A 71,130-nucleotide genomic window follows, 5' to 3' on the forward strand; every position below is an offset into this window, starting at 1 on the left:
ATATTATAAACTGGTTACCAACATAATTAACAAGCATTTTGTCTCATACCCATGGTATATTGTCTGATATACACACCGCTGATATGCTGTTCCCGCCAATCAGCGTCCTGGTCCCAAACTACCTGGTTTATAAATAGGCTATAAATATAATTTGAACTGTATGGCGGTGTCTATAGCTAGATGTTGGCTAGAAGTACAACAAAGTTTGTGAAACTCGAATGGTTAAATCCATAATTGGTGATGGAGTAGGTCTACATTTAATCTAATTCAGCAATAATAACATGGCTAATCAGATTAGCAAACCCCGTTACAAATTTGTAACCTTATAGCAAGAAGTAAGAATATCTCTGGAGTCACTTCTAGACGGTTCTTTTCCATTCGTCATAACATGTTTCCCGTGAAACTCTCAGTGCCCATTCATTGGCTAACCTACCGGTTTGTTCTACGACTCTTAGATGACGATTGGTCCAAATAATGTACATCAAACAAAGTGTGCATTCTTATTGGTAGAATGTCTTAAGCCCCGCCCCCAGAAGTAATACATTATACTTTACCTCCTCCCGGAGCAGTGCCACATATATCTGTGCTAGGGGAAACTTCACCCAAAGCCACTTACTTAACACAGTTCCGTCCAACGTCACATTAGAGCAGACATGGACCACATGATCAACTGGAAGGTAAGTCAGATATATTAATAAAAGTCTATTCATTAGTAACAATTTTGTTGTATTGTGTTCTAGAAATCGTCCCTTATTCCGCTACGAGGTCGCTGATGTCTGGCAAGCTGCCCATCCTCTCCAATGTTGTTGTGACTTGATAGTGACACTTGCTATTTGCATGGACAGTGCAGTGTTACGTTTTAAGATATTTTTTATTCTCTGTTGTTGGTTAGCTACATTGTTATGAGTGCTTTGTACAGTGACGCATTTGCAACGTTTTTAGGATAGTCTTGCTATAAATACTGTAGCCTACGCAGCACCGTTTACTTGGTCTAGTTCACGAGGGTCGTCTTGAGCAGGCGCTGCGCAGAGAAGCAGATCTAAAAGTCAGCTCATTTTACAAGTAACCGAACGGACAGGTTCTAATTATAAAAAGATCAGCTAATTTGGTGTGTGTGTGTGTGTGTGTGTGTGTGTGAATTTGGTGTGTGTGTGTGTGTGTGTGTGTGTGTGTGTGTGTGTGTGTGTGTGTGTGTGTGTGTGACACACACTGACAGAAGACAGGCCTAGTATACGGATGGTTGCAGCTGTCCTGCCAACTATGGTGACTGTTTGGGTGTCAGCTGACTTCTAGTCTTTGGACTTTTTGGTGTGGGGGTTGAGGGGGTGTCGGTGTAGTATTTTGGTCCCTTGTGGAATTCTAGAGCAGTAGTTCTCAACCAGGGAATCCACAGGGGGTACCTGAGAAGGCTCATGAGACCATAGGCTTACTGGTAAAATGCACGAGAGGGTACTTTAGGGGTACTCCGGGCAGAGCAAAATTCAGTTGGTGATACAGTAACCGAAAAAGGTTGGGAACCATTGTTCTAGAGTGTTCCTTCCTTGAGGGATGGTAAAGAGGGGCTGGTGGAGAGTGACTTGGTCCACTGTGCAATTGAGCATGACAGAGGATTATATTAAGTCGGACAACTTTGTTGGTCAAACAAGCACTCATTTTCTTTCCATCTAGTTTGCCACAGAACGGCTGATTTTATAGATTTGTTCTATAGTGAATTAACCTGAACATTACCAGCCTTCATGAGCTTTCATGACCTAAACACACAGCCTCATTCTCTCTCATCACCCTGCTCCTTTCTATCTCTCCCTCCAGGCGTTGGACAATGTCCCTCTGCTCTTCTACATCTTGGCATTGAAGACCCTGGTCTTGTGCCTGGGCTTCGCTGGAGTGAAGATCTATCAGGCTAAGAAGGAAGAGGCCAAGCTGAAGATACAGAGGGCAGAGCAGAGGAGGATAGCGGAGCAGGTGCAGGAGCTCCTGGATAACGAGCTCCTGGACAACAAGAAGGATGACTGACCCGGAGGAACAAGGGAGAGTGTGAGGAGATGAAAGGTGAAAGTGAATACAATACAAAATGAGTCCATTTGGAAATCAGTCAGCAATATAGACTGGGAGATAACAATGGGTGTTTTCAAAGCTGCTTCAAAGGGTATGATGTCTTCAAGTACAGTAGTTATTGGTCAGTTTGAGCTAAACATTTCCCTTTTCTTCCCAGGAAATACAGTATGTCACCTGACCAGACTGGGGACCTACATGCTCCAAGGATGGGGCGGAGCTCTGATTGGCTGGTCTGGGGAGGAAGTGTTGAGAATGTCTAGTTCCTGTTGGACAGTACTCACCCAGAACAGGCCTGGGGTCCTGGACATTGCTGCGGGTGTCATTATTTTTTTACACAAACTTTTAACTTCAGAGCCACCAGTTGTTTTCTAAATAAATACTTTTTTTTGTACCTCTATTGAAGCGGCCTTTCTTTGTCACATTTGATGTATAGAGCTGAATGTTGGAGACAGTGGTGTGATTGAGAGGTGGTCAGTCTATTGACTACACATTAGGGGGCATTTAATTTTTCCTGATCAAGGAGATGAGGAAGCCACTATAGCACTAAAGTCTTATCATGTTGACTGTTTTCCCTGGTTTGTCTGTATGATAAGTGTCCTTTCGGTACTTATTTGAATGATTTTATAGATGAAAAAAAAAAAAACTTGATTATCTCCGTTAAGTGAAAAGCACTTAATCAAATGTATTAGACTATTGAGAAGTCGTACATGGCTCGGTTCCCTGCACATTGTAAATTTGGCATTGGAACTTACCCTGTTTATATAGCTTCCTCTTATTTCTGATGTTTTTCTTAAACAATTATTAGTTATTTTGATATTGAGCACTGCACTGTTGGGTAGGACTTACAAGTTAAGCATTTCACTGTACTTTTGTGCCTGTGACAACTAACTTTTAAAGGTGATAGTTTGAAAGGGTGCACATCCAACTGTCACCATAGGGAGGCAGCGAAGTGCCACCAATTGGCCAGAATGTGAAGTGGCTCCAGACAGTACTTGCCTATGAACATTTGATGAAAATAAACCACCACATAATTAAAACAAACCACACATTCACATGACTTTAGCGGTGAAGTCTTTATTACATGATAACTCACTAGATTATTATTCAAAGTATTATAATGAATGTCAATAGTTCGAGTACAAAAGTAGCTAAATGACTAATGCAACTAAACCGCTGGGGTGGATAACTTCCAGATGTGCTGTGATGGCGCATGCATTAAACATTTCACAGTGCATCTACACAAGCCTCCCACTACAACCTATGAACCCCCCTCCCCCTGACAGCAGCGCACACAACCAACCCTCCTACAGTAACTGCAGTTCAGAGCCCAAATGGCCCCAAAATAGCCGTGTAAGTCAAGTGAGACCAGCCATACTGGCCAGGAAGATGTGCAGCAAAAATGTACAGTAAGCTATGAAGACCCATGCAGGAGGCCATCCTTGCCCCATGTGATCAGCGTGATATGGCAGCCATTTATGTCAATCAAAGGAGGATGAACTAGGAGCTTGTATTAACATACAGTAACATATCTCAATGCTATGGAAGCAGAGGAGTCATTATTGGAGACATATTATTGAACAAGTCCCTTTCATAGAATTCACTCCTTGACAGGTTCATTTGCTAAGAAAGTAACTTTGAAGTGTTCTGCTTACAAATGTTAGGCCTGGAGTAAAGACCATTAGGAATTATTCATGAATAATAATTAGGTCTATTGTGACGTCATCAAATAGAATGTCATTTGTACTCCTTGATGAGTGAAACATTGTAAATCGCTGAGCTAGTGATGGCAGCATTCCACAGGAGGTTGGCGGCACCTTAATTGGAGAGGACGGGCTTGTGGTAATGACTGGAGCGCAATAGGTGGAATGGTATCAAATACATCAAACACATAGTTTGACGCCATTCCATTCGGCCCGTTTCAGCCATTATTACAAGCCGGCCTCCACTGCAGCATGCGCACACATCTTATAGACAAGAAAATGATGGATCCAGTACACAGTATGAAATGAGTCTATAGACAGGGTTTGTTACGGGGTCCTGAATTACAAGTCACAATGAATCCAAAGAAAGTTGATCCCCCGGTGTCTCTCTAGAGAGGACTACAACATCTCTCTCTCACTACCATGCCTGACCATGAACATATACAATGGTTACAAAGCAAATTAAGTAAAACTGTTTTTTTACAGCAAAAATATTCAAAACATCCCTTGCTCTTTATTCTCTGTCTACTTCTCTTTCTCTCAAGTGTCTAATATTGTTCCAAATGAAGGACGAAAGAGAAATTAAATGTGAAATGATAAGAGATGAATGTCTCTCGCTCTCTTTTCCTTTCTCTCTCTCTCTCCATGAAAAGGCAGGGCTTTGAGAGGCGACTCCCCCTAGTGTTAGAGAGGATGTATTACATGTCCCAACAGCATCCTCCCAGGGCCAGGTTGTCATTGACTTCTGAGAGGCAGATGTGGGAGACATGCTTTGTGGATGTTAGAGCGCCCCCTCTCTCTGCTGCTCACTGCATGACGCCGGGGGTGATGTCCGGACGCCGTGTCTGGATGATTTTGGGGCGAGGGGGGCGGTTGCTGCTGCTGGTGCTTCCTTCTGTGTCGTCTTCGCCCCCCGAGCTGTCCTGCTCATTCTCACAAACGTGGACCACTACGCTGGGGGTGGTGGGGGTGCCGGTGTGAAGCTCGTACTTCTCACCTAATTTAGAGTTGGAGAGAGGACAGTTAACACTGTAGGACTGGCCACAATCAAACTGATGGCAATACAAAGGACAGCTACTGTAATTCCAACACATTGAATTAAAATCAATTCTAATTTTAGGTTCCCATCCTCATTGTAGCAAGTGTGTGTGTGTGTGTGTGTGTGTATGTATGTGTATGTGTGTGTTGTACCTGGCCCTAGTTTGGAGATGGCACAGAGAAGGTCGTAGTTGATGACGGGCACGGCGTCCGGGGCCTGCTGCCACCCCACTGGTGGCGAAGCTGGGGGGGAGATCAGGAACTGTTTGTCAGGTTTAGGGGGCTCCAGGCGGGGACTGCCTATGAGGACGGACTGCAGGGCAGACGGGGGGGGGGAAGCGAGACACGAGGCTCAATGTAGATCAATGGAATCAATCAATCAGTGCCAACACTGCTGCTAGCTAAACCAAAGTGATGAACACATTTTTAAAATAATTTGTTTACCTTTATTTAACTAGGCAAGTCAGTTAAGAACAAATTCTTATTTACAATGACGGCCTACTTGTAAAGCCCTCCTCTAACCCGGATGACGCTGGGCCAATTGTGCGCCGCCCTATTGGACTCCCGATACAGCCCAGGATCGAACCCGGGTCTTTAGTGACGCAGTGCCTTAGACCGCTGCGCCACTTGGGAGCTATAATTTGTAATGCATAGCATATTTCCACTTCCAAAAGATCCAAGTAACTGAAAGTATGGGGGCATTGGGTGATGTACAGAAGTCGTGTCTCTACCTGTGCGAAGTAGAGGCGCATCTCTTTGCCTTTGAAGTCGCTCTTGTGCAGTCGGAGCCGCGCCTCAGCGGCAGCCAGTGCATCGCTGAAGTTGATTCTCACACGCCGGAAACTCTTAAAGAACTGGAAGTTCACGTCCGGGTCGAAGGAGCGGAACAGAGACTCAAAACTGGCCTATAGGAGGAGAGAGAGAAAAGAGAGGGCGAGAGAGAGAGAGAGAAAGAGAGTGAGAGAAAGGTTGAGAGAGAGAGAGAGAATGAGGGGGTGAGAGGGAGAGAGAGAAATAGGGGGGTGATAGGGCGAGAGAGAAAGAGGGTGAGAGAGGGGGTGAGAGAGCGAGAGAGAAAGAGGGCGAGAGAGAAAGAGGGGGGTGAGAGGGCGAGAGAGAAAGAGGGGGTGAGAAGGCGAGAGAGAAAGAGGGCGAGAGAGAGAGGGCGAGAGAGAGAGGGCGAGAGAGAAAGAGGGCGAGAGAGAAAGAGGGCGAGAGAGAAAGAGGGGGTGAGAGGGCGAGAGAGAAAGAGGGGGTGAGAGGGCGAGAGAGAAAGAGGGGGTGAGAGGGCGAGAGAGAAAGAGGTTGAGAGGGCGAGAGAGAAAGAGGGGGTGAGAGAGAAAGAGGGGGTGAGAGAAAGAGAGGGTGAGAGAGAAAGAGAGGGTGAGAGAGAAGGTACAGGGTGAGTTGGATAGTGATGTTGTCACACATCATTAGTAATGGGATGATGTAATACATTAACTACATAATGGTCTGTTTACCCAGAAGTAGACTATGCTTCTCAACTGCTCAGTCACCATGATCCCACAGATAATAATAGTCTAACTAACATTAACTACAGTTATGAGACTGTGGCCTGGGAGAGAACCAGCAGTGGGAGAGAAGCCCAACAAAAAGCCTAAAACTAAGGGGCTCAGCGGTCTGGGGCACTGCATCGCAATGCTAGAGGCTTCACTACAGACCCGGGTATGATCCCAGGCTGTGCCGCAGCCGGCCGCAACTGGGAGACCAATGAGGCGGCGCACAATTGGCCCAGCGTCGTCCGGGTTAGGGGAGGGTTTGGCCGGCCGAGATGTCCTTGTCCCATCGCGCTTTAGTGACTCCTGTGGCGGGCCGGGCCAGGCGCATGCACACTGACACGGTCGCCAGTTGTACGGTGTTTCCTCCGACACATCGGTGTGGCTGGCTTCCGGGTTAAGTGGGCATTGTGTCAAAAAGCAGTGCGGCTTGGTTGGGTCGTGTTTCGGAGGATGCACGGCTCTCGACCTTCGCCTCTCCTGAGTCAGTACAGGAGTTGCAGCGATTGGACATTTAGATACCACAAAATTTGGGAGAAAAATAAAAATCCAAGATCAGTCCAGGCACAATGACAATAAAACCAAACCCTATAAAGGCCAAATGTATTGTGATTTGAAAGGCACATTTGTCAAGTGTATGAAGACTTGTACTGTAAGTACCTTTCCTGAAAACACTGTCACCAACCTCGTTTCATATTTTCAGTCTTTCAGGCCTAACGTTACCCACCCCCGCCCTTCTAAAAATAGCTGCTGCAAAATGCTTGACTAAACTGTCCCCTTAAAATGAGGAACACTGCTCGGTTGTCATGGCAACCCTGCTCAACTTGTGTGCGTGCCTGGACTTGGTGAGAGTCGGGGTCCGTCGCTAAAGAAAGACCCAGTGTGACAGCAGTCTGAAAGGAGCTCAGCTCAGACCATGAGGACCGCTGCATCTCATTGGTCTAAAGCAGTTTGGAACGATTAGTTCAGTGAGAATTAATCACAAGCTGCAGCCAAGCACAGATCTTGGAACAGATTACTTAACCATTACAACCACTGGGAAATGGACCTCAAAGGCTACAGAATCTGACTTTAGATCAGTTTTAGGAGACAGATCAGAGGCGACATATAAAGCCTTCTTACCCGGGACTCAGGCCTGTCAAACACTTCCTGGTTGGTCACCGAGGCAACCAGGCAGAAGGCGTTACACTTGGTGGTCTTGAGGTGCATGATGGGAAGGGCAGGGAGGCAGAGGCCTTTCCACCTGATAATGCGGGAGGTCAGAGTTTGTGAGGAGGGGCCGGGATGAAGATGACAGGTGTGGGGGGGTTGCGCCGCCTTCCCCAGCGTGAGGGTTGAGGGAGATCTCGTTCCCACAAAAAATAAAACTTATTTTTCCCGTTTCCCTTACTTCCTCCTCTTCTCTATCTCTCTCTGTTTGTACAGTCCACACCCCTCTAAGAGAGCTGCAAAAGCCTGCAGTCCTGGCCAAATGAAGAGCCAAAATGTCCAGTGACGTTCAAGCCGGAAGCAGTTAGCTACTGAGCAGCTAGCCCAGATCCAGAGTTTGCTCAGGTTCCACCCTTGGCAGTGAGGTCTGTAGGACAGAGACAGGCAGCTACACGACAGCTGAAAACAGTCCTCCGTCTAGGCTGTAGAACATTCCAACGAGACTATGGGCTGCATTTGCAAAAGTCTCATATAATACAGCCTTCTGTCTGTCTGATCTCCAGCTCTCTGTCTCTGCAGCCACTTATATGAGAGTCACAACTACTGACGTACACCACAGCCCCTCCCTCTCTCTCTTCTCTTCCTTCGTTCTATGGTTCATTCACTCCCAGCCAACCCGCTGACACAGGGGGTGTGTCCTTCCTTTCTTCCCTCCCTCCTTCACTCAGACATGGTCCCTCCCTCTCTCCTTTGCTGACTAATTAGAGAGGCAGTGAGACAGAAAGACAGAGGACTGGAAAATAACTAAATCAATCCTTAGCAGACTGAAGTGTTAATCTCTTCACTCTTCTCTTGTTCTCTCTCTCACTCACACACACAAAACATATGACAAATATGTTGCTTAGTTGTGAATGGAAAATATGTGCAAATCAGAAACTGAGCCATGACTCTGCCACAATAAAACCACACACACACACACACTGAATCAGCTTATCGGGGCACATGACTCTGGCCTGCTGAGCGTCAGCCGTGGAAAACACACGTCATTCTGGGTATAAATACGCCCGAGAGCTTCACTACAGAGAGACACAGACGAGAGAGATAGACTAAAAGGGAGAGGTGGCAGAAGCACAGAGTACATGAGAGAAAGGGAGAGAGACAGCCTGAAAAACAGAGGTCTGTGTGGAGAGTAAGGGAAGAAGAGGGAGAGATGAAGGAGAACTGGTTCTTATGGAAAGTATGCAGCTGGAGGCTTGATAACACAGAAGCTTTTATGAGAGTGGTATTAATAGCACGGAGGTGCTGTGAGAGGAAAAATGTATGAGAGAGAGACTAAAGTAAAGGCTAAGCAAGTGTGTCTATAATGTATGTGCTAAATGTAGTATACACTTGTTTGTGTGTTAGTAGTGGAGTGACAATCTGTGTGTGTGTGTGTGAGAAAGCAAATGTTCCAGTGAGGGAATGGAAAATAGGAATATGAAACCAAAACAGAGAGGACGGAAAAAATGCAGTGCTAAGAGCCCCCTCCACAATGAGTGTTATGCAAAGGAGCTCTGAAAGAGATAGTTAGTCTCACACACACACCCACACTAACAGGGTAGGACAAAGGTCTGGAGATGGTTAACACACACGTACACTGTCACACACACACACACACAGGTCTGGAGATGGTTAACAACAACAAACACAAACACTCACATTAAACCTCAGCTGCTCTGCAGGGAGGAAGAGGAGGGAGGCACATGTTTCCATACAACACCCACAAACTTTAAAACTAGCCTACATATCCATTTTCTCAAGACTACACCCACAGGCCTACATGCAAGTTAACAGTATCGAGGTATTTTGTCTGGACCCTCGACTGACACTTTTTGACAGCACTACTTTCATTCTGCATGCAGAGATCATCAACTCTTGTCTGAGATGTCGTCTCCAGCTGCTGCTACACGAATGGTAGTGAGTAACAAATCATACTAGCCGTTGGCTGTGATTGACAAGCCAGTCGGCTAGAAGACAGAACCTAGAACAGCAGAGTGTGACCTCAGACAGTGACAGGTGGAACCTCAGAACTGGTTGTATATTCTAGAACACTCCACCATTGTCTGATCTGAGTGGCAGAAACAGCAGGAAAGACCAAAGTGTCACTGATAGTTATGAAGAGCACCAGAAACCAGACAGCACAGACGTATGCACACCTTTACATCAAAGACTAGACAACAAAGAGATTCTGTCCCCCCAGCACATCGTAGAGAGAGACAAGTGCACAGAGGTTGTACTCAGGCAGAGTATTTAAAGGTGCAATATGCAGAAATCTCCACACCATTTCCTGGTTGCTAAAATTCTAAATTGTTCGCCTAATTTCAGTTTGTGACAAAACAAGTGTAGAGAATCATTGTACCATCTAAACCGTGGTGAAATATATTTTCTATTACCAAAAATATTGTATTTTCAGCTGTTTGAAGCTGGTGTACAAAACTGAAAGTAAAAGACGCAAAAACAAAACTTAATGGGAAGAATAGAAATAGCGCACATTTTTTTTATTTTTACCTTTATTTAACCAGGCAAGTCAGTTAAGAACACATTCTTATTTTCAATGACGGCCTGGGAACAGTGGGTTAACTGCCTGTTCAGGGGCAGAACGACAGATTTGTACCTTGTCAGCTTGGGGGTTTGAACTCACAACCTTCCGGTTACTAGTCCAACGCTCTAACCACTAGGCTACGCTGCCGCCCCTACATAGAACAGATATACATACCACTTCTTAGACTTGCATTCAATGAGAATGGCAGATCTATAACTCACATTTATATGTCAATTTGGTCAAACTGCCCCAAAAAAAGTTACATCATGTAGCTTTAAGCCTACCAGCTGCAGTCTGGTACTAGTGTGCAAGAACACACACACTACCAGCTCTGTTCTCTCTCCAGGCCTAAGGCTTTGTGAATCAAATATCTCTGCCAAGCAAATCCCTCAGTGAGTACAGTAAGACAGTACAGGTCACAGTTTCCATTCGGTAACCCCTGGGGTGTCACGTGTGTGGCCAGTCCCTGGTGGTGACCTGTTGTAATAATGTGTGGCCCTTACTGCAGGAGGGAAGCCATTCTGATTTGGACAGGACAGTTTACCTGATTAAGGGCAGGGATGAGTCTTAAAACTAGATGAATATCTGAATAGAATGGAAACGGTGTGTGTCTTTGTCAAACATTCCTAAAGGAGAACACAGTGTTGATGCACACAGTGGAATATTCCATCACATGATCTCTCAGCTGACTCAAAGCTCCTTAAAGGATGTGACCCTGTGAAAAGAAATACACTTTTATTCAAAACAGTCACATTTTTATGACCTTTACCCTGTTTCACTTCCTTCTAAGTCCAACTGATTATTCAATCATTGATCTGTGTGTGTGTGTGTGTGAGAGTGAGTGAGAGAGAGTTGGAGTATGTGTGGCTTGACCAGCTGTTCTGGTTTGAGCACCTGTCTCACTGTTTCTGCCCCCTCCCGTCCATGGAAGAGGCCATCAGTAGGAAAATACATTTCAGCTGAATCGGACACTATTCACCAATGTCACCACACCAGCTAGGCCTCTATGTTAAACAAACAATGTGTAAATTCCATACAGCATTGACTTCTGTTTGTTGTTTCGCACAACAGTACTGTTTGTATGGCCCATAGTAGTGTGTAGTAGACCCATGGTGAGTTGACACTTGGTTCTCATGAACAAAAGCAACCGTGTGTGGTAGGGCTGACCCCAATTAGTTGACTGGTTGATGGTTGTTCTTTTCTCCTTTGTTTGGAGCGCTCCTGTCAACATTGAGTAAGGACACGCACCTGATTATGCACTGAAGTAGGCTTATATGCTACCTGGCCTATGTGCAAATGTAGGCATATGAATGTGCCCATTTGGGGATCTGATTGTATTTCTGATTGGCTTAATGCACCACGACTAAAGCAAACCAAGTCTGTTTTTACATCCATTGAGAATTACAATCGTTCCTCAATGTACACCACCGGTCAAAAGTTTTAGAACACCTACTCATTCAAGGGTTTTTCTTTATTTTTACTATTTTATACATTGTAGAATAATTGGCATCTTGGCATTCCCTCAACCAGCTTCTTGAGGTAGTCACCTGGAATGCATTTCAATTAACAGGTGTGTCTTCTTAAAAGTAAATTTGTGGAATTTCTTTCTTTCTTAATGCATTTGAGCCAATCAGTTGTGTCAGCCAATCAGCCCAAATAAATGCTTTATTTTAATTTAATTTTACCTTTATTTAACTAGGCAAGTCAGGTAAGAACAAATTCTTATTTTCAATGACGGCCTAGGAACAGTGGGTTAACGGCTTTTTACCTTGTCAGCTCGGGGATTCGATCTTGCAACCTTTTGGTTGCTAGTCCAAAGCTGGTCAACTAACAGACACATCTCAACATCAACTGTTCAGAGGAGACCTGTGTGAATCAGGCCTTCGTGGTCGAATTGCTGCAAAGAAATCACTATTAAAGAACACCAATAAGAAGATGAGACTTGTTTGGGCCAAGAAACATGAGCAATAGACATTAGACCCGTGGAAATGTGTCCTTTGGTCTGGAGTCCAAATTGGAGATTTTGGGTTCCAAGTGCTGCATCAGATGACCTGGCCTCCATAATCACATGACCTCAACCAAATTGAGATGATTTGGGATGAGTCGGACCGCAGAGTGGCAAAGGAAATGCAGCCAACAAGTGCTCAGCATATGTGAGAACTTCAAGACTGTTGGAAAAGCATTCCAGCTGAAGCTGGTTGAGAGAATGCCAAGAGTTTACAAAGCTGTCATAAAGGCAATGGGTGGCTATTTTGATTTGGTTACTACATGATTCCATATGTGGTATTTCATAGTTTTGATGTCTTCACTATTATTCTACAATGTAGAAAATAGTAAAAAATTAAGAAAAACCCTGGAATGAGTAGGTGTTCTACTCTCTCCCTTTCGATAACAACTCAGTGTGAAAGGGAAAAATGTCATGCTCTTATCCAGTGGAAATGTCATAAAATAGACCTACCTGATTACTTCTTATCCATTGCACAAATAACCTACAGCTGTGTCTGTCATAAGCTCACTGGCACAGGAAACTGAGGGCCCAGAATATGTTATACAATGTTGCAAGTTTGCTAGTGTGAGCTGGGCCAGAAACCAAGTTAATAGTTATAGTTTCAAGTTCGTTGCAGACAGGCCATGCGTAGCCAATGTGATTTATATGATATTTCTTTTATCAGGATATTTTCTACCTGCAGGCTGCAATGTTTTTATTTGTTGGCTTTATGTAGGCTATTTTTACATAGTTGCAATGGCAATAGAAGTTGCATTTTAAGTTTGTATAATTTTTATTTAGATAGAATTTTGATTAACCACATGACAATGATTTTGTGATGTGAAGATGTTATTCTAAATTAAATGAAACTGTTCCATGAAAAAGTGCATTTGAAAACCATAACTAGCATGCAAATCAGTAGAAATTGTAAGATAAATTGGCATTGCTCATGAGAAAGGTTGTGGACTCCTTGTGTAGCCCATTACCAGCAACTTCAGGAGGATGGTTGGGTCAGGTTAAGGTTTTTTTCTTCTGGTTATCTTGATCTCTGGCTCCCTCTTGAGTCATCTGCGTCTTATTTCATCAAACAGTGAGCTTAAAGCATCAGACAAGCTCAATGCATATAGTTGACTTTATTAAAACAAATAGAGTGTGTCTATATGGAAAAATATGTTTAAAAATTCAGATCACTCAATTTTTACATGTCCCCCCCCCCCCCCCCCCCTCGATATATAGACATCCTATTTGTTATATGCAGAATGGACGACTTTCGGTCAACCAATATAAATGTTTTTATCGGGACAGCCCTAGTGTGTGGATTTATTCTATTTGCTTTAAACAAATTGCAAGGCATAGGGCCTAGTCTTTGCATAGAACTAAGTCTCTAATTTCTCCCCTTTTCAACCTCATCTCTTCCTGCTTATGACTGCGGTCCTTACTGTTCCTTGCATCCTGACAGCTCCAATGGAAACTCTCTCTGAATCAAAGACTAGCCTACACAGAGCAGAAGAATATTGTGTACACTGAAAAATACATTAGTCAGATTTCCAACACAAAAACTCAGCCCCTGTTACACATTCACCTGACCTCAGGAAGGCTAGATGTTATCAGAGACTGAGATAATGGGAGTGTGTACCAGATATGCATTTTTACTAAAGATACCAATCTTTGTTTTATAATTTAGGCTATATCCTCAAAGTCCAGAAACGCTTTTGACTGAATAGGGCTCCTGCTTGCCAACTCTCTCCCTGCTGTTGTTCAGGGGGATCTCCTGAATGACATCTGGCCTAGTTAGAGCATACACCCTTTTCCATTGTTCTGATTACAGTGTGTTACGACATAGTCTACTTCCAGTGGCCTTCATTTGACTGACAAAGAGGTCACAGCCTCCTCAGCCAAAACCCCTGACAAGAAATCGGTGAGAGGAGCAGAGGTGACTAGACATGTTTGTGCCATATCATTTTCACTTATTGGCTAGCTAAGTGGTCATGAAGGAAAGAAGACAAGGAAAGGAAAGAGTAAAATAAACACTCTGCCTGTGTGCATCTGTCCTTGGCTAAACTCTGAGATTCTGGCCCAGTTAGGACAGAATCTCCGTTTTTCCAAGCTTCCTGTATTCTGGCCTTGTTATGGGGGAAAATCTAGTAATGTTCTTGCTGATGGAACTGTTCCAACCCCTATGGATTCAGGCAGGGGATGGAAGGGAACAATTAGCATGTGTGTGATGAGGGTGTGAGTGGTGGATTGGAAATACACAACTAGGAGCCGAAGACTCATCTTTAGAAAGATGCCAATTCTTTGGAGGAGTGGAATGTAGTACTATCTTTGGATTGAACATGAGTACACACACACACACACACACAAATAGGTAGGGAACCATTGTAATGTAATGCAAGCTTTCTTTGGTTGAATGCTTTGATCCACCATAACACACATCCTTACCTTCAGAGTTTGGTCATTGAAAACATCTTCAGTTACTTTGCATGCGATAAGGGCGTTGGGAAGGTCGGTAAACTGCACGTCGACCGTTGCCTCAGCACCATCGCTCTTCTCTGATTTCTGCATCTTGTACTTGTTCTAGTCGCGCCAGGTTAGTTGTTTCAACTTGCAGTTCGGACCTAGCAGTCACTGTAGCTAAATATATTGTGGTCCTCCGTTAGCTTTCAGCTAGCTAGCTAGCAGAAGCGCTTAGCTACTATCTCATCGCAAGCTCCTTAGAGTCGTCATTAATTAATGAGCAAAAGTTAAATAACTAATGTAGCTATGATGTTTTATGGCCAAATATTTCTCAGTAAATTATATTCAAAACGCATATTACAATAAAAACTGAAAGTACTGGTATAGAGCTGGTGGCACATCGACTAAAGGAAATGACGTCAAGGGGACGAAAAACAGCTGATGCGATTTTCCGGTTTAGAACTGTCGCAACGCAGCTTCACTGATCACTGCAATTCGGGATTGTCCAAAAGATTACATGATAACGAGTTTGACTCATACAGTCTGTTTTAGATCAGTGATGTCTACGCAGCGCTTTACCCCATTGCAAATTACTGGAACGCTCTGAAGGTGATGGCACATTAGCTGCCACTGTCAGTGTTGAGTTTTAGGACACTGTCATTTTGCCCTGAACTGTTCGTTGCAAATGCCATACTTATGTCTACTGAAGTGAAGTATATTTATTTATATGTAAATGACCTGCTATTTTATCGTATTTACTACCATTATAGACAAAGCAATACTGCCCTCTAACGTTGAAAAACGTAAAGCCTACTACAGTCAGATTAAATAATCTTCTTTATTTGAAGAGTATGATGGAAGCATCATCAATATCTTTACATCGAAGAATGAAATTTAAAAGATAAATAATTACTAAGGTTATTCAACCTTTTGTACCAAAATTCTCTTGTGTGAATAATTCAATTTGGTCAACAATGCAATCCTTTACCTTCCGATGCCTCTGCCTGTAGGTCTACCTCTGACTGCCAGACAGTGGTTTTATAGGTCTACTCTGCCTAAAAAGCCTGAAAGTGGATATGGGATTGTACTAGGACAACTGTGGTTTACTGAAAAGCTAACTCAGGGCATCCTCACTGACCTCAGCAGAGGCTCAGCCTATGAGTTATGTTAAAGGAGAACTGAAAACTGCCAAGGGGTCAGGGGGGGGGGGATTGTTGGATGTGTTTTAGGATTGGGCGGGGGGGGCATGTATGGAGGCAGCCATCGGGAGGAGGAGATTGTTAGGGAAGTGGTTGAATGGATGGGGGTTGGAAGAGAGTAGAGTGGCCTGGGGTATGGGGAGGGATGTGGGATACTGGGGCTATGCTGGGCTAGGCATGGTTGTGGGGGTATAGGAGCTGGACTAGGCTGGGGGGATAGGCTCTAGAGCTGGGCTGGAGCTGGGCTGTGGGATATAGGCTCTGGAGCTGGGCTGGGCTGGGCTGGGGTTATATAGGCTCTGGAGCTGGGCTGGGCTGGGGGGATATAGGCTCTGGAGCTGGGCGGGGGGGGGGGTATAGGCTCTGGAGCTGGGCTGGGCTGGGAGGATATAGGCTCTGGAGCTGGGCGGGGGGGGGGTATAGGCTCTGGAGCTGGGCTGGGCTGGGAGGATATAGGCTCTGGAGCTGGGCTGGGGGATATAGGCTCTGGAGCTGGGCTGGGGGGGTATAGGCTCTGGAGCTGGGCTGGGCTGGGAGGATATAGGCTCTGGAGCTGGGCTGTGGGGATATAGGCTCTGGGCGGATTTAAATTAGGCAGGCTGGTCATGTGGGGATCAACTTCTGAAACTCAGCCTAATCCTTTGGAGAAGGAGGGAGAGGGAGAGAGAGAGAGAGAAAGAGATTGTACTTTGACCAACTGTACACAGGCACTATTTACAGATTGGAGCCCCAGGCAGCGACAACTAGAAGCTGTGTGTGCTACAAACACACACGTATCCAACTTTCTCAAACTTGGCTTGAACTCCTGGACACATACTCGTTGGAACCTTGAACACACTCCTTCCCAGTGTGTGTTGGTCTTCCAGTAACCATGGCTCAGTCTGAAGCTAATGGCCTCAGCCCGGACCTCTCTAATGGAGCCATCATCCACAGCCCTATAGGAACCTGTACCAAGCCGGACAGACAGAGACAACAAGATGAAGAGGAGGAGGAGGATGTAGAACTAGCAGAGGAGGTGTTAGAACTGGAGGAGGAGGTGGGCGAGGACATGGAGGACATTGGGGTGGCAGGTGCAGCTGATCATTTCGAAGTGACGATGCAAGCTAATGGGAGCGGAGGAAAGGAGGGAGAGGGGGGGGAGAGGGGGATTGAAGAGGAGGTTGGTTTACAGGAAAAGAGAGAGGGGGATAAAGGGGAGGGGGAGCTGACCGTGACAGTTGTTGTAATTGAAGAGGAGGAGAAAGAGCAGGAGGAATCTGTAGAGGCTGTTGAAGAAGAGAAGTTCGCTGAGAGAGAGGAGGAGTCAGCAGGGGCGGACAAAGAGAGAGAAATAGAGGAGAGAGAAGATCCTCTCCCCCCACCACCCCCTAGTTTACCTGAAACTGAGTCCATTAATGATGAGGTAGAGAGGAAAGCCTTGGAGACATCTCCAGAGGCAGAAAAGGCACAAATCATTTTGCCTGTTGATGAGACAGAGAAGACAGAGGACAATGTCGGGTTGACGACAACAGAACCGCCAGTCCCGTCAACTAATGATGAGGTGGAGAGTAAAGAAGAGCTGTGTACAGAGAGTCGAAAGCCAGAAACTACATCCACTACAGATGAGTTAACGAAGGGAGAACAGAGTGGCGGTCAGGATGAAGAGATGCTCATCAGCCAGGTGACTAATGATGATGGCATGGCGAGAGTGAGTGATGAAAGCGGGAGTCAAGTGACCGATGACTGTCAAACGGTGTCCACTAGTGATGAGGTCAGAGAAACACGGCAGGAGGGAGGACGGGAAGAGGAGCCTAAACATCAGCCAGCCAATGACAATGAAGGAGAGAGCGAGGAAAGTAACAATAAATTGGCAAAAAATCGACAGGTTTCACAAGAAGAGAGGGATGAGAACCAGCAGGGAAGTGAGAAGAGTACAGAGAAAAAAGAGGAGGAGGTTAAAAGCCATGTTGCAGAAGAACAGGGAGAGACAACTAAAGCAGTTTTAGAGAAAAAAGAGGAGGGGCATCAAGCGACAGAGCACCAGCCCCCGTTGTTCGTTACCAAGGAGTTCATAGAGCTTGGAGTCGTCAAGAGTCAGGCAACCACAGCTCAACAGCCACAGGATGTTGTCACTCCACCTGTTGAGGTAGAGGGAGGGAGCAAGAGCAAAGCACAGCCACTGATACAGCCCAATGAGAGTCAGGAGGGTGAGAACGGCTCTAAAGAGGAGGGAGGTTTACAACAGACAGAACAGCAGCTACAGGTGGAAGAGGGTGACAGTGATAGGGCAGTGAAGGGAGGTGGTAGGGAGAGGGAAGAGCCGCAACAGGTTGGAGATAATGCGGTGGTGGGGATGGACACAGAAGGCAGCAAAGTAGAGGAGGAGCAAAAGAAGGAGGATAATGTAGACATAGCAGAGGAAGAGAGAAGAGGTGGCGGCGGTATGGAGGAACAGACGGAAAAGGCTTTGGAGCCTGATTATGCTGCCAGAGAAGAGGGGGAAGAAAGAGAAGACAGAGGTCAGCCACAGGTACAGATACTCAAGGGTTCAGCAGAAGCTACACAGGAGGACGACGACAAGGATTTAGAGCATGTCGAGGAGGCTTTCGAGCTTGAGGAGGGAGGAGACATGGAGAAAGAACAGCCAGGAGAGGTCATTCTGGATGAGCCCGGAGCTGCAGAGGTGGGAGGGGCTGAAGAGATGGATAATCCAGTCCAGGTCTCAGAGATAGGGATGGGAGGAGCAGAGGGAGGGGGTGAGTTGGAGGAACAGCGAGTGACAAACATTGACAATAATCTAGACTCACAATCAGAGGTAGCGATTGAGATGGCGGAAGAGCCAGAAGATCTCATTGAGGATGAGTCTAAATCTGCATTAGAGGGAGGCAGCAAGAGAGTAGAACAGCCAGGGCCTGCCACTAAGGATGAGCCAGTAAAGTTTGGGAAGGAATACAAAGTGAAGGAAAGAAGGAAAGAGAAGAAAGAAGAGGTGGAGCTAGGGGTCAAAAGTCGCAAAGCCAGGATAGAGAATGGGTTCCCTGGAACAGAGGAGGTGAAACGACAACTGCTGAATGAGATGCTGCTAACTCCCACAAGGCTGAAACAAGGAAAAATGAAAGAGGAGTTGACAGTAAAAAGAGATAGGGTGACACCCCGCAGAGGGAGCAACGACTGGATCAAGAAGGAGGCCCCAGAGGAGGTGCAGACCCGCAGAGGGAGCAATGACTGGAACAAGAAGGTGGCCCCAGAGGAGGTGCAGACCCGCAGAGGGAGCAACGACTGGAACAAGAAGGTGGCCCCAGAGGAGGCGCAGACCCGCAGAGGGAGCAACGACTGGAACAAGAAGGCGGCCCCAGAGGAGGCGCAGACCCGCAGAGGGAGCAACGACTGGAACAAGAAGGCGGCCCCAGAGGAGGCGCAAACCCGCAGAGGGAGCAACGACTGGAACAAGAAAGCGGCCCCAAAGGAGGCGCAGACCCGCAGAGGGAGCAACGACTGGAACAAGAAGGCGGCCCCAGAGGAGGCGCAGACCCGCAGAGGGAGCAACGACTGGAACAAGAAGGCGGCCCCAGAGGAGGCGCAGACCCGCAGAGGGAGCAACGACTGGAACAAGAAGGCGGCCCCAGAGGAGGCGCAGACCCGCAGAGGGAGCAACGACTGGAACAAGAAGGCGGCCCCAGAGGAGGCGCAGACCCGCAGAGGGAGCAACGACTGGAACAAGAAGGCGGCCCCAGAGGAGGCGCAGACCCGCAGAGGGAGCAATGACTGGAACAAGAAGGCGGCCCCAGAGGAGGCGCAGACCCGCAGAGGGAGCAACGACTGGAACAAGAAGGCGGCCCCAGAGGAGGCGCAGACTCGCAGAGGGAGCAACGACTGGAACAAGAAGGCGGCCCCAGAGGAGGTGCAGACCCGCAGAGGGAGCAACGACTGGAACAAGAAGGAGGCCCCAGAGGAGGCGCAGACCCGCAGAGGGAGCAACGACTGGAACAAGAAGGCGGCCCCAGAGGAGGCGCAGACCCGCAGAGGGAGCAACGACTGGAACAAGGAGGCGGCCCCAGAGGAGGCACAGACCCCCTGGAGGAGGGAGGACTGGGCCAAGAAGGAGGCCCCAGAGGATGTGCAGACCCGCAGAAGGAGTGATGACTGGATCAAGAAGGCCCCAGAGGAGGCACAGACCCCCGAGAGGAGTGAGGACTGGATTAAGAAGTTGTCTCCAGAGGAGGTGCAGACCCGCAAAAGGAGCGACGACTGGATTAAGAAGGAGGCCCCAGAGGAGGCGCAGACCCCTGGGTGGAGGGAGGACGGGATTAAGAAGTTGTCCCCAGAGGAGGCGCAGACCCCTGGGTGGAGGGAGGACTGGATTAAGAAGTTGTCCCCAGAGGAGGCGCAGACACCTGAACGGAAGGAGCACGGGATTAAGAAGTTGTCCCCAGAGGAGGCGCAGACCCCCGAGAGGAGGGAGGACTGGATAAAGGAGCTGAAGTCGGTGCTCAAAGAGGAGGTACTTTCCCCAAACAGGAGAGAGGAGCAGGTGAAGAAAAAGAAGAAGAAGGTGGTGGTCATGGACGAAGTGCCCACGTTCATGCACCAGAGGACAGAGGTGAAGATAGAGGTGAAGAAAGAGAAGGAGGCGCAGGGGGAGGAGAAGACGCCAAAGAAGTCTGTGAGGCTGCAGAGCCCAACTCCTCACGAGGAAGACAGCGACAGTCCGGACCCCCAGGAGTACGAGATCTCCCTCTATGTCAAGGTACAGTAGCACCAAGGATTAATTATGGGTTAGCTATGACATTAAGAACGTTGCAGATAGACATGTGATGAATAAAGCTGACACAATTCCCTTTTTTAGACGACAGGCAATCACATGTGTTCTATCTACAATACACCCTGTGTAGTACACAGTACATTTATATCTGAAAGTTCTGTTATATTGCATCTTCCTGAACAGACCCCAGTGCTCCCTGGTCCTGTAGAGCTACAGGCTGTATCGATCAGCTGATTACCTGAATCGGGTGTGTTACCCTGCACATCCTATGGGTGCTCAGGACCAGGACTGAAGAACACTGAGGGGTGTGGTCTAAGATGTATAGATCTCTCTGCCATTGTCTCCGTGTATTGGCAACTCCACTTGTGGCAGGTTATAGTTTAGCATGTGTTTAAAGTCAAGTGTAGCTTCTATTCAGGTAACAGCTACAAGATGTATCTGCCCACATGTCACAACAATACAGACCCACCCCTTCTCTTCCTTCTTTCTCTCTCTCTATCTGCCTCCAACTCTCACATGGTAATCCAATCATTGTTTCGGAATCCTTGAGAATTATCTACTTAGCTCGTAATGGAACTTTCCTGTCATCCTGTTCTATAGATTACACATGGGGCTACATGTAGCATGCTAGCTAGCATCATAGGAAATCTCATGCCAGCCATTAGGCCTAGCCCACCTTTTAGCTTATCTTAGCTACTTAGTTGCTAATTATATTAGTGTCTGGTCTATAGTCATGTTCAGTTGGTCATAAAGGCTAGCTCAGACACTGTCCGCTCAAAGCCCCAGACATTGTTCTGTTGTTGTGGTCTATTCTCCCCTGGCTGGTTTAAAGTAATGCGATTTGACAACTTGAAATGGCCGCCTGTCGGGAGTCGTTGAGAGAGAGAGGACGTTGTTGTTATCATTAGCCTACTTTCTGTGGCCTGTTCTTCTTTACCACCGAGTGTAGCGACATGGCAACATACAATGATACTGGCTTTGCTTCAGATCTGGGCCTGGAAAATACACTGTAAGGGAGTAGTTAGCAGGTAACTTAATTTACGTCGTAATAAAAAAGACACTGTTTGGCCCTGCAGGTCAGAGGTGATGTAGTAAGGAAAGAAGAGGGTCTGTGTGTCTGGCCAGTAAAGTATTAGCCTGCTGGACTTATTCAAAAACACACCGCCATTTTGAAAATCTGTTGCTAAGGAAACATCAAGCATACTTACGGTACATGTAAGGCATGTTGTGTAATATTCCTTGTGTTATGATTGCATGTGAGGTGTTTTGTTGGGGTTGTGTGTGATTGTGTTGGCATGTGGGAGTCATGTCGCTGGGTTGCCTGTGATCCCACTGTGATCTCCTTATCTCATCCCATTAAGAGAGTGATATCCTACTGTAATTCTACCCCTCTTTAGCTGATTGCACACACACATGCACAGATGCACACACACAGTTACACGGAGACACACACACACAGTCTTGACGGCCCCATTGTCCCATGCGTGCCTGTGTGTGAGGGGTATTCTAGTAGTGTTGTTGGTGAGTGTTCTGGTGCAAAATGGCTGCCGTAGCATCACCTGTGGCCCACTATCAATGTAAAGTGCTTTGAGGACTAGGTGGAGAGCACTACATTGAGCCACTACATCATTATGCTCCATTCTAGCCGCGACTGTATTGCTTTGAGCCATGCATTTCTGGTCAGTTGTCTATAAAAAGCCTGTATTAAAAAGTTACCTGACATGGTACCTCCTTTGGCTCAATTGGTTGGAGTGTGGCTCTCTATAGCAACCCCAGGGTTGTGTATTTGACTCCCACATGTGCTACATAATACTGTATGTGTGCTAACCGTCAGTCGCCTAGATAAAACCTCCTGCTAAAAATGGGCATATTGTTATGGCGTTGTAGGTCTGGAGGGCTGCATGCCATGGGCCCAGGACGTGACCAACACAACAAAGGCACATTCCAGTGTTTGATGAAGGTGCCCTGGCGCCCAGCTGAAGGATTAAGCCTGGGGGAAAATGTCCTAATATCCTGGCCTGTTCTCCCGGGGCGCCTGCTCACATAATACAATAGACAGCTTTGTCTTGCTCTTGGTGTGAGAGCAACTGTAGGTATGCTCCATGGCCAAGGTCAGGGGAGGCAGGAGGTAGGAGCAAGCTCCAACTGTGGCTTTCACCGAAGTTAGAGACTTATTAGACTTATTAGACTTATTTATTAGACTTATTTTTGCATTTTCTCTCTCCCTCCTCTCTCTCTCTCTCTCTCTCTCTCTTTTCTCTCTTCCCTTCTCACCCCCCCCCTCTCTCTCGCTCTTTCTTTCTCTTTCCCTCTTTCCCTCTCTCCTTCTCGCCCCTCTCTCTCTCCCCTCTCTCTCTCTCCCCTCCCCCCGCCCCCTCTCTCTCTCTCTCTCTCTCTCTCTATTTCTCTCTGACAATAAGCTGATTATCAGGCCTGCTGGTATGGAGCTGACTGGGGTGTCTGGGGACAAGAGGGGGTGACAGGGCCCACTCTGCCTACACACATGCAGATATTTGACTTATTGGTCCGCTGTTGTTGTCATTATGGTAACAAAGTCACACAGCACACTTGAATGGTCACCTATTGACATGAGCTTTGGGGTCAGAGTTGAAGTGTGATGAGTCAGAGTTGGTTGGGTTTGTAATGATCTCAGTAGAAATATACATGATCAAACAATGTTATGTTGTTGACAACTTTCTACCCAATGAGGTACTTCTATGATATGCATGCACAGTATGGTTGGTTGCCTACGAGGAGTACGTTTTCAGTGTGTGTGTGTGTGTGTGTGTGTGTGTGTGTGTGTGTGTGTGTGTGTGTGTGTACATATGTGTGCATATGTATATATGTGTGTGTGTGTGTGTGTGTGTGTGTGTGTGTGTGTGTGTGTGTGTGTGTGTGTGTGTGTGTGTGTGTGTGTGCGTGTGTGTGTGTGTGTGTGTGTGTGTGTGTGTTTGTGTGAGAAACACATTGCGCTTTCCCATCAGGGTCAGAACAGGCCTGAGGATTCCATCAACTCCCACACACTGACCCCAGAACAGACCTCACACTGTTCCGCCAGCCTACACTGACACCATACCCACAGACTCTGGGTCAGTCAGTTGGTGCCTATTGTTGCTGTTGTTTGAGGATTGATAAAAACTTATCCTGGTGCACCAAAAGAGGCAGAGTTTCTGCATTGTAGGTTATTAAGGGCAGTGAATGAGATAATCTTACTGGAATCATAAACTGAAACTTTTGCATCAGGAAGAAATTATTGTAGAGGGGCACATGGACCTGATTACATATCTAAACAGGTTTGCACGCTGTTCTCTGTTTGGCATGGGCTATTATTAATTCATTATGTCAGTACCTGTAGCTGAATTCAACACATCAGAACTACAATCTATAAACGAAAGACGCCCCACCAGACAGGGAAAACACCCAAACAGTGTGTCTATTATGCTAGCCGTGTGTGGCTAACAAAGAGGGAGTGTGCTGTGCAAAACGTCTCACTGTCCTGCTCTGCATATCTAAACCCACCTCCCCTCGATCTTACCACCCCAATCATGGACACCCACAGCTACAGAACCCTCAGACGCGGTCCGGTCTCAGTCAGCCCAGACAGAGACAGTAACTTTCACGAGTTTCTCTGACAGAACCTGACTGATTGGAGGCAGATTGATTTACGGATCGGGCTGTGTCTTTGGACCTCTAGGTTATGAGTCCATAAACTGATACCTTGACTTGTGTTGTCACCATGGCCTGGTTTGACATGGCAGCCAAAAAGCTGGGGTTCCCAACTATCGAGCTGTTTGTCAAGGTAAGAGTTGAGCTTGAAGTATGAAGGAATTTGATGCTGCTGGTGCTGTTGTTGTTGCTGGTGGTGGTGCTGTTGTTGTTGCTGGTGTTGGTGCTGTTGTTGTTGCTGGTGGTGGTGGTGCTGTTGTTGTTGCTGGTGGTGGTGCTGTTGTTGTTGCTGGTGTTGGTGCTGTTGTTGTTGCTGGTGGTGGTGGTGCTGTTGTTGTTGCAGCTGGTGGTGCTGTTGTTGTTGCTGGTGGTGGTGCTGTTGTTGTTGCCGCTGGTGGTGGTACTGTTGTTGTTGCTGCTGGTGGTGCTGTTGTTGTTGCTGGTGGTGGTGCTGTTGTTGTTGCTGCTGGTGGTGCTGTTGTTGCTGCTGCTGTTGGTGCTGATGGTGGTGGTGCTGTTGTTGTTGCTGGTGGTGGTGCTGTTGTTGTTGCTGCTGGTGGTGCTGTTGTTGCTGCTGTTGGTGCTGCTGTTGGTGCTGATGGTGGTGGTGCTGTTGTTGTTGCTGGTGCTTCTGGTGGTGCTAGTGTTGTTGATGATCTCTCAGGTTTGTTGAGGACCTTTAGTGGCAAGAGATCGTCAGGGCCGATTCAATGTGTTGTGGTAGTGTGTTTTACCAGACAGGGAATAATGACCAGGGCATTTGTGATTGGGGCCTGTTGTATGTACTGTATGTATTTGAACTGTGTGTGTATGAGTTGGACTGAACCTTTTGTGTGTCTCCTACTTAGGCTGGCAGTGATGGTGAGAGCATCGGGAACTGTCCGTTCTCCCAGCGCCTCTTCATGATCCTGTGGCTGAAGGGAGTTATCTTCAACGTCACCACAGTTGACCTCAAAAGGTATGGATCATCCCATCGGCCGATACGTCTATCAATCAATCAATTGTGTTCTATATCAAGATCAACTGGATTTGAAATACTTTCTAAAGACATTCAGCCATCAATGCTGAATGAAGTTTATGTAGGTTCCCTGACACAGGAGCCCTGTAAGAACCTTGTAATAATGTGTTACCCAGGAAACCGGCGGACCTGCAGGACCTGGCCCCGGGGACCAACCCTCCATTCGTCACATTTAACGGGGAGGTGAAGGTCGACGTCAACAAGATAGAAGAGTTCCTTGAGGAAAAGCTCACGCCACCACGGTACACACCCACCACTTCCTGTCTATTGCCTGTCAATCAAACGACCACTTCCTGAATTCAACTGACCAATCCTGATGTCTGATATATCTTTCTCAGGTACCCCAAGTTGGCGACTAATCACCCAGAGTCAAACACCGCAGGTATAGATGTGTTCTCCAAGTTCTCTGCCTACATCAAGAACCCCCGCAAAGATACCAACGACGGTAAGGCTTGTGTTTGTTTGTACTGCGTGTGTGTACTGTGTGTTTGCGTGTTTACACTGTAGCCTGTGTGTCTCTGACTGTGATTACAATGTCTGTGTGTGTGCATCTCTGTCTGTCTGTGTTCACTCACAGTATACCGTGTGTGTGTGTGTGTGTGTGTGTGTGTGTGTGTGTGTGCGCGTGTGTGTCTGTGTGTGTGTCTGTGTGTGTGTGTGGGGCGTGGTGGGGGTGGGGTGGGGGTGCAGGCCTGGAGAAGGCCCTGTTGAAGTCTCTGAGGCGGCTGGATGAATACCTGAGGACCCCCCTGCCGGAGGAGATCGATGCCAACAGCACAGAAGACCCTCAGGAGTCCACACGCTGCTTCCTGGATGGACCTGACCTCACACTGGCAGACTGCAACCTGCTGCCCAAACTACACATTATAAAGGTACTACTGCCCAGACTACACATTATAAAGGTACTGCTGCCCAGACTACACATTATAAAGGTACTGCTGCCCAGACTACACATTATAAAGGTACTACTGCCCAGACTACACATTATAAAGGTACTGCTGCCCAGACTACACATTATAAAGGTACTGCTGCCCAGACTACACATTATAAAGGTACTGCTGCCCAGACTACACATTATAAAGGTACTGCTGCTCAGACTACACATTATAAAGGTTCTACTACCAATAATACCCACCCTGCTGCCCCGACTACACATTATAAAGGTTCTACTACCAATACTACCCACCCTGCTGCCCAGGCTACACATTATAAAGGTTCTACTACCAATACTACCCACCCTGCTGCCCAGACTACACATTATAAAGGTACTGCTGCCCAGACTACACATTATAAAGGTAATGCTGCCCAGACTACACATTATAAAGGTACTACTACCAATACTACCCACCCTGCTGCCCAGACTACACATTATAAAGATACTGCTGCCCAGTCTACACATTGTAAAGCTACTGCTGCCCAGACAACACATTATAAAGGTACTGCTGCCCAGACTACACATTATAAAGGTACTGCTGCCCAGACTACACATTATAAAGGTACTGCTGCCCAGACTACACATTATAAAGGTACTGCTGCCCAGACTACACATTATAAAGGTACTGCTGCCCAGACAACACATTATAAAGGTACGGCTGCCCAGACTACACATTATAAAGGTACTGCTGCCCAGACTACACATTATAAAGGTACTGCTGTCCAGACTACACATTATAAAGGTACTGCTGCCTAGACTACACATTATAAAGGTACGGCTGCCCAGACTACACATTATAAAGATACTGCTGCCCAGACTACACATTATAAAGGTACTACTGCCCAGACTACACATTATAAAGGTACTACTGCCCAGACTACACATTATAAAGGTACTACTGCCCAGACTACACATTATAAAGGTACTACTGCCCAGACTACACATTATAAAGGTACTGCTGCCCAGACTACACATTATAAAGGTACTGCTGCCCAGACTACACATTATAAAGGTACTGCTGCCCAGACTACACATTATAAAGGTACTGCTGCCCAGACTACACATTATAAAGGTACTACTGCCCAGACTACACATTATAAAGGTACTACTGCCCAGACTACACATTATAAAGCTACTGCTGCCCAGACAACACATTATAAAGGTACTGCTGCCCAGACTACACATTATAAAGGTACTGCTGCCCAGACTACACATTATAAAGGTACTGCTGCCCAGACTACACATTATAAAGGTACTGCTGCCCAGACTACACATTATAAAGGTACTACTGCCCAGACTACACATTATAAAGGTACTGCTGCCCAGACTACACATTATAAAGGTACTGCTGCCCAGACTACACATTATAAAGGTACTGCTGCCCAGACTACACATTATAAAGGTACTGCTGCCCAGACTACACATTATAAAGGTACTACTGCCCAGACTACACATTATAAAGGTACTGCTGCCCAGACTACACATTATAAAGGTACTGCTGTCCAGACTACACATTATAAAGGTACTGCTGCCCAGACTACACATTATAAAGGTACTGCTGCCCAGACTACACATTATAAAGGTACTGCTGCTCAGACTACACATTATAAAGGTTCTACTACCAATAATACCCACCCTGCTGCCCAGACTACACATTATAAAGGTTCTACTACCAATACTACCCACCCTGCTGCCCAGACTACACATTATAAAGGTACTGCTGCCCAGACTACACATTATAAAGGTAATGCTGCCCAGACTACACATTATAAAGGTTCTACTACCAATACTACCCACCCTGCTCCCCAGACTACACATTATAAAGGTACTGCTGCCCAGACTACACATTATAAAGGTAATGCTGCCCAGACTACACATTATAAAGGTACTACTACCAATACTACCCACCCTGCTGCCCAGACTACACATTATAAAGATACTGCTGCCCAGTCTACACATTGTAAAGCTACTGCTGCCCAGACAACACATTATAAAGGTACTGCTGCCCAGTCTACACATTGTAAAGCTACTGCTGCCCAGACTACACATTATAAAGGTACTGCTGCCCAGACTACACATTATAAAGGTACTGCTGCCCAGACTACACATTATAAGGTACTGCTGCCCAGACTACACATTATAAAGGTACTGCTGCCCAGACTACACATTATAAAGGTACTGCTGCCCAGACTACACATTATAAAGGTACTGCTGCCCAGACTACACATTATAAAGGTACTACTGCCCAGACTACACATTATAAAGGTACTACTGCCCAGACTACACATTATAAGGACTACTTGCCAGACTACATAAGGTACTACTGCCCAGACTACACATTATAAAGGTACTACTGCCCAGACTACACATTATAAAGGTACTACTGCCCAGACTACACATTATAAAGGTACTACTGCCCAGACTACACATTATAAAGGTACTACTGCCCAGACTACACATTATAAGGTACTGCTGCCCAGACTACACATTATAAAGGTACTGCTGCCCAGACTACACATTATAAAGGTACTGCTGCCCAGACTACACATTATAAAGGTACTGCTGCCCAGACTACACATTATAAAGGTACTGCTGCCCAGACTACACATTATAAAGGTACTGCTGCCCAGACTACACATTATAAAGGTACTGCTGCCCAGACTACACATTATAAAGGTACTGCTGCCCAGACTACACATTATAAAGGTACTGCTGCCCAGACTACACATTATAAAGGTACTGCTGCCCAGACTACACATTATAAAGGTACTGCTGCCCAGACTACACATTATAAAGGTACGGCTGCCCAGACTACACATTATAAAGGTACTGCTGCCCAGACTACACATTATAAAGGTACTACTGCCCAGACTACACATTATAAAGGTACTGCTGCCCAGACTACACATTATAAAGGTACTGCTGCCCAGACTACACATTATAAAGGTACTGCTGCCCAGACTACACATTATAAAGGTACTGCTGCCCAGACTACACATTATAAAGGTACTGCTGCCCAGACTACACATTATAAAGGTACTGCTGCCCAGACTACACATTATAAAGGTACTGCTGCCTAGACTACACATTATAAAGGTACTGCTGCCCAGACTACACATTATAAAGGTACTGCTGCCCAGACTACACATTATAAAGGTACTGCTGCCCAGACTACACATTATAAAGGTACTGCTGCCCAGACTACACATTAGACTACACATTATAAAGGTACTATTACCAATAATACCCACCCTGCTGCCCAGACTACACATTATAAAGGTACTGCTGCCTAGACTACACATTATAAATGTACTGCTGCCTAGACTACACATTATAAAGGTACTGCTGCCCAGACTACACATTATAAAGGTACTGCTGCCTAGACTACACATTATAAAGGTACTGCTGCCTAGACTACACATTATAAATGTACTGCTGCCTAGACTACACATTATAAAGGTACTATTACCAATAATACCCACCCTGCTGCCCAGACTACACATTATAAAGGTACTGCTGCCCAGACTACACATTATAAAGGTACTACTACCAATAATACCCACCTTGCTGCCTAGACTACACATTATAAAGGTACTACTACCAATAATACCCACCTTGCCGCCTAGACTACACATTATAAAGATCCTGCTGCCCAGACTACACATTATAAAGGTACTGCTCCCCAGACTACACATTATAAAGGTACTGCTGCCCAGACTACACATTATAAAGGTACTGCTCCCCAGACTACACATTATAAAGGTACTGCTGCCCAGACTACACATTATAAAGGTACTACTACCAATAATACCCACCTTGCCGCTAGGACTACACATTATAAAGGAACTACTTTAATGACTTATATCCTCTAAATTCTCACATCAACACTGACCTCAATCACTGATCCATATGAGTTGTGATTTGTTTCTCTCAAAGCGATTCCCATGTTTAGGCTTCTTCCTGGTCTGTTTCATGACATCACCTGTATCTCGGTCCTGTCCCAGGTGGTGGCCAGGAAGTACCGTGGCTTTGAGATCCCGGCGGAGATGGCGGGGGTGTGGCGCTATCTGAACCACGCCTACAAGAGGGAAGAGTTTACTAACACCTGTCCTGTTGAGCGCGAAATCGAATTTGCCTACATAGATGTGGCCAAACGAATCAAATAGCGACAGGGGGAGGAGGGAGAGACTGAGAAGGCCCAATCCCAAATTGTGTGTGTGTGCGTGTGTGTGTGTGTGTGTCTTTGTGCACTCACAGGTTGGGTTGCACGGCACTCATATGTAGTGTCATGGCTGCTGTGATTGTAAGACCACTAGACAGAGAGGTCTGCATCCATTTCACATCCAGTCCTTTTGGCCAAAGCCCTCTGCGGTGTACTATAATACAGCTGTATGGTGTCATTGAAGACACAGCCACTGTTAGACTAGTACACTGTACACTGATAGTACTATCCACTATCTGCAACATTGTAAAACTGTCCTAAAGCAGCCATAAGCATTCATTAGAGTGTTATAACCTCTGTGTCTTAGAGGTATAGCAGAGCACAGGTAGACATGCCATACTTATATGAATATGCAACACTTTGGCCTTGACCACAGTATTAACCTATATATAAAAATGAACATACACATACTTTATAAATGAACTTTTCATTCATTTCTCCCCCGTGTTATTTTGGCTGTCTATGGGTGAATAATAATCAATAGTAAAAAGCTTTTTGATGTCAAGGTCTGACTTATCTATTTGTACGTTTTGTAAAAGCAAATCTGCTTTAATACCATTTATATCGAATTCTATTGACCATAACAGGATTGTGGGTGGGGCTTTCTGTTGAGAAGCTCACCTGTTTGGGCCTTCCTGGACATGCAGGTTGAATCGGAAGCCATTTTGATTGTGGCGGAAGTGTGTACTGTATCTCTCTATGCACCAAACAAATACTGACACAACCCTGTGTACTCGCCTTATAATCCTCACCAGAGGAGACTTTATTAAACTGATTTCAGAACAGTCATTTGTCTTTGATATTTTTGTTACCTTGCTTTGTGTATCTTTTGATGTATGACAACTTCTGACAGACTTTTGAATATGGGGTGAACTTTCCCTTTAAACCTCAACCCAGTCACCCACAGTCACCAAGGCAACGGTACAACTGACTCTTCTGTGGAACCAAAACGTAAAAGCCCTAATATCAACAAACGTAGTTTACAGTGCCACCATGGGTTACCATGGGGACATCCTCTCCAGGAATTCTAGAGTTTTGCAAGAAGTGTGTAAATCTCTTATGTAAATCTCTACCACCAATGTAAGCAGTCCAGTAACATTACATTATACAACCAATGTGTACATAACCTTTAAGACTGAAACCTAATAGTCTCTCAGCTTTGTGATGATGCCTCAAAACCTTTCAGATGATCTTGTGAGCCCCTTAAAAAACAGCAATACATCTGCCCTCAACCTCATCTTTAACTGCACACAGTTTCAGTCATTTTGGACATATTGGTCATTCCATAATGAACAACTGAGAGAGCGAGAGAGAGAGAGAGGGATCTGTAGAAAAATAAACGTGTCTTTATTGTCCTATAGTTTTATCATGCTCGGGTCATCTTTATTAGAGATCACACACAGCGTTTTCTCTTCTATAAACGGTTAACAGACTTTCGTGCACATAGGCACAAGTACACACGTCGATGATGGGGCAACCTGATTGGTCAGTACTGTTATTCATGAGCCAATGAAAAGGTCAGTGGTGGCGCCGGGCCTCTGATGCCTCGCCGCATTGGTTGCCTAGTGCCCGGGTGCAGGGCGGGGGTAGGATGGGGGGAATGTTGGTTTGGAGGGTACCATGGAGGTTTACAGGGGTGTTTGTCAGGGTCTGTGGAGGATCAGTTTTGGGAGCAGTACTTCCAGAAACACACTGTTGGAGAGAAAGAGAACGAGATTAGGAAGTTGAGCATTATCTTCAAATATTAGCAAACATGACAAAACAGGAAACCAGTGACAAGGACTTCCTAATTGACTTTTGACCCCTTGCAGTCACCTCTCTTGTTGCTGGGCTTCTTGGGTTGCTGTGGGAGGGACTTCTTGAAGTTTCGGCCACTCAGACTGTCTATGCCGTCAGTGCTGGGCCGGGATGCAGTGACGCTACCTCCAACATCCACAGGAGCTACTGTGGTGGTTTTCACTCTATCCGCCTCAGCTACCTTCAGTACAGGAATAGAAGAAGTCACACTTTAGTTTCAAGCAGGCAGGAGGATCCTTTGAAATGATGTATCACAGGTACAGTATTTAACATTTTATAAAGGAGAAGTTCAGGTTCACAACTTAATGTAAGATGGTTCCGCACACTGAAAGTAGTCTACTGGCGAAGAGAAACTGTATTCCATGGTTAAGTTTTCTTTAAACAGCCACTACAAACATCAGGTAGCTTTAGCCAATCGCTAGCTAGCAATCAATGGAGGTGGCAGGGGCACAAGTGCAATGTAAAAAAAACATATATGGCCAAATCACATTTAAAGTAACATTAAACAAAATATTGAGTTGACCTGGCCGTAGAATTGAGAAAAATTGCACGGTTGCCCCTATCACTCCATTAGATGTATTACTTTCTAAAACACATCCTGGTGTGACAGTAACTATTCTATCCCAAGGCAGGTAGGAATATCATGAACACAAACAGCACTGATTTACCGCTTTCTTCTTCTTTCCTGAATTTCTGCCGTTTGCTGACCCTCTGGGCATCATGGTCATCCGTGTGCTCAGAGTGCTGTTGATTGCCCTGCTGAGTTCCTCCAGCACTGACAGCATCTTCAGGATCTGGGCTCGTCTATCTGGACTGCTCGTCACTGGATCCATCTTCAATCGTCTATCCAGACTGCTGGTGGGTGTGGATGTCTTTTCTCGACCAACAGGGATGGTGGTCATCAGTGTGGTCTTCAGTGGTCTAGAAGCGTTGACCGTTGACGGTTCCGTTCTCTCTTGCACATTTGAGTCGCCTGTAGCTTTACCTGTTAGCTTTATGTCTCCTGAAAGACAACATTACAGACACACATGACCATTCTGTGGTCTCAGAGTCATATCCAACACCTGGCAGAATGCCATCCTCATTCTATAATGCCTCCCATAATGATTCTGGATGATGACACATTGACCTTTCTCCTCTGTGTGCTCCATGGTGGTTCAGGCCAGGGTTGCTATTTGTAGAAAGTGTCCTACAAATAAAATGTGATTGATTGATTCCACCAAACCCCAGCAGCTCAGAGATAGACCAAGTCTCAGCTCTAGACAGTCTGTTGTGTGATGTAGACAAAGTTCCCAGGCTTTCTCAGCTTTCTGTCTGTCCACGGTCTTAAGAGGGTCACTGTGTCAACTGAGCCGTATTGTTGTGTGGCCACCAAAAGACCCTCTGAACGTCACAGCGGTCCCATAGCAACGCCATGGAATCACCCAGTACCAATGTCAGCTAGTGTCGAAGTGGAGAGTGGACACGAGCTGCTTTGAGTGTGTGTGTGTGTGTGTGTGTGTGTGTGTGTGTGTGTGTGTATGTGCTTGCTTGCATTTGTTTGTGTGTGTGTACAAAGGATAATTCAGCATTGTGTGGGCGAGGAAAGTATTCTAGGAAGCAAGGAGCGTGAGCAACACATTCTTCATCTATACTCCCTGAATACTTTCATTCATCCATCTTCATCCTTAACCGCGATCTCTCCATCCTTCTCTTCCTTCACCTTCACCTTCTCCATCCCATCCCTTCACTCTCCCTTCAGCCATTCAATCTCAGCCTTCCTTCCTACTCTCTCCATCCTTCTCTTCCTTCACCTTCTCCATCCCATCCCTTCACTCTCCCTTCAGCCATTCAATCTCAGCCTTCCTTCCTACTCTCTCCATCCTTCTCTTCCTTCACCTTCTCCATCCCATCCCTTCACTCTCCCTTCAGCCATTCAATCTCAGCCTTCCTTCCTACTCTCTCCATCCTTCTCTTCCTTCACCTTCTCCATCCCATCCCTTCACTCTCCCTTCAGCCATTCAATCTCAGCCTTCCTTCCTACTCTCTCCATCCTTCTCTTCCTTCACCTTCTCCATCCCATCCCTTCACTCTCCCTTCAGCCATTCAATCTCAACCTTCCTTCCTACTCTCTCCATCCTTCTCTTCCTTCACCTTCTCCATCCCATCCCTTCACTCTCCCTTCAGCCATTCAATCTCAGCCTTCCTTCCTACTCTCTCCATCCTTCTCTTCCTTCACCTTCTCCATCCCATCCCTTCACTCTCCCTTCAGCCATTCAATCTCAGCCTTCCTTCCTACTCTCTCCATCCTTCTCTTCCTTCACCTTCTCCATCCCATCCCTTCACTCTCCCTTCAGCCATTCAATCTCAGCCTTCCTTCCTACTCTCTCCATCCTTCTCTTCCTTCACCTTCTCCATCCCATCCCTTCACTCTCCCTTCAGCCACTCAATCTCAGCCTTACTTCCTACTCTCTCCATTCCCTTCCATTCTTTCTGTCCATCATATTTTCCCTCCATGTTCCCTTTATACCTCGACTCTCACCCTTCTTCTATCCTCCCGCAATCCCTTAAGTCTCCATTCCATCCCTCCATCCCTCTCTCCTTACCTCTGTCAGTCAGCAGGGTGGGGGCTGTGTCCCCTCCAGCCCACAGAGTCGCCAGCACCGTCAGGACTCCCACCAACAGGACCACAGATACTTTCTGCATGACTGCACCTTCTTACCGGAACTTCTGGCCGTTTCTGAACCAATTCTGACCACAGCTTCTGGGCTTCAACCACAAGTACCGGTCTGGTTCTATAGCTCAGGTCTTCGGGTACCAACAAGGTCTCGTTTTAGTCTCAAAGAGCTGAGTTAGCTCTGTCGTCTTCTTTAGCTGCACGTTGAGAGAACCTGTATGTCTCCTGGGGGTCAGAGTTCAGCCAATTGTTTGGGTGTCTGTTAGTCTTCTTGTCCAAAGTCTGTTTCTTAATTTCTGTCTCTGAAGTCACTAACTTGTTTGTCGTACACACACTTGTCGTTCAGCACCGATGCGCCTCTGTGAAGAAGGCTTGTCGAGAGTGTGTGTGTGCAGAGGTGCGTGTGCAAATTTAGCTCTTGTCGCTTCTAACGTAGACCTGTCCCATCCTCTCTTTATAAACCCAACGGTTCCTTCAAGACGGGCCAAACCAACACCTCGCCGTTGCCCAATGAGGGGGCTGCTAATTTCTTGTGATCCCGCCCGCTCCTTCTTAGCGGCGTGATGACATTTGCCGTGTTTGGCGTCAGGCTCGCCATTGTGTGTGTGTGTGTGTGTGTGTGTGTCAGTGCGTCGCTGTATAAGCAGTGATAAGATTCTTCTTAATGTGTTTGCTCAGGGGCCCACAGAGAAAGACCCTCTGACGCAGGAAGGCCAAAAGCCTGTCTCCAACACAAAGTTGGCCCAGACCACGCACACACACACACACAATGAAAACGTCGCAGACACAGAATAGACATGAATTGATAACGTCACACACTCACTCAAAAATACTACACACTATTTGTTTGCAAAAGGCAGAGGTTAGCTTGATTCCAGCCAACAGACTGACCCCCACAAACAAATAAACACATATACCAACAGTCACTCACACACAGCATCACCAAACACACCCACACACAATCATCAGATGCAGACAGACAGTGTTGCGTGACACACGTCAAAGGGAGATGCAGTCAAAGAGAGTCATGTTCAGTCTATAAAAGAGTTTTTTTTCTCCTGCCTGTCACTAAGCTTAATCACACAGGAAGATGATGGTGTACTGGATGCACTGATTGTCCTTTCGCTGTGATGTCAGAAAGACGTTTTGGAATGACGGGTGAGGAGAGGAGGAGTTGGGAGAGGAGGAGTTGAAAGAGGGGAGAGGAGAGGAGCAGTTGTAAGACATGGGCAATAGAATACTGAATGTTGTTGAGATGACACTGGTGACAGGGCTGAGGAGTTGGGAGAGGAGGAGAGGAGAAAGGGAGAGAGGAGAGGAGCAGTTGTAAGACATGGGCAATAGAATACTGAATGTTGTTGAGATGACACTGGTGACAGGGCGGAGGACTTGGGAGAGAGGAGAAAGGGAGAATGTTGTGGAGATGACACTGGTGACAGGGTTGAGGAGTTGGGAGAGAGGAGAAAGGGAGAATGTTGTGGAGATGACACTGGTGACAGGGCTGAGGAGTTGGGAGAGAGGAGAAAGGGAGAATGTTGTGGAGATGACACTGGTGACAGGGCTGAGGAGTTGGGAGAGAGGAGAAAGGGAGAATGTTGTGGAGATGACACTGGTGACAGGGCGGAGGAGTTGGGAGAGGAGGAGAAAGGGAGAATGTTGTGGAGATGACACTGGTGACAGGGCTGAGGAGTTGGGAGAGAGGAGAAAGGGAGAATGTTGTGGAGATGACACTGGTGACAGGGCTGAGGAGTTGGGAGAGGAGGAGAAAGGGAGAATGTTGTGGAGATGACACTGGTGACAGGGCGGAGGAGTTGGGAGAGAGGAGAAAGGGAGAATGTTGTGGAGATGACACTGGTGACAGGGCTGAGGAGTTGGGAGAGAGGAGAAAGGGAGAATGTTGTGGAGATGACACTGGTGACAGGGCTGAGGAGTTGGGAGAGAGGAGAAAGGGAGAATGTTGTGGAGATGACACTGGTGACAGGGCTGAGGAGTTGGGAGAGGAGGAGAAAGGGAGAATGTTGTGGAGATGACACTGGTGATAGGGCTGGGGAGGTTGGAAGATAGGAGAAAGGGAGAATGTTGTGGAGATGACACTGGTGACAGGGCTGAGGAGTTGGGAGAGGAGGAGAGGAGAAAGGGAGAATGTTGTGGAGATGACACTGGTGACAGGGCTGAGGAGTTGGGAGAGAGGAGAAAGGGAGAATGTTGTGGAGATGACACTGGTGACAGGGCTGAGGAGTTGGGAGAGGAGGAGAGGAGAAAGGGAGAATGTTGTGGAGATGACACTAGTGACAGGGCTGAGGAGTTTACCGCGCTTTCGGAAAGTATTCAGACCCCTTGACCTTTTCCACATTCTGTTACGTTACAGCCTTCTTCTAAAATTGATGAAATTGTTTTATTTCCCTCAATCTACACACAATACCCCATAATGAGAACGCAAAACCAGTTGTGTTTTTACAATTTAGCAGTATTTAGCAGTATTCCGACCCTACTCACCTTTGGCAGTGATTACAGCCTCCAGTCTTCTTGGGTATGATGCTACAAGCTTGGCACACCTGTATTTGGGGAGTTTCTCCCGTTCTTCTCTGCAGATCCGCTCAAGCTCTGTCAGGTTGGATGGGGAGCGTCGCTGCACAGCTATTTTCATGTCTCTCCAGAGATGTTAGATCTGGTTCAAGTCCGGGCTCTGGTTGGGCCACTCAAGGACATTCAGAGACTTGTCCCGAAGCCACCCATGCATTGTCTTGGCTGTGTGCTTAGGGTCGTTGTCCTGTTGGAATGTGAACCTTCCCCCCAGTCTGTGGTCCTGAGCGCTCTGGAGCAGGTTTTCACCAAGGATCTACTCTGTATTTGCTACATTCATCTCTCCCTCGATCCTGACTAGTCTCCCAGTCCCTGCCTCTGAAACACATCCCCACAGCATGATGCTGCCACCACCATGCTTCACCGTAGGGATAGTGTCAGGTTTGGCATTCAGGCCAAACAGTTCAATCCTTGTTTCATCAGACCAGAGAATCTTGTTTCAAATGGCTACCTAGACTATTTGCATTGACCCCTCCCCCCCTTCTACGCTGCTGCTACTCTCTGTTATAATCTATGCATAGTCACTTTAATAACTCTACCTACATGTGTACATATTACCTCAATTACCTCGACACACCGTACATTGACTCTGTGCCGGTACCCCCTGTATATAACCCCACTATTGTTATTTACTGCTGCTCTTTAATGATTTGTTATTCTTATGTCTTACTTTTTTTAAGGTATGTTCTTAAAACTGCATTGTTGGTTAAGGGCGTGTCAGTAAGCATTTCACTGTAAGGTCTACACCTGTTGTATTCAGCATTTCACTGTAAGGTCTACACCTGTTGTATTCAGCATTTCACTGTTAGGTCTACACCTGTTGTATTCAGCATTTCACTGTAAGGTCTACACCTGTTGTATTCAGCATTTCACTGTAAGGTCTACACCTGTTGTATTCAGCATTTCACTGTAAGGTCTACACCTGTTGTATTCAGCATTTCACTGTAAGGTCTACACCTGTTGTATTCAGCATTTCACTGTAAGGTCTACACCTGTTGTATTCAGCATTTCACTGTAAGGTCTACACCTGTTGTATTCAGCATTTCACTGTTAGGTCTACACCTGTTGTATTCAGCATTTCACTGTAAGGTCTACACCTGTTGTATTCAGCATTTCACTGTAAGGTCTACACCTGTTGTATTCAGCATTTCACTGTAAGGTCTACACCTGTTGTATTCAGCATTTCACTGTAAGGTCTACACCTGTTGTATTCAGCATTTCACTGTAAGGTCTACACCTGTTGTATTCAGCATTTCACTGTAAGGTCTACACCTGTTGTATTCAGCATTTCACTGTAAGGTCTACACCTGTTGTATTCAGCATTTCACTGTAAGGTCTACACCTGTTGTATTCAGCATTTCACTGTAAGGTCTACACCTGTTGTATTCAGCATTTCACTGTAAGGTCTACACCTGTTGTATTCAGCATTTCACTGTAAGGTCTACACCTGTTGTATTCAGCATTTCACTGTAAGGTCTACACCTGTTGTATTCAGCATTTCACTGTAAGGTCTACACCTGTTGTATTCAGCATTTCACTGTAAGGTCTACACCTGTTGTATTCAGCATTTCACTGTAAGGTCTACACCTGTTGTATTCTGCGCATGTGACAAATACAATTTGATTTGATTTGATTTTGATATTGTGTGTCGATTGATGAAGAACATTTATTTAATCCATTTTAGAATAAGGCTGTAATGTAACAAAATGTGGAAAAAGTCAAGGGGTCTGAATACTTTCCAAATGCACACTATGTGTGTGTGTGTGTGTGTGTGCACATGTGTGCGTGCGTGCATTTGTTTGTGTGTTTGTGTGATTTGTGGTTTGGACTTGTTGCTGGGAGGAGAACATTCAAACTGAGAGCATCCAGCTATTCACTGCTCTCTGTCTCTCTGTCTGAACGGAGTCTCTCGACCGAGACAGGGTGTGTGTGTGTGTGTGTGTGTGTGTGTGTGTGTGTGTGTGTGTGTGTGTGTGTGTGTGTGTGTGTGTGTGTGTGTGTGTGTGTGTGTGTGTGTGTGTGTGTGTGTGTGTGTGTGTGTGTGTGTGTGTGTGTGTGTGTGTGTGTGTGTGTGTGTGTGTGTGTGTGTGTGAGTGTGTGTGTGTGTGTGTGTGTGTGTGAGTGAGGGACGGTGTGTTCCTTTCCTATCCATTCATCATTACTGATGGTCCTAAAAATCCAGACTGTCTGTCTCTCTTTGTCTGTTTGTCTCTCTTTCTCTCTTTCTATCTCTGTCCGTCTCCATGTCCGTCTGTGTGTCTTTCTTTCTCTCTCTTTCTCCCTATGTCTGTCTGTGTTCGTCGCTTTCTGTCCCTTTCTGGCTCACCCTCTGTATTTGTCAGTCTGGGTCAGAGCCTCTGCTAAAGGAATCAAATGTCAAATCTAATCTGTCTCTGGTTGGTCGTCAGAGGCAGTTCTAATTACTAATGACTAATCTACCATGAATAATGCGTTAGCTCAACATTTCCCCACCTCTCTCTCTCTCTGATGCCTATTTCACCAGAAGACCAAACGATTCTTTAAATGCTGATCATATTCAGTGGCAAATTGTTCTTTAACCATTATGCACTTACCATTTAATTATATTCCAATTACCATATGAATCAGGGGCGCAACTTTCACTGGGGATGGGGTGACATGTCCCCCCTACATTCAGAAATGTAATTTTTGTCCCCCCCAGTTTTTTAATTGGAATGCGATACAAACGAGGCAATTGTGTGCTTTAGGACCATGCGGGCGCTTCTGAGCGGTAGGGTAGACTGTTTGGAGTGTTTATCCGACTGGATACAATATATATATATATATACATATATATATACATATATATTATGCCCCCCCCCCCACTTCTAAAACTAAAGCTGCGCCCCTGATATGAATATCGTGCTGTAAGGTAAAACATAACAAGGGACTTTGTAGTGGATATCTCTCTCTGCGGTTACACCCTGTGGCCACTGAGAGGCAGTGTTGCTCCTCCACAGGACAACAGCAGGTGCTTCCACTGTAGGGGGCTCCATCTCCAGCCCTGGAGAGCAACTGGGTGTAGGGTTGTGTTAGCTTCCAAAGATAATGCCTAGGGCTTCAGCTCAGCAGGCTTATAAAAAAGAAACATACAGATTCATACTCTGTTTTAAGTCCCCAAATAGGGACATTTGGTTTCAAGGTGAGCATAGCTGACAACATTTCCACCATTGCTTTTGCTCAATTTCTTTGTCAAGCTTCACTTTTAGGTGGTACAGAGATCTGTGTACAGCCTCTGTTTCTGCATTAGTGGTGAAACACATTCTAAAGTGATATGAGAGGAATGATTCCAACAGGAAAATAGAGAAATAGTGAAACTCAGGGAAAACGAGGGGATGAAGTGAATGACTGAGAGGAAGAGGAGAGGACCCAAGGGAACGAGGTGAGAGAGAAACTAGGGTTATAAAGGAGTGTAAGGGAAGAGACAGGATGGACAGATGAGGAGGGGGAGGTAGGGAAGGTCAGGGCTGAGAAGGAGAGGAGAGAAAAAGAAAACAGTGATTTGTTTTCAGTGAAACGTGAGCGTTCTCCCCCACTTAGCAGCGCCGCAGCCCTACAGCGGAATCTATTACCATGTGTCAGGATGAAACCAGAGACTGAGAAACACAATAAGGGCAAGACCTGAATGTTTGTGTGTGTGTGTGTGTGTGTGTGTGTGTGTACACACGTGTTCTGTGTGTGTGTTGGCTATGTGCTGTGATTGAATGGACATTACTCTATGATCATGTGTGTGTGACTGCTTGATTTTGTGTGTGTGATAGAATCAGCTGTTCATACTGCAGGGATAAAAGCTTTTAGACTGATGGAAAGTGATGGAATGGAAAGCAGTTTGGGACGATTTAGTCTGAGAGTGATGTGTGTATCATTATCTGAGCTTGAGAGCATCCAGCTATTCACTGCTCTCTGTCTCTCTGTCTGAACGGAGTCTCTCGGTCCGTTCAGACAGAGAGACAGAGAGCAGTGAATAGCTGGATGCAGTGTGTGTGTGTGTGTGTGTGTGTGTGTGTGTGTGTGTGTGTGTGTGTGTGTGTGTGTGTGTGTGTGTGTGTGTGTGTGTGTGTGTGTGTGTGTGTGTGTGTGTGTGTGTGTGTGTGTGTGTGTGTGAGTGTGTGTGTGTGTGTGTGTGTGTGTGTGTGTGTGTGTGTGTGTGTGTGTGTGTGTGTGTGTGTGTGTGTGCATGCTCTGAGGGCAGTTCAGTTGTCACTCTACACCCCGCGGACGCTGTGGCTCACCAGAGGCCAGTGTGGTTCAGAGGGGTTTGGAAACCTCTAACCACCGTGTGTGTGTCTGTGTGTCCAGTGTGGTTTGAATCACAGCCGCAGGCCACCGGCCTTCTTTGACACGGTGTAGGATGGAGCCAACCGACCAGGAACACCAGCCTGCCTGCCTGCCCCCTTTGCCTTCAGACAGCCACTGATATAGCTACACGATTTGGGGAACTGGCTTCCAGACACCAGACTCCATGGTAATGGAGGAAACTATCAGGAAACAACAGGAGGAAAATGTGAGCATGTGAAAAGAAGTAAGAGAGAGAAAATGTAAAAGATTGGAGGATAGGAGAAGAGATAGAGATGAGTGGACAGAGAAAAGTTGAGAAGCAGAGAGGAGAGATGAGAGGACAGATCGAGACGAGAAGAGAGGAGATATAGAGAGAGGAGAGGGAAGTTAGAAGGGGAGATAGAGAGGAGAGATGAAGAGAGGAGAGATGAGAGGACAGATCGAGAAGAGAGGAGATATAAGAGAGGAGAGGAAAGATTGAAGGGGAGATAAAGAGGAGAGATGAAGAGAGAGGAGAGGATAGATAGATAGATAGATAGATAGATAGATAGATAGATAGATAGATAGATAGATAGATAGATAGATAGATAGATAGATAGATAGGTAGGTAGGTAGGTAGGTAGGTAGGTAGGTAGGTAGGTAGGTAGGTAGGTAGGTAGGTAGGTAGGTAGGTAGGTAGGTAGGTAGGTAGGTAGGTAGGTAGGTAGGTCGGTAGGTCGGTCGGTCGATAGATAGATAGATAGATAGATAGATAGATAGATAGATAGATAGATAGATAGGGAGAGAGCTCCCCTGACATGTAGTTAGCTTGGAGATGTGTCGTGTCCTGAAGGATATGGAAAGGGACAATCCTGTGATCACTGTCTATTAGCAGCCACTAATGGTAGGTCCATCGATGGGTTGGGTAACACAGTCGCCTGCTTTTTAGTGCTAACTGCTGCATTCCCGCTAGCACATCAATCATTCTCGCACTCTCCCCACCGCCCCCCGACGCACAACTCTAAATATTTAATCACCCACCCTCGAAAAAAAGAGAAAAGAAAGGAAAAAGGAGATGGAGAGAGAGAAAAGAGATTGTCTCAGTTCAGCCTCTCACGCTGAACCACTTCTCTCTCTCTCTGTATCTCTAGTTGTCTGTTCCTGTTCTCTCACCATCTCATCGATACTGAATGGGGGAAAACTATATGACCTTAAATTGGAGAAAGCAAACATTTATCTATTTGTATGTGTTCCGCTGAAAGTTAGACTGCACAGCAAAATGTTTCACTATATCTGGTTCCATTATGAAACATGAAATGATATCACACACAGGCTTCAAATCTCCTCAAAAAGAGTTGACTTCGACAAGCTCCCACCTATTTCACCCCTCCTCCCCTCCCCTCCTCCTCTCTTCTCCCCCCCCTCTCCTCCTCTCTTCTCCCCCCCCCCCTCCTCTCCTCCCCCTCCTCCCCTCCCCTCCTCCTCTCTTCTCCCCCCCTCCTCTCCCCTCGTCCCCCCCCCTCCTCTCCCCTCCTCCTCTCTTCTCCCCCCCTCCTCTCCCCTCCTCCTCTCCTCTCGAGGTCAGTGGCTACCTGAGCTCTGGGCTCCAGTTGCAGCTGTAATTAAAGGGTATGTAACATCACACGGAGGGGTGTCGAATGTCAGGAGGGTGAAACCCAACGCCCCTCCTCCTGACCCCCATTAACACGAATGAATTATACATACACACCCCCACTGGAGGGAGGGAGGAAGGCAGGGGACAGGTGGGTGGGAAAGAGAAGGAGGGAAAGGGTGAGAACACTCTAGGACCTAAAAGGGTTCTTCGGCTGTCCCCATAGGAGAACCCGTTGAAGAACCCTTTTTGGTTACAGGTAGAACCCTTTTGGCTCCAGGTTAAACACTTTTGAGATCTATGTAGGACCAATGACAGGCGATGTCTCTGGTGATGATGTCACAATGGGACAGTTCTGGTCTATCGATCGCCTCAGAGTCCTACTGCAAAAATGACGTACCACTGCTGCTGACATCCCTCTCTCTCTCTCTCTCTCTCTCTCTCTCTCTCTCTCTCTGTCTCTCTCTCTCTCTCTCCCTCTCTCTCTCTCTCTCTCTCTCTCTATTTCTCTCACTCTCTTTCTCCATCTATTCTCCTCTTTCCTTCTCCCCACAGTATGAGTGATGCTGTGGGTGGGACAGTAATACCACTGATTGACTCTATGGTTGATTGATGGGTGCTTTAGTGGACTGAGGTCTGGCTCATACAGAGCAATAGAGGACAACAGTCACAGGGAAGAGACAAAGGCGCAACGGCCTTCTACAGTCTCTGTAAATGCTATCGGTTATGCTTCAATTTACAGACCGCTATACCTGGTATTTTCCTAAAGACATATTAAAATGACAATTCATTGATGAACATGTACAATCTGGCAACATGTACATTAGTTACCAATTGATATAAATAACCCAGGAATTTACAATAAATGCCTAATTGTTTTTAATAACTACACTCACTGTCATGAATATCTGTTATGTCGAACTTAAATGACCTTAGTGGATCAGGTCTTAGACTTGCTTCCTCCCAGCTATATATTAATAGTGTATCGCCATGGCGATATGAGAGGAGCAGTAATACCCAGGAAGTATGAGGTTACCTCCAGGCTCAGAACAGAGATGACCCACCTGACAATACCTGTAGATATCACACTGGCCAATGATATATTCCACCTACAATACCTGTACACATCACACTGTCCAATGATATATTCCCCTACAATACCTGTACACATCACACTGGCCAATGATATATTCCCCTACAATACCTGTACACATCACACTGGCCAATGATATATTTCCCTACAATACCCATAGACATCACACTGGCCAATGATATACAGCTGAAGTCGGAAGTTTACATACACCTTAGCCAAAAACATTTAACTCAGTTTTAAACAATTCCTGACATTTAATCCTAGTACAAAGTCCCTGTCTCAGGTCAGTTAGGATCACCACTTTATTTTAAGAATGTGAAATGCCAGAATAATAGTAGAGAAAATGATTTATTTCAGCTTTTATTTCTTTCATCACATTCCCAAATGGGTCAGAAGTTTACATACACTCAATTAGTATTTGGTAGCATTGCCTTTAAATGGTTTAACTTGGGTCAAACGTTTCGGGTAGCCTTTCACAATAAGTTGGGTGAATTTTGGCCCATTCCTCCTCACAGAGCTGGTGTAACTGAGTCAGGTTTGTTGGCCTCCTTGCTCGCACATGCTTTTTCAGTTCTGCCCACAAGTTTCCTATAGGATTGAGGTCAGGGCTTTGTGATGGCCACTCCAATACCTTGACTTTGTTGTCCTTAAGCCATTTTGCCATAACTTTGGAAGTATGATTGGGGTCATTGTCCATTTGGAAGACCCATTTGCGACCAAGCTTTAACTTCCTGACTGACGCTTGAGATGTTGCTTCAGTATATCCACATAATTTTCCTCCCTCATGATGCTGGATGCTGTTTATTTTGTAAAATGCACCAGTCTCTCCTGCAGCAAAGCACCCCCACAACATGATGCTGCCACCCCCCGTGCTTCACGGTTGGGATGGTGTTCTTCGGCTTGCAAGCCTCCTGCTTTTTCCTCCAAATATAACAATGGTCATTATGGTCAAACAGTTCTATTTTTGTTTCATCAGACCAGAGGCCATTTCTCCAAAAGTACGATCTTTGTCCCCATGTGCAGTTGCAAACCGTAGTCTGGCTTTTTTATGGCGGTTTTGGAGCAGTGGCTTCTTCCTTGCTGAGCGGCCTTTCAGGTTATGTCAATATAGGACTCATTTTACTGCGGATATTGATACTTTTGTACCTGTTTCATCCAGCACAAGGTCCTTTGCTGTTGTTCTGGGATTGATTTGCACTTTTTGCACCAAAGTACGTTCATCTCTAGGAGACAGAAGGTGTCTCCTTCCTGAGCGGTATGACGGCTGCGTGGTCCCATGGTGTTTATACTTTCGCACTATTGTTTGTACAGATGAGCGTGGTACATTCAGGCCTTTGGGAATTGCTCCCAAGGATGTACCAGACTTGTGGAGGTCTACAACTTTTTTTCTGAGGTCTTGGCTGATTTCTTTTGATTTTCCCATTATGTCAAGCAAAGAGGCACTGAGTTTGAAAGTAGGCCTTGAAATACATCCACAGGTACAACTCCAATTGACTCAAATGATGTCAATCAGCCTATCAGAAGCTTCTAAAGCCATGACATAATTTTCTGGAATTTTCCAAGCTGTTTAAAGGTACAGTCAACTTAGTGACTGTACTTAGTTACTGTACCCACTGGAAATGTGATACAGTAATTTATAATTGAAATCATCTGTAAACAATTGTTGGAAAAATGACTTGTCATGCACACAGTAGATGTCCTAACCGACATGCCAAAACTATAGTTTGTTAAGAAGACATTTGTGGAGTGGTTGAAAAACGAGTTTTAATGACTCCAACCTAAGTGTATGTAAACTTCTGACTTCAACTTTATTGCCATGTAATACCTGTACACATCACACTGGCCAATGATATATTCCCCTACAATACCTGTACACATCACACTGGCCAATCATATATTCCCCTACAATACCTGTACACATCACACTGGCCAATGATATATTCCTCTACAATACCTGTACACATCACACTGGCCAATGATATATTCCCCTACAATACCTGTACACATCACACTGGCCAATGATATATTCCCCTACAATACAGAGCCCTGCTCGGCACTAGACGGCCATGCTAGAGAGGAAAATGGTGTTGATATTGTTAGAGCTGTTGACAAAGTAAAGGTGTGTTCTGATTAGGGTTAAGGGTCATGTGTAAGGTTAGAGCTGGTGATTGAAATAGGATTAGTGGATAGACAGCGCTATACTCCTGTCCTTGACGACCATCAAGTCACAGTGAACTTCATCCCTCTCTCTATCTCTCCATCCCATCCCTCTCTTTCTGTCTCTCTCTGTCCCCTGTCTGTCTGATGGGATATCAGGAAGAAATCTGTTTAGGGATGTCCATGTTTCCATGGTGATGGATGGCTGTATGGGACGGTGTGTGTGTTGTGTGTGTGCGATCAATCAAGTGTGTGCGTGCGCTCATGAGGGTTAACTTTAGCGACCCTGAGTCTGAACAGAAAACATTTCCAGAAAATAATACACTTTAGCCGGCCAGGTCTGAGAGAGAGACTGAGTGAGGAGACACAGCTCTGGCTTAATTCAACCACAAAGGAATCCAAATCGGGCTGCTAGAGATAACTTTCTCTCTCATGTTTGTATTTACAGTAAGTTATGTCCTTGTGTCTCCAAATCTTCTTCTTTACACAATTAGAACTTACTGTAAGCTTCATTGAAGACCAATCCTGGGACGATTATATGATTATTTTCTTCTATTATTAAAACGTTCTCTCTCTATGTCTCTCTTCATCATCTCCCCCCTCTCTCTCTCCCTCTATCTGTCTTTCTCTCCTCCTATAAGTGATTTCAGATTCCCAGTGTCTTTCCAGATACCTGACCAGGCAGATCTGTAGTAGGCATCAGTAATATTCAACGTGCAGGTGTAGTTTTGGGAAGCAGGGCTGTGTTCAGCTCATGCAGTGCTTGAAGTTTACTGCTATCCAGGTCATTTAAGGGAAAGGGCTCCGGAGGGACTTAAAAAACACACCAGATGACTACATAATATCATATTATCCCATCCAGTAATAAGAGCTGGAATCATTAACAGACCTACAGGGTCCACATACATCTCTCTGGAGCATTTCTCAACTCCTCTCATATTCATATCAGCACTTTGTTTTGTTTACTTAACCTTTCAGTGTGTGTGTGTGTGTGTGTGTGTGTGTGTGTGTGTGTGTGTGTGTGTGTGTGTGTGTGTGTGTGTGTGTGTGTGTGCGTGTGCGTGTGTGTGTGCGTGTGTGTGTATTCCTCTGCTCCGTTTGATTACCCCTCACCAGCACATTGTTTTGGCATATTTGTTTTTCCGGTCGTTCCGCCGCATCGCACCCTTGCCGGTGTGTCATGGCCAAACGTCGACCGGCGAGTTAATGTGAGGTCTCACAGGACTGCTCCCGGGATCTGAGTATGTTTGTGTGAGTGTGTGTGTTGGGTGGGTGGGTGAGGGGGTAGTTTAGGACCATTACCACGGGAACTGAACCGTGTGCCATGTGTGTGCATTTGTGTAGAGGTTCCCGGGGGTTCATAGTGTGCTGGATGAAAGTGTCAGATAAGTAAATACCCGCCCACACGAGGATTATTCCTTCCACCCTCCCCATGCTCTGACCCTGTCCTGTAACCAACAGGGTGAGACCAACAAAGGGCTGTGGGGGTCAGTGGTGATTCAGTGTTGATAAACACAATATTTATTTATTTCAGAGGAGGGAAATGTAAAAACACATACAGGAAAATTGCAATACTGTCCCTGCAAAACATCTTCACTGAGTCAATACTGTCTCCCTGCAAAACATCTTCACTGAGTCAATACTGTCTCCCTGAAAAACCTCTACACTGAGTCAATACTGACTCCCTGCAAAACATTTTCACTGAGTCAATACTGTCTCCCTGCAAAACATCTTCACTGAGTCAATACTGACTCCCTGCAAAACATCTTCACTGAGTCAATACTGTCTCCCTGCAAAACATCTTCACTGAGTCAATACTGACTCCCTGAAAAACCTCTACACTGAGTCAATACCATCTCCCCGAAAAACCTCTACACTGAGTCAATACTGTCTCCCTGCAAAACCTCTACACAGAGTCAATACTGACTCCCTGAAAAACCTCTACACTGAGTCAATACCATCTCCCCGAAAAACCTCTACACTGAGTCAATACTGTCTCCCTGCAAAACCTCTACACTGAGTCAATACTGACTCCCTGCAAAACATCTTCACTGAGTCAATACTGTCGCTCTGCAAAACATCTTCACTGAGTCAATACTGACCCCCCGAAAAACCTCTACACTGAGTCAATACCGTCTGCCTGAAAAACCTCTACACTGAGTCAATACTGTCTCCCTGCAAAACATCTTCACTGAGTCAATACTGACTCCCTGAAAAACCTCTACACTGAGTCAATACTGTCTCCCCGCAAAACCTCTACACTGAAACCTCTACACTAAGTCAATACGGACTCCCCGAAAAACTTCCACACTGAGTCAATACTGACTCCCCGAAAAACCTCTACACAGAGTCAGTACTGTCTCCCTTCAAAACCTTAACACTGAGTCAATACTGTCTCCCTTCAAAACCTCTACACTGAGTCAATACTGACTCCCTGAAAAACCTATACACTGAGTCAGTACTGTCTCCCTTCAAAACCTTTACACAGAGTCAGTACTGTCTCCCTTCAAAACCTTAACACTGAGTCAATACTGACTCCCTGAAAAACCTATACACTGAGTCAATATGGTCTCCCTTCAGAACCTTAACACTGAGTCAAGCAATTCCTCACACAATCATAGTCTAGTTAGTAATACAGACCCCAGAAGTCAAGAACATCTTCTCACATCTTTAATCAAATTAGATACAGTACATACATAGCACAGTACAGGAGAAGTGTAAGCAGTAAAATAACAAACGTGTGTGTCTGTGTGTGCGTCTTCGTGTGTGTGACGGAATGTGTTTGTGTGAGCTCTCTGTACCCTCACCCCCAGTAACAGAGATTCCCTGTTAGTTCAGAATACAACAACAGGATGAATCCTTGTTACTGAAGGCGGGAGGTCAGAATCTCTTTCTCCAGTCAGAAGCTCTCTTTCTCTAATCCCTCCAATCACCTTCATGTCTCCGTCTTGTCCATCCAAGCAACTCCTCTGGAGAGAACGGTCCCTTCCCTCATCCATTAAAGAAAAATCTCCTCCAGGCTTTCTAGAAATACAGACGGACAGGCAGACAGGCAGACAGACATGTCAGTGGGTGAGTCTTGACTCAACAGAACTTCAAGTACAACTCAAAGATAAAAGATAAAGCTTCAAGTGCAAAGTCCGAACTGAGTGCAGTGACATCATGATTTGGGCTAGGGAACAGCTATCCATATGAAAAGGTTTCAGTTTTCATTGTTTGGGTTTTACAATAAGCATTTCCTAGTGTACCTGAATCGTGTCATTGTACCACACACAGATATCTGTTAGTGCCAGCTCACGCCCATCCATTACAAGGTTCATTTCCACACTATCAAGTTTATTGATCAACGTTAAGTACATGAGCTAATCTGTCATGGATTCTTGGGTGTAGGCTTTTAACTCATCATATCCCCAACAGCCTTAACCCTGAACCCTACCACCTTCATCTAGCCATAACCCTGTACCCTGCCACCTTCATCTAACCCTAACCCTGAACCCTACCACTGTCACCTTCATCTAACCCTAACCCTGAACCCTACCACTGTCACCTTCATCTAACCCTGAACCCTACCACCTCCATCTAGCCCTAACCCTGAACCCTACCACCTTCATCTAGCCCTAACCCGGAACCCTACCACCTTCATCTAACCCTAACCCTGAACCCTACCACCTTCATCTAGCCCTAACCTGGAACCCTACCACCTTCATCTAGCCCTAACCCTGAACCCTACCACCTTCATCTAGCCCTAACCCTGAACCCTACCACCTTCATCTAGCCCTAACCCTGAACCCTACCACCTTCATCTAGCCCTAACCCTGTACCCTACCACCTTCATCTAGCCCTAACGCTGAACCCTACCACCTTCATCTAGCCCTAACCCTGAACCCTACCACCTTCATCTAGCCTTAACCCTGAACCCTACCACCTTCATCTAACCCTAACCCTGAACCCTACCACCTTCATCTAGCCCTGAACCCTGAACCCTACCACCTTCATCTAACCCTAACCCTGAACTCTACCACCTTCATCTAACCCTAACCCTGAACCCTACCACCTTCATCTAACGCTAACCCTAACCCTGAACCCTACCATCTTCATATAACCCTAACCCTGAACCCTACCACATTCATCTAACCCTAACCCTGAACCCTACCACCTTCATCTAGCCCTAACCCTGAACCCTACCACCTTCATCTAACCCTAACCCTGAACCCTACCACCTTCATCTAACCCTAACCCTGAACCCTACCACCTTCATCTAACCCTAACCCTGAACCATACCACCTTCATCTAGCCCTAACCCTGACCCCTACCATCTTCATCTAACCCTAACCCGGAACCCTAACACCTTATCTAACCCTACCCCTGAACCCTACCCTCTGCACCCTACCACCTTCATCTAACCCTAACCCTGAACCCTACCACCTTCATCTAACCCTAACCCTGAACCATACCACTGTCACCTTCATCTAGCCCTAACCCTGAACCCTACCACCTTCATCTAGCCCTAACCCTGAACCCTACCACCTTCATCTAGCCCTAACCCTGAACCCTACCACCTTCATCTAGCCCTAACCCTGAACCCTACCACCTTCATCTAGCCCTAACCCTGAACCTTACCACCTTCATCTAACCCTAACCCTGAACCATACCACTGTCACCTTCATCTAGCCCTAACCCTGAACCCTACCACCTTCATCTAGCCCTAACCCTGAACCCTACCACCTTCATCTAGCCCTAACCCTGAACCCTACCACCTTCATCTAGCCCTAACCCTGAACCCTACCACCTTCATCTAGCCCTAACCCTGAACCCTACCACCTTCATCTAACCCTAACCCTGAACCCTACCACCTTCATCTAGCCCTAACCCTGAACCCTACCACATTCATCTAGCCCTAACCCTGAACCCTACCACCTTCATCTAACCCTAACCCTGAACCCTACCACCTTCATCTAGCTCTAACCCTGTACCCTACCACCTTCATCTAGCCCTAACCCTGAACCCTACCACCTTCATCTAGCCCTAACCCTGTACCCTACCACCTTCATCTAACCCTAACCCTGAACCATACCACTGTCACCTTCATCTAGCCCTAACCCTGAACCCTACCACCTTCATCTAGCCCTAACCCTGAACCCTACCACCTTCATCTAGCCCTAACCCTGAACCCTACCACCTTCATCTAGCCCTAACCCTGAACCCTACCACCTTCATCTAGCCCTAACCCTGAACCCTACCACCTTCATCTAACCCTAACCCTGAACCCTACCACCTTCATCTAGCCCTAACCCTGAACCCTACCACATTCATCTAGCCCTAACCCTGAACCCTACCACCTTCATCTAACCCTAACCCTGAACCCTATCACCTTCATCTATCTCTAACCCTGTACCCTACCACCTTCATCTAGCCCTAACCCTGAACCCTACCACCTTCATCTAACCCTAACCCTGAACCCTATCACCTTCATCTAGCCCTAACCCTACCACCTTCATCTAGCCCTAACCCTGAACCCTACCACCTTCATCTAGCCCTAACCCTGTACCCTACCACCTTCATCTAGCCCTAACCCTGAACCCTACCACCTTCATCTAACCCTAACCCTGAACCCTACCACCTTCATCTAGCCCTAACCCTGAACCCTACCACCTTCATCTAACCCTAACCCTGAACCCTACCACCTTCATCTAGCCCTAACCCTGAACCCTACCACCTTCATCTAGCCCTAACCCTGAACCCTACCACCTTCATCTAGCCCTAACCCTGAACCCTACCACCTTCATCTAGCCCTAACCCTGAACCCTACCACCTTCATCTAGCCCTAACCCTGAACCCTACCACCTTCATCTAACCCTAACCCTGAACCCTACCACCTTCATCTAGCCCTAACCCTGAACCCTACCACATTCATCTAGCCCTAACCCTGAACCCTACCACCTTCATCTAACCCTAACCCTGAACCCTACCACCTTCATCTAGCTCTAACCCTGTACCCTACCACCTTCATCTAGCCCTAACCCTGAACCCTACCACCTTCATCTAACCCTAACCCTGAACCCTACCACCTTCATCTAGCCCTAACCCTACCACCTTCATCTAGCCCTAACCCTGTACCCAACCACCTTCATCTAGCCCTAACCCTGAACCCTACCACCTTCATCTAGCCCTAACCCTGAACCCTACCACCTTCATCTAGCCCTAACCCTGAACCCTACCACCTTCATCTAGCCCTAACCCTGAACCCTACCACCTTCATCTAGCCCTAACCCTACCACCTTCATCTAGCCCTAACCCTGAACCCTACCACCTTCATCTAGCCCTAACCCTGAACCCTACCACCTTCATCTAGCCCTAACCCTGAACCCTACCACCTTCATCTAACCCTAACCCTGAACCCTACCACCTTCATCTAGCCCTAACCCGGAACCCTACCACCTTCATCTAGCCCTAACCCTGAACCCTACCACCTTCATCTAGCCCTAACCCTGAACCCTACCACCTTCATCTAGCCCTAACCCTGAACCCTACCACCTTCATCTAGCCCTAACCCTGTACCCTACCACCTTCATCTAGCCCTAACGCTGAACCCTACCACCTTCATCTAGCCCTAACCCTGAACCCTACCACCTTCATCTAGCCTTAACCCTGAACCCTACCACCTTCATCTAACCCTAACCCTGAACCCTACCACCTTCATCTAGCCCTGAACCCTGAACCCTACCACCTTCATCTAACCCTAACCCTGAACCCTACCACCTTCATCTAACCCTAACCCTGAACCCTACCACCTTCATCTAACGCTAACCCTAACCCTGAACCCTACCATCTTCATATAACCCTAACCCTGAACCCTACCACATTCATCTAACCCTAACCCTGAACCCTACCACCTTCATCTAGCCCTAACCCTGAACCCTACCACCTTCATCTAACCCTAACCCTGAACCCTACCACCTTCATCTAACCCTAACCCTGAACCCTACCACCTTCATCTAACCCTAACCCTGAACCATACCACCTTCATCTAGCCCTAACCCTGACCCCTACCATCTTCATCTAACCCTAACCCGGAACCCTAACACCTTATCTAACCCTACCCCTGAACCCTACCCCTGAACCCTACCACCTTCATCTAACCCTAACCCTGAACCCTACCACCTTCATCTAACCCTAACCCTGAACCCTACCACCTTCATCTAACCCTGAACCCTACCACTGTCACATTCATCTAACCCTGTGTGCGTGCGTGCGTGCGTGCGTGTGTGTGTGTGTGACCGTGTGAGCGAGACTCTTTGTGACCGTGTGAGCGAGACTCTTTGACCTTAGAGTTGTTGGCATTCTCCCCTCCCTTGTGTCTTTTTGTGTTGAAGGAAACCTAAATCAGCAATTAACATTAATAATTAATGAGCCTATCAGATTAATTATTTATTAGCTCAATGGGTAATTGCCTCCGCTTAAGAGAGAGAGATAACACCTGCAAGAGTTAAGGAGAGGGAGGAGAGGAGGAGGAGAGGGGAGGTGAAAGAGGAGATGAATAGAAAGGAGAGAGTGGAGGAGAGTGGGAAATAGAGGGGAACGAGAGGACAGGGGGAGAGAGGAGGATGAGAGGACAGGGGGAGAGATGAGGATGAGAGGACAGGGGGAGAGAGGAGGATGAGAGGACAGGGGGAGAGAGGAGGATGAGAGGACAGGGGGAGAGATGAGGATGAGAGGAGAGAGGACAGGAGGGGAGAAAGGAAGATGAGAGGACAAGTAAAAAGAAGTGGAAGGAGAAAGTGAGAGGAGAAGATAGAAGAACCAGGTTACCCAGGTTACCAACCCTTCTTCCCCCTTTCTCTCCCTTTACCACTCTCTCTCTACCCTAACCCTCTTGTCCCCTCTTCTCTTCTCTTCCTCTCTTTCATTCACTCCCTCCTCCCTCTGTACTTAGTCAGTGTGTATCGGGTTGCCCAGACACAGCTTGTTAATTGTAACTACTCTGTGTGTGTGTGTGTGTGTGTGTGTGTGTGTGTGTGTGTGTGTGTGTGTGTGTGTGTGTGTGTGTGTGTGTGTGTGTGTGTGTGTGTGTGTGTGTGTGTGTGTGTGTGTGTGTCTGATGTTGATTTCACAACCCTTTTAGTCTGTCAACTCGCAGCATCAGACACTATTGGATTCAGATCAAGTACCTCAATTAACACCCAGCAACTCTCTAAACTTACTCATTCACTCTGTCTGTGTGTCTGGACTGTATGTCTGACACATGCCCTGCAATAATGCACTACTACAACAATATACTGTACTCTAATCATAGTGTCTGAAGTCGGTCTGTGAGGAGTTTACACCTGTTCTTTTCAGAAGGGAGTCAAAGGCATTAAAGGAAGCCCCCCCCCAAAAAAACTACTGTCTCTAAGACCCAGAACCCGTCTCTGAATTGTCCTTGTACCTTTCTTTTTTCCCAACATATCTTGTGTGTATCACCTATGTGATCCATGTTGAAAACACAGTAACAGTTGCAATAGTAATTGAGTAATTGAGCCTGTCTATTGGTTGAAGGATGGCCCTTACTCTAAAAGGAAGAAGTCAAGTGAACTCTGTTGAATCGGGTCATATGAGACAGCTTACCTAGCCTCCTATTGGTCGGCTATGTCGGCTGGGCAGCAGCAGACCGTTGGGTCCCGGACCGGACCGATGCTGTCTTCAGCTCCGCCAGAACCACAATGGTTGAACCCACTCCCTATGCCAGCTAGGTCTTACCCTGCTATCACTAACCTCTGGACCGCAGAGGAACCTCTGGACCGCTGCTTATCTTCAGGACCACTTTACGACCCATAACACAGCCCTGGCCTGCACAGAACACACTGATAGGAGAGGAGTGAGAGTTCAGAGTTCAGAGTTATTCACCCCTCCACTCCCAGTTTGAACCCTTCTCACTTCTAAGACCTGATCAGTAGAGAATGCTCTTAAAACATTTGTGAGAAATGACTTAAATAATAACTTTCTCTATCTAGGGGATTAAACATTACTGCATCTTACGAGTAGATACTCTGAGCATTGAACGTAACCTCTTCTATGGCCTGGGGTTTTATGCTAGCTGATGATGCTTTGACCTGCTGCTACAGATTAGGCACATACAATGATACAGTAGAATAGCCCATTTTAAAGGAACCCGCTGACTGTCTTTTAGCTAGGTCTTTTTCATGTGTCTAACTGTGCACAAAGAATCGTAACAGTATGGTCAACAGCATTGTGTTGTGCTGAGTGTTGATAGTCACATTCACAGACCTCTCAGATCATTCGTAACCAGTGCATTGGCTATGGAACTGAAGCCCGACCATACTGTGGTCGTCGGAGGTTTCTGGATGTGCTGTCTCGCCGTCTCTCTTTCTCCCTCTCTCCCAGTGAATCTCTCTCTCTCTCTGTGAATCTCTCTCTCCCTGTGAATCTCTCTCTCTCTGTGAATCTCTCTCTCTCTGTGAATCTCTCTCTCCCTGTGAATCTCTCTCTCCCTGTGAATCTCTCTCTCCCTGTGAATCCCTCTCTCCCTGTGAATCTCTCTCTCCCTGTGAATCCCTCTCTCTCTGTGAATCTCTCTCTCCCTGTGAATCTCTCTCTCCCTGTGAATCTCTCTCTCCCTGTGAATCTCTCTCTCTCTGTGAATCTCTCTCTCTCTGTGAATCCCTCTCTCTCTGTGAATCTCTCTCTCCCTGTGAATCTCTCTCTCTCTGTGAATCTCTCTCTCTCTGTGAATCTCTCTCTCCCTGTGAATCTCTCTCTCTCTGTGAATCTCTCTCTCTGTGAATCTCTCTCTCCCTGTGAATCCCTCTCTCTCTGTGAATCTCTCTCTCCCTGTGAATCTCTCTCTCCCTGTGAATCCCTCTCTCCCTGTGAATCTCTCTCTCTCTCTGTGATATCCTCCTGGCAGTGCGGAGAGTTTTGTGGTTAGTTTGTTTCACACAGACACACACAGAAAGGAATATAACTGGAATAAAAGCTGTATTACAAATGAGGCCACTGTCCTCTCTCTGTAGACTCATGTCATCATCTTTCAAATCTTTTTTTAAATTGAAACCATGTTTTATTTCTCACATAACTCTTTTTAACCATGTCCATGACACTGAATGTGTTGCTGGGTAAATTATGTACTTATGATTACCTACTGTTGAGATTTGGCTGTAAATGAAAAGTCCCTCTACAACTTAAATATGTTCAACTTCATTGGGGATCAGTGCTCAGGAAATTGTAGTCACTGTCCCAGTGAGCCCTGTACAGTACAGTACCAGCCGGCTCCACTAACAAGGCAATTAAACAAGGGTTGGTAGGCTTGCAGACAACCACAGCCCCACACGTCCACCTCTCTATCCCACTCCCTCAGCCACATCTCTACACCCCCCACCCTGACAATGCCAATGTCTAACAGGGCCTGGGGAGCTGCCCCCTGACGATACGCAATTGGATTGGAAGCCAATCAATCATGCAGAGTATTGACCTGTGATTGGATTTGGCCGGTGTGTCAGGGCCCCGGTTGATTTTCGCTCCAGCCCAATGAAGGTGGATGTGAGGCTTTATTGTACTGGACATATGGGGTGCCTGTCTAACACACACACGCAAGCACACACGCACACACGCTCGCTCGCTTACTGGGGAGTTTGAATGGGATGGGTTATTGTTGTGGACTTTTGAAGTGCTGCCAGCAGAGATTGATGTGTACAGTGCAGCTCCTGTATCCATCTATCTGAGTTACTGTCACTCATAACCATCGCTCTCTCTTTCTTTTTTTCTCTCTCTCTATCTTTCTGTGTGTGTCTCTCTCTCTCAGACAAAATGGACTCCACAAAGATTTTTCCCACCCCTACCTGAAACATACTGTAGTAGGCCATACTGATGCATACTGTACATGTCAGTGGGTGGGTGTGTTTGTGAGAGAGACAGAGAGAGAGAGAGAGACACAGAGAGAGACACAGAGAGAGAGAGAGAGAGTTCCTTTAAAGCACCAGAGTCCTTGAGCGTCTGTCCCCGTTGTTTACATCAGTAAAGTGAGATTAATTCTCCCTTTAGAGACCTCTGAAAAATGACAACGTGTCCCACACACACTCCATTGAAGAATGATGACACTACACACACACACAGTGCTGATAAATGAACACACACTCTAAGTCTGGAGTTATAGTGTTATTAGCTGCAGGGCAGACCAACGGTATGACAGTAATAATCATAAAGTAGCTATTAGACATCAGACTGATCAATAGCAGGGAGAGGAGCAGGAAGGATGGGACAGGACAGAGGGCAGGTTAGCTAAAACATACTTAAGAATGGGAGGGGAGATTCTATATGCCTTTTAAAATCAATCTGTTAGATGCACGAGAATGACTTGACTTTTGTGTTATCATGAGTGGATGTCGAAGGGATATTTGTGAGACAATTTGAGTTAGCCCCCCCTTCTACCCCCTTCGCGCCCTCCCCGCTCCCGCCCCCTCCTCCCTCCATCCCAGCTGGCCCGTACCCCATTAGGCTCTAACAGTTATGACACCCACTGACTGGCCGACCCATAGATAATACCATAAAGATCCAGCTCAATACTAATCCACTGGATTTAACCTGTTTACTGCCTGCTGCACATACATATCTCTACCTCTCCTGTGTAATGCCGGACCAGGTCAGGCCCGCTCTGTGTGTGTGTATGTGTGTGTGGTTGTGTGTGTGTGTGTGTATAACCCATTTAGCGCTGGACATACATATTTCTCTGGTGTAAGGCGAGGCGCAGGGGGAGCCAGATCAATAGGGATGTTTCTCTGTTAATAAAGATGTAACGTTGGATCCGTGTGTGTGTCTGTGGCCATGGCGTGTGTGTGTGTCTGTGGCCGGTGTGGGTTTGTGAGCTGACCACACACACTTATGCGCGGTCGCTATAAATCTCCCACTGACCACTGCGGTCAGACGGAGTGGTCAACACGAACCACCAGGGGACCGCTTCCCATTTCTCCCCTTTTGTGCGTATCCCAACTCTCCTTGAGACACCCTCAGAGAGTGGGGTAATGGCCAGAGTCAGCCATTATCAATGGCAACCCTGGAGCAATTAAGGTCAAGGGCACATTGACAGATTTTTCATCTTGTCGGCTCAGAGATTTGAACTAGCAACATTTCCGTTATTTGGCCCAATGCTCTAACTGTTAAGCTACCTCTCTAACCGCTAGGCTACCTCTCTAACCGCTAGGCTACCTGTCTAACCACTAGGCTACCTGTCTAACCGCTAGGCTACCTGTCTAACCGCTAGGCTACTTGTCTAACCACTAGGCTACCTGTCTAACCGCTAGGCTACCTGTCTAACCGCTAGGCTACCTGTCTAACCATTAGGCTACCTGTCTAACCGCTAGGCTACCTGTCTAACCGCTAGGCTACCTGTTACCCTTAAGTGTGTAAGAGTTTGTGAACGTGCATGACAGCATGTGTGTTCATGTCTGTGTGTGCACTTCATGTGCATGTCCATGTGGTTGTCTATCTGTGTGTCTATCCGTGTGTTGGACTTTGCAGGCAGATAGAGAGCCAGAGGTCTGGTACAGAGTGTCATAGCAGTGAGCTCTGTGATAATACTGTGGGATAAGGTTCTGGGGTAATAATAGTTAGTTCAGTGATAAGGTTCTGGGGTAATAATAGTTAGTTCAGTGATACGGTTCTGGGGTAATAATAGTTAGTTCAGTGATAAGGTTCTGGGGTAATAATAGTTAGTTCAGTGACACGGTTCTGGGGTAATAATAGTTAGTTCAGTGATAAGGTTCTGGGGTAATAATAGTTAGTTCAGTGATACGGTTCTGCGGTAGTAATAGTTAGTCCAGGGATAAGGTTCTGGGGTAATAATAGTTAGTTCAGTGATAATGTTCTGGGGTAATAATAGTTTGTTCGGTGATAAGGTTCTGGGGTAATAATAGTTAGTTCTGTGATAAGGTTCTGGGGTAATAATAGTTAGTTCTGTGATAAGGTTCTGGGGTAATAATAGTTAGTTCAGTGATACGGTTCTGGGGTAATAATAGTTAGTTCAGTGATAAAGTTCTGGGGTAATAATAGTTAGTTCAGTGATAAGGTTCTGGGGTAATAATAGTTAGTTCAGTGATGTGGGTTCATTTGAACCTTTTCAGCACCTACAGTAACATGGAATATGCTATTTTTCTCATAGACTATGTTATCTTTTTCTCATAGACTATGTTATCTTTTTCTCATAGACTAGGTTATCTTTTTCTCATAGACTAGGTTATCTTTTTCTCATAGACTTGGATAGAATGAGTGAGAAAAGGAATGGAGCCAAGTACAGAGAGAGAGAGTGTATGAGTAGAGAGAGAGTGGTATGAGTAGAGAGAGAGAGTGTATGAATAGAGAGAGAGAGTGTATGAGTAGAGAGAGAGAGTATGAGTAGAGAGAGCGTGTGTATGAGTAGAGAGAGCATGTGTATGAGTAGAGAGAGAGAGTATGAGTAGAGAGAGAGTGTATGAGTAGAGAGAGAGAGAGTGTATGAGTAGAGAGAGAGAGTATGAGTAGAGAGAGAGAGTGTATGAGTAGAGAGAGCGTGTGTATGAGTAGAGAGAGCGTGTGTATGAGTAGAGAGAGAGAGTATGAGTAGAGAGAGAGAGAGTGTATGAGTAGAGAGAGAGAGTGTATGAGTAGAGAGAGTGTGTATAAGTAGAGAGAGAGTGTGTATGAGTAGAGAGAGTGTGTATGAGTAGAGAGAGAGTGTGTATGAGTAGAGAGAGAGTGTATGAGTAGAGAGAGAGTGTATGAGTAGAGAGAGAGTGTGTGTATGAGTAGAGAGAGAGTGTGTATGAGTAGAGAGAGAGAGTGTATGAGTAGAGAGAGAGTGTGTATGAGTAGAGAGAGAGAGAGTGTATGAGTAGAGACAGAAAGGGAGCATATGAGTAAAGAGAGAGTATGAGTAGAGACAGAAAGGGGAGCATATGAGTAGAGAGAGAGAGTGTATGAGTAGAGATAGAAAGGGAGTATATGAGTAGAGAGAGAGAGTATGAGTAGAGAGAGAAAGAAGAGAGAGTATGAATAGAGAGAGAAAAATAGTGTATGAGGAGAGAGAGAAAGGGAGTATATGGAGTAGAGAGAGAGAGTATGAGGAGAGAGAGAAGGGAGTGTATGAGTAGAGAGAGAGAGTATGAGTAGAGAGTGTGTATGAGTAGAGAGACAGAGTATGAGTAGAGACAGAAATAAAGAGAGAGTATGAATAGAGAGAGAAAAATTGTGTATGAGGAGAGAGAGAAAGGGCGATAGGGAGGGAGGATGCTGGCCGGTGATAAAGTGAGAGTGGTCAGCCATCCCCCTCTCACTCCCTCTCTCACCTCCCTCTTCCCTCTCTCCTCCTCTACTCCCCCCCCCCCCCCCCCCATCCCTCCTCCTCCCTGTATTTGTGACATGCATCAGTGCTTGTCGTGTATGTGACAGCGGGCATTGATCACCTGTCATGCTGATCACATTACGAACCCTGCCGGTTAGATTTCCATTTTTAATTCCCCTCCCTCTGTGAACCCCCCCCCCCAGGACATTGAGTGAGGGATGAAGGGATGGGATGAGAATTTTTAGATGTATATGAATATCTAGATAAATGAGGGAATCCTGGATAAGGGAGAAGGGACGGGGTCAGGGGAGGTCAGGAGGGAGGGAGGGAGGTTACAGAAGCACGGACAGACAAACCCCATAACCTTAAGACATAAGATATTGCATGTCTGCCACTACTTCCATCCAGGTACTTTCCAGTGCCAATGTGTGATTAGAACCCTGGTCTTAGTGTTGTAACATGTGAGATCACCAGACCTGCCTGATAATATCTCCCCACTCCCCTCCTCCTTACAAGTAACTCATAGACCTGCCTGATAATATCTCCCTACTCCCCTTACAGGTAACTCATAGACCTGCCTGATAATATATCCCCTTCCCCTTACAGGTAACTCATAGACCTGCCTGATAATATCTCCCTACTCCCCTCCTCCTTACAGGTAACTCATAGACCTGCCTGATAATATCTCCCCTTCCCCTTACAGGTAACTCATAGACCTGCCTGATAATATCTCCCCACTCACCTCCTCCTTACAGGTAACTCATAGACCTGCCTGATAATATCTCCCCTTCCCCTTACAGGTAACTCATAGACCTGCCTGATAATATCTCCCTACTCCCCTTACAGGTAACTCATAGACCTGCCTGATAATATCTCCCCACTCCCCTCCTCCTTACAGGTAACTCATAGACCTGCCTGATAATATCTCCCCACTCCCCTCCTCCTTACAGGTAACTCATAGACCTGCCTGATAATATCTCCCCTTCCCCTTACAGGTAACTCATAGACCTGCCTGATAATATCTCCCTACTCCCCTTACAGGTAACTCATAGACCTGCCTGATAATATCTCCCCACTCCCCTTACAGGTAACTCATAGACCTGCCTGATAATATCTCCCCTTCCCCTTACAGGTAACTCATAGACCTGCCTGATAATATCTCCCTACTCCCCTTACAGGTAACTCATAGACCTGCCTGATAATATCTCCCCTTCCCCTTACAGGTAACTCATAGACCTGCCTGATAATATCTCCCTACTCCCCTTACAGGTAACTCATAGACCTGCCTGATAATATCTCCCCTTCTCCTTACAGGTAACTCATAGACCTGCCTGATAATATCTCCCCACTCCCCTCCTCCTTACAGGTAACTCATAGACCTGCCTGATAATATCTCCCTACTCCCCTCCCCCTTACAGGTAACTCATAGACCTGCCTGATAATATCTCCCTACTCCCCTTACAGGTAACTCATAGACCTGCCTGATAATATCTCCCTACTCCTCTTCCCCTTACAGGTAACTCATAGACCTGCCTGATAACATCTCCCCACTCCCCTCCTCCTTACAGGTAACTCATAGACCTGCCTGATAATATCTCCCTACTCCTCTTTCCCCTTACAGGTAACTCATAGACCTGCCTGATAATATCTCCCCACTCCCCCTCCTCCTTACAGGTAACTCATAGACCTGCCTGATAATATCTCCCACTCCCTTCCTCCTTACAGGTAACTCATAGACCTGCCTGATAATATCTCCCCACTCCCCTCCTCCTTACAGATAACTCATAGACCTGCCTGATAATATCTCCCCACTCCCCTCCTCCTTACAGATAACTCACAGACCTGCCTGATAATATCTCCCTACTCCCCTCCTCCTTACAGGTAACTCATAGACCTGCCTGATAATATCTCCCCACTCCCCTCCTCCTTACAGGTAACTCATAGACCTGCCTGATCATATCTCCCTACTCCCCTCCTCCTTACAGGTAACTCATAGACCTGCCCTGATAATATCTCCCCTTCCCCTTACAGGTAACTCATAGACCTGACTGATAATATCTCCCCACTCCCCTTACAGGTAACTCATAGACCTGCCTGATAATATCTCCCTACTCCCATTACAGGTAACTCATAGACCTGCCTGATAATATCTCCCTACACCCCTTACAGGTAACTCATAGACCTGCCTGATAATATCTCCCTACTCCTCTTCCCCTTACAGGTAACTCATAGACCTGCCTGATAATATCTCCCTACTCCTCTTCCCCTTACAGGTAACTCAAGAGCAGTTCACTTTGGGTCCAGTATCGTAATATAAGAAGACATGACACTGCAGAAACTACAATCTAGACGAACCTTTGGTCAGCAGAGATAACTAATCACCAACACGGGCCATCGATCAAGGCCACAGAGTTCAGAAGTACTTTTGCATATTCGTTTCACTATCTATATTTGGCAAGGTACATGTATAAGAGATTGTGTACAGTGCTGCTCATGTTGTAATGCTGTTGTGATTCTAATTTATTATCGATATCCTGTATCAATGTGCTTCAATATGGCAAACAGAGAAAAAGCAGAGAAAACACTGTTTTTTAAGAGGAAGAGAGAACAAGAGAGAGAGATTATAGAGCATTAGAGAGAGAGATGAGAGAGCATTAGAGAGAGAGATGAGAGAGATATGAGAAACATAGAGAGAGAGAGAGAGAGAGAGAGAGAGAGAGAGAGAGAGAGAGAGAGAGAGAGAGAGAGAGAGAGAGAGAGAGAGACAGACAGACAGACAGACAGACAGACAGACAGACAGACAGACAGACAGACAGACAGACAGACAGACAGACAGACAGACAGACAGACAGACAGACAGACAGACAGACAGACAGACAGACAGACAGACAGACAGACAGACAGACAGACAGACAGAGCGAGAGAGAGAGAGAGAGAGAGAGAGAGAGGATATGAGAGCGAGAGAGAGAGAGAGAGAGATATGAGAGAGAGAGAGAGATATGAGAGAGAGATATGAGAGAGAGAGAGAGAGAGAGAGAGAGAGAGAGAGAGAGAGAGAGAGAGAGAGAGAGAGAGTGAGAGAGAGAGAGAGAGAGAGATATGAGAGACAGATAGATAGAGAGATGAGATGAGAGACATTTTAGACAATTTCCTGGGTAAAACGTTCCACTGTAATAGTGAAGGTGTAAACTTGGCAGTAGAAAATCTTAACAGTATATTTGACCTCTCAGCTTCCCTATCAAATCTAAAAATCTCAAATAGAAAACCGAAGAAAATTAACAATAATGACAAATGGTTTGATGAAGAATGCAAAAATCTAAGAAAGAAATTGAGAAACCTGTCCAACCAAAAACATAGAGACCCGGAAAACCTGAGTCTACGCCTTCACTATGGTGAATCACTAAAACAATACAGAAATACACTACGGAAAAAGAAGGAACAGCATGTCAGAAATCAGCTCAATGCAATTGAAGAATCCATAGACTCTAACCACTTCTGGGAAAATTGGAAAACACTAAACAAACAACAACACGAAGAATTATCTATCCAAAATGGAGATGTATGGGTAAACCACTTCTCCAATCTTTTGGCTCTATAACAAAGAATAAAGAGCAAAAACATATACATGATCAAATACAGATCTTAGAATCAACTATTAAAGACTACCAGAACCCACTGGATTCTCCAATTACATTGAAAGAGTTACAGGACAAAATAAAAACCCTCCAACCCAAAAAGGCCTGTGGTGTTGATGGTATCCTCAATGAAATGATCAAATATACAGACAACAAATTCCAATTGGCTATACTAAAACTCTTTAACATCATCATCTGGCATCTTCCCAAATATTTGGAACCAAGGACTGATCACCCCAATCCACAAAAGTGGAGACAAATTTGACCCCAATAACTACCGTGGAATATGTGTCAACAGTAACCTTGGGAAAATCCTCTGCATTATTATTAACAGTAGACTCGTACATTTCCTCAATGAAAACAATGTACTGAGCAAATGTCAAATTGGCTTTTTACCAAATTACCGTACAACAGACCATGTATTCACCCTGCACACCCTAATTGACAACCAAACAAACCAAAACAAAGGCAAAGTCTTCTCATGCTTTGTTGATTTCAAAAAAGCCTTCGACTCAATCTGGCATGAGGGTCTGCTTTACAAACTGATGGAAAGTGGTGTTGGGGGTAAAACATACGACATTATAAAATCCATGTACACAAACAACAAGTGTGCGGTTAAAATTGGCAAAAAACACACACATTTCTTCACACAGGGTCGTGGGGTTAGACAGGGATGCAGCTTAAGCCCCACCCTCTTCAACATATATATCAACGAATTGGCGCGGGCACTAGAAGAGTCTGCAGCACCCGGCCTCCCCCTGCTAGAATCCGAAGTCAAATGTCTGCTGTTTGCTGATGATCTGGTGCTTCTGTCACCAACCAAGGAGGGCCTACAGCAGCACCTAGATCTTATGCACAGATTCTGTCAGACCTGGGCCCTGACAGTAAATCTCAGTAAGACCAAAATAATGGTGTTCCAAAAAAGGTCCAGTCACCAGGACCACAAATACAAATTCCATCTAGACACTGTTGCCCTAGAGCACACAAAAAACTATACATACCTTGGCCTAAACATCAGCACCACAGGTAACTTCCACAAAGCTGTGAACGATCTGAGAGACAAGGCAAGAAGGGCATTCTATGCCATCAAAAGAAACATAAATTTCAACATACCAATTAGGATTTGGCTAAAAATACTTGAATCAGTCATAGAGCCCATTGCCCTTTATGGTTGTGAGGTCTGGGGTCCGCTCACCAACCAAGACTTCACAAAATGGGACAAACACCAAATTGAGACTCTGCACGCAGAATTCTGCAAAAATATCCTCCGTGTACAACGTAGAACACCAAATAATGCATGCAGAGCAGAATTAGGCCGATACCCACTAATTATCAAAATCCAGAAAAGAGCTGTTCAATTCTACAACCACCTAAAAGGAAGCGATTCACAAACCTTCCATAACAAAGCCATCACCTACAGAGAGATGAACCTGGAGAAGAGTCCCCTAAGCAAGCTGGTCCTGGGGCTCTGTTCACAAACACAAACACACACTACAGAGCCCCAGGACAGCAGCACAATTAGACCCAACCAAATCATGAGAAAACAAAAAGATAACTACTTAACACATTGGAAAGAATTAACAAAAAAACAGAGCAAACTAGAATGCTATTTGGCCCTACACAGAGAGTACACAGCGGCAGAATACCTGACCACTGTGACTGACCCAAAATTAAGGAAAGCCTTGACTATGTACAGACTCGGTGAGCATAGCCTTGCTATTGAGAAAGGCCGCCGTAGGCAGACATGGCTCTCAAGAGAAGACAGGCTATGTGCTCACTGCCCACAAAATGAGGTGGAAACTGAGCTGCACTTCCTAACCTCCTGTCCAATGTATGACCATATTAGAGAGACATATTTCCCTCAGATTACACAGATCCACAAAGAATTCAAAAACAAATCCAATTTTGAAAAACTCCCATATCTACTGGGTGAAATTCCACAGTGTGCCATCACAGCAGCAAGATTTGTGACCTGTTACCACGAGAAAAGGGCAACCAGTGAAGAACAAACACCATTGTAAATACAACCCATATTTATGCTTATTTATTTTATCTTGTGTCCTTTAACCATTTGAACATTGTTAAAACACTGTATATATATATAATATGACATTTGTAATGTCTTTACTGTTTTGAAACTTCTGTATGTGTAATGTTTACTGTTAATTTTTGTTGTTTTTCACTTTATATATTCACTTTGTATGTTGTCTACCTCACTTGCTTTGGCAATGTTAACACATGTTTCCCATGCCAATAAAGCCCTTGAATTGAATTGAATTGAGAGAGAGATAGAGAGAGATGAGAGACAGATTGAGAGAGAGAGAGAGAGAGAGAGAGAGAGAGAGAGAGAGAGAGAGAGATATGAGAGAGAGAGAGAGAGAGAGAGAGATATGAGAGAGCGAGAGAGAGAGAGAGAGAGAGAGAGATGAGAGAGAGCGAGAGAGAGAGAGAGATATGAGAGACATAGATAGATAGAGAGAGGGGAAAAGAGGGGGATTCTGACGTAATGTGGTTAGAACCAAGGTCATGACCTTGAGGTCTAGTGGAGTGAGGTCATGGTCATGTATTTAGCTTACTGTGTGTATGCGTGTGCATGTGCATATTTGAAAGTATTTCCAGAAGCTTGGGCAGTGTCACTGTAGCCCCAACAGTTAGACCTCAGTAGACTGGACCGGGACTGGTCGGACAAGTCGGGCCTGTTGGGACCAGGGGAGCGGGTGAACACGGCCCCCGTGAGTAAGGCCATCGATCGGGGGCTGAAAGTGGAGCTGCCCCCCCTCTCTCCTGATGACAGGAGCGGCTGCAGCCGCCAGAGGAGAGGAGAGGCCTGAGAGGGGATCAATACCGAGAGAGGCTGGAGTCTGACAGTAGATCTACAGGCCCTCAGAGAACACACACACATGAGACCTGGGAGAGCACACACACACATGCTCAAACACACAGAATAGTTCACATTCTTCCTACAAGATATGGGTGTACAAGAGACAGAAGGAACAGAGTCTGGGCACAGAAATTACACAGACTTAACAGGGAGGAAAGGAGGGAGGGAGAGAGAGAGACTGTCTCCTCTTCCTTATTTGTCCATCCGTTGTGCTCTGACATCCCCATTAACTCATAAATCCAATACAGTGGAGCTCAACAGTATCTGTGTTCTGCCGAGATGAAGGGAGGAGGGAGGGATGGATGGGGGGGAGAGGGGAGGAGGAGGAGAAGAGCGAAGGATCAATCAGTCCCTGGACTGTCAGTCCGCTCACTCGTTTTCACATCCATCTCCCCATCGCACCTCTTCCCTCCCTCCCTCCCTCCCTCCCTCCCTCCCTCCCTCCCTCCCTCCGTCCCAATCTAGCCACACACATTCAGTACTGCACTGCTCTGTCAACTGTGAGAGTCTTCACGACCACTAATACAACTAAGACTGTCTACATCAGGGATGACCAATCTGACTCTCGATGAATGAGAACATCACTAAAGTGGAGCATGCAGATATCCAGAACAATAGGGACAGTTGAACTGCTTTGCACTTTTCAGAACTGGCTGACTTTTATATATTCCCTTCTTTTACTTTTACGTTGTGTGTATTGTGTGTATTGTTGTGAATTGTTGTGAATTGTTAGATTTACTGCACTGTTAGAGCTAGAAACCCAAGAATTTCATGACACCTGCAATAACATCTGCTAAACACGTGGATCTGACAAGTACAATTTGATTTGATTTGAAGTGATCAACAAATCCCCAGCCCCCATACTGCCCCCTAGAGGATTTTAGAGGAACAGCAAGTCTCAAGGGTATCACCCAGTACTACATGGGGTGGAGATTCTTACTGCAACCCAGATGACCTGAATTTGTGTGTACTAAATGTGAGTAGTAACGATTACCATAGTTACCAAGTCCTCTATCAAAAACGGCTTTCTTATACTTTTAGATAAGAGAATCGATAATGTTCACCATCACACCATCTCTCGCTCTCCCTCTCTTTCACTCCCTCTCTCTCTCCATCTCTCGCTCTCTGATTGTGTTTGTGTGTGTCCTCTGCCCGCTGCGGTGATCTCCGGTTTCCCTAATGGTTCCCAGGATGCACTGTGGCTTTGCGAGGGCATTATGGGTGTGTGTGTGTGTGTGTGTGTGTGTGTGTGTGTGTGTGTGTTGGTGTGAGTGTGGTGGTGGTGGGGGGTGATGCGGTCATTTCGACACATGAGAAGTATCCCATCAGAGGATAGGGCCTAGCCACTTCAAAGGCACTTACACACACACACTTAACACATTCACACTACACTGCACACACACACACACACTGACAGGGTAAATGTGCATGCATTGCATCTGGATTAATTGAAGTGAGGCTGAGGAAGGGAAGGATAATTTTTTTCAGAGAGATGTTGGCAGAAAAAAGAAAAAAGCGTGTCACTTTTTCTTCTGTTTCGGTTTAAAGTGTTTTATGATAATCATACTGCATCAGCATTATCGCACTCAGTTCCTCACAGATGTGTGTGTGTGCTACTCAATATGTTTGTGCAAACTAATTAAACACACGTCGTGGCTCCGGCCTACGATGGATGGCTTTTTAATGACGTCAGTCCAAGTGAATATGCAAACACTTTTGAAGCGCTGCGACACTCCTATGGTAGATTACCTTATTGATTTGATCCAAAACATCATTAGATATGAATTTAAAAAATCACACATTAGGGAAAGGTGTGGGGGAGGAGAAGATGATGGATTGGGGGAGAGGATGAGGGGCTGAGCGTTGGGGGAGAGAAATGGGGAAGGGACGTTCAGGTGCAGGAGTTTGTGTTTGTGTGTGTGTGTGTGTGTGTGTGTGTGTGTGTGTGTGTGTGTGTGTGTGTGTGTGTGTGTGTGTGTGTGTGTGTGTGTGTGTGTGTGTGTGTGTGTGTGTGTGTGTGTGTGTGTGTGTGTGTGTGTGTGTGTGTGTGTGTGTGTGTGAATCTATTCCTATTCCTCCACAGACAAAGCGTCTCCACCTCTCCAACCCCTCAAATAAAACCAGTATTCATCTACTGAAACAATCATATATATTGACACAGATCAACTCACTGAAGCTCCTCCAGTCTGCTAGACACACACACACACACACACACACACCACATTCTGTGGTCACAAAGACAGTTGTTCTTGATCCAAACACAAACACACACTCTGACTCCAGGCGTGTCTCATCAACTAATGAATACACACAAACGTCCTGTAATACAGTGCCAGTCCAAAGTTTGTACACACCTACTCATTCCAGGGTTTTTCTTTACTTTTACTATTTTCTACATTGTAGAATAACACTGAAGACATCACAACTATGAAATGGCACATCATGAAGTAACCAAAAAAGTGTTAAACAAATCCAAATATATGTTATATTTGAGATTCTTCAAAGTAGCCACCCTTTGCCTTGACAGATTTTCACACTCTTGGCATTCTCTCAACCAGCTTCATGAGGTAGTCACCTGGAATGGATTTCAATTAACAGGTGTGCCTTGTTAAATAGTGGAATTTATTTTCTTCTTAATGTGTTTGAGCCAATTAGTTGTGTTGTGACAAGGTAGGGGTGGTATACAGAAGATAGCCCTATTTGGTAAAATACCAAGTCCATATTATGGCAAGAACAGCTCAAATAAGCAAAGAGAAACGACAGTCCATCATTACTTTAGGACATGAAGATCAGCCAATGCGGAACATTTTAAGAAAATTTCTTGGTGCAGTCGTAAAAACCATCAGGAAAATTTCAAGAACATTGAAAGTTTCTTCAAGTGCAGTCCCTAAAACCATTAAGCACTATGACGAAACTGTCTCTCATGAGGACCGCCACAGGAATGGAAGACCCAGAGTTACCTCTGCTGCAGAGGAATCAGGCTTTCATGGTCGAATTGCTGCAAAGAAACCACTACTAAAGGACACCAATAAGAAGAAGAGACTTGCTTGGGCCAAGAAACATGAGCAATGGACATTAGACTGGTGGAAACCTGTCCTTCAGTCTGATGAGTCCAAATTTGAGATTTTTGGTTCCAACCGCGGTGTCTTTGTGAGACGCAGAGTAGGTGAACGGATGATCTCTTCATATGTGGTTCCCACCGTGAAGCATGGAGGAGGAGGTGTGATGGTGTAGGGGTGCTTTGCTGGTGACACTGTCTGAGATTTATTTAGAATTCAAGGCATACTTAACCAGCATGGCTCCCACAGCATTCTGCAGCGATAGGCCATCCCATCTGGTTTGCGCTTAGTGGGACTATAATTTGTTTTTCAACAGGACAATGACTCAACACACCTCCAGGCTGTGTAAGGGCTATTCGACCAAGAAGGAGAGTGATGAAGTGCTGCATCAGATACCTGGCCTTCACAATCACCTGACATCAACCCAATTGAGATGGTTTGGGATGAGTTGGACCGCAGAGTGAAGGAAAAGCAGCCAACAAGTGCTCAGCATATGTGGGAACTCTGTCAAGCCTGTTGGAAAAGCATTCCTCATGAAGCTGGTTGAGAGAATGCCAAGAGTGTGCAAAGCTGTCATCAAGGGTGGCTACTTAAAGTAATCTAAAATATAACATATATTTAGATTTGTTTAACACTTTTTTCTGTTACTACATGTTCCATATGTGCCATTTCATAGTTTTGATCTCTTCAGTATTATTCTACAATGTAGAAAATAGTCAAAGTAAAGAAAAACCCTGGAATGAGTAGGCGTGTACAAACTTTGGACTGGCACTGTATTACAGGACGTTTGTGTGTATTCATTAGTTGATG

The 71,130-nt window shown here is 45.9% G+C and overlaps 4 protein-coding genes across 9 annotated transcripts; 2 read left to right on the top strand and 2 right to left on the bottom strand.

Annotated features, from left to right (window-relative positions):
* Positions 1–549: 549 nt before the first annotated feature.
* Positions 550–2,452, top strand: LOC116354019 (small integral membrane protein 11A-like). Its single transcript, XM_031792761.1, has 3 exons — positions 550–677; positions 1,810–2,049; positions 2,213–2,452. The coding sequence occupies exons 1-2, from the start codon at positions 654–656 to the stop codon at positions 2,011–2,013; spliced, it is 228 nt and encodes a 75-aa protein (XP_031648621.1). The 5' UTR covers positions 550–653; the 3' UTR covers positions 2,014–2,049; positions 2,213–2,452.
* Positions 2,453–3,109: 657 nt separating this feature from the next.
* On the bottom strand, positions 3,110–14,915 carry LOC109882911 (calcipressin-1). Of its 3 annotated transcripts, XM_031792760.1 has the most exons (5): positions 7,433–8,077; positions 6,476–6,790; positions 5,525–5,698; positions 4,947–5,106; positions 3,110–4,752 (listed from the first exon to the last, which is right to left on the bottom strand). In XM_031792760.1, the coding sequence occupies exons 1-5, from the start codon at positions 7,517–7,519 to the stop codon at positions 4,562–4,564; spliced, it is 927 nt and encodes a 308-aa protein (XP_031648620.1). In that variant the 5' UTR covers positions 7,520–8,077; the 3' UTR covers positions 3,110–4,561. The 3 variants fall into 3 exon arrangements, with proteins under 3 accessions (XP_031648620.1, XP_020330588.2, XP_020330589.2); XM_020474999.2 differs by lacking the exons at positions 6,476–6,790; positions 7,433–8,077 and adding an exon at positions 14,470–14,915; XM_020475000.2 differs by lacking the exon at positions 6,476–6,790 and having other exon boundaries at positions 7,433–8,064.
* Positions 9,176–31,051, top strand: LOC109880652 (chloride intracellular channel protein 4). Of its 4 annotated transcripts, none has more exons than XM_031792758.1 (6): positions 9,176–9,415; positions 24,939–25,048; positions 25,225–25,350; positions 25,447–25,553; positions 25,799–25,980; positions 30,047–31,051. In XM_031792758.1, exons 1-6 carry the CDS (start codon positions 9,383–9,385, stop codon positions 30,206–30,208), a joined length of 720 nt encoding a protein of 239 aa, XP_031648618.1. In that variant the 5' UTR covers positions 9,176–9,382; the 3' UTR covers positions 30,209–31,051. The 4 variants fall into 4 exon arrangements, with proteins under 4 accessions (XP_031648618.1, XP_031648619.1, XP_031648616.1 ...); XM_031792759.1 differs by having other exon boundaries at positions 9,176–9,412; XM_031792756.1 differs by lacking the exon at positions 9,176–9,415 and adding an exon at positions 16,323–20,409.
* Positions 31,052–31,476: 425 nt separating this feature from the next.
* LOC109882908 (uncharacterized) lies at positions 31,477–35,146 on the bottom strand. The gene is made up of 4 exons (XM_020474996.2): positions 34,647–35,146; positions 32,730–33,064; positions 32,080–32,242; positions 31,477–31,956 (listed from the first exon to the last, which is right to left on the bottom strand). The coding sequence occupies exons 1-4, from the start codon at positions 34,744–34,746 to the stop codon at positions 31,925–31,927; spliced, it is 630 nt and encodes a 209-aa protein (XP_020330585.1). The 5' UTR covers positions 34,747–35,146; the 3' UTR covers positions 31,477–31,924.
* Between the last annotated feature and the right edge of the window lie 35,984 nt (positions 35,147–71,130).

Source organism: Oncorhynchus kisutch, linkage group LG16, assembly GCF_002021735.2.
Source record: "Oncorhynchus kisutch isolate 150728-3 linkage group LG16, Okis_V2, whole genome shotgun sequence".
Taxonomy (NCBI): Eukaryota; Metazoa; Chordata; class Actinopteri; order Salmoniformes; family Salmonidae; genus Oncorhynchus; species Oncorhynchus kisutch.

Excerpts from the sequence above, each read along its gene's own strand:
- LOC109882911 (XM_031792760.1), bottom strand. The coding sequence starts at position 7,519 with ATGCACCTCAAGACCACCAAGTGTAACGCCTTCTGCCTGGTTGCCTCG. Across the intron at positions 5,699-6,475 it reads CAGCCTGGGATCATACCCGG|GCCAGTTTTGAGTCTCTGTT; the intron begins GTCTGTAGTGAA and ends CTCCTCCTATAG. Across the intron at positions 4,753-4,946 it reads CATCTCCAAACTAGGGCCAG|GTGAGAAGTACGAGCTTCAC; the intron begins GTACAACACACA and ends ACTCTAAATTAG.
- LOC109882908 (XM_020474996.2), bottom strand. The coding sequence starts at position 34,746 with ATGCAGAAAGTATCTGTGGTCCTGTTGGTGGGAGTCCTGACGGTGCTG. Across the intron at positions 33,065-34,646 it reads CACCCTGCTGACTGACAGAG|GAGACATAAAGCTAACAGGT; the intron begins GTAAGGAGAGAG and ends GTTGTCTTTCAG. Across the intron at positions 32,243-32,729 it reads CAGGAAAGAAGAAGAAAGCG|GTAGCTGAGGCGGATAGAGT; the intron begins GTAAATCAGTGC and ends CCTGTACTGAAG.
- LOC116354019 (XM_031792761.1), top strand. The coding sequence starts at position 654 with ATGGACCACATGATCAACTGGAAG. Across the intron at positions 678-1,809 it reads ACCACATGATCAACTGGAAG|GCGTTGGACAATGTCCCTCT; the intron begins GTAAGTCAGATA and ends CTCTCCCTCCAG.
- LOC109880652 (XM_031792756.1), top strand. The coding sequence starts at position 16,555 with ATGGCTCAGTCTGAAGCTAATGGCCTCAGCCCGGACCTCTCTAATGGA. Across the intron at positions 25,351-25,446 it reads GAAAAGCTCACGCCACCACG|GTACCCCAAGTTGGCGACTA; the intron begins GTACACACCCAC and ends TATCTTTCTCAG. Across the intron at positions 25,554-25,798 it reads CCGCAAAGATACCAACGACG|GCCTGGAGAAGGCCCTGTTG; the intron begins GTAAGGCTTGTG and ends GTGGGGGTGCAG.